At 39.9% G+C, this 72,089-nt stretch overlaps 1 protein-coding gene across 4 annotated transcripts; it reads left to right on the plus strand.

Annotated features, from left to right (window-relative positions):
- Nucleotides 1–12,441: 12,441 nt before the first annotated feature.
- On the plus strand, nucleotides 12,442–33,816 carry ythdf1 (YTH N6-methyladenosine RNA binding protein F1). Of its 4 annotated transcripts, XR_010017095.1 has the most exons (7): nucleotides 12,442–12,660; nucleotides 12,869–12,893; nucleotides 13,437–13,516; nucleotides 20,904–22,430; nucleotides 27,016–27,055; nucleotides 28,609–28,716; nucleotides 32,850–33,816. XR_010017095.1 is itself a non-coding variant. In XM_063041360.1 (6 exons), the coding sequence occupies exons 1-6, from the start codon at nucleotides 12,634–12,636 to the stop codon at nucleotides 32,891–32,893; spliced, it is 1,743 nt and encodes a 580-aa protein (XP_062897430.1). In that variant the 5' UTR covers nucleotides 12,442–12,633; the 3' UTR covers nucleotides 32,894–33,816. The 4 variants fall into 4 exon arrangements, 2 of the variants coding, with proteins under 2 accessions (XP_062897430.1, XP_062897431.1); XM_063041360.1 differs by lacking the exon at nucleotides 28,609–28,716; XR_010017096.1 differs by lacking the exons at nucleotides 12,442–12,660; nucleotides 12,869–12,893 and adding an exon at nucleotides 19,027–19,097 and having other exon boundaries at nucleotides 13,457–13,516.
- Nucleotides 33,817–72,089: the final 38,273 nt, after the last annotated feature.

Below are 72,089 nucleotides of genomic sequence, written 5' to 3' on the forward strand. Positions count from 1 at the left end.
CTGACTTTGCGTCACTTTGAAATTGGTCATTTACCCCTAGACAACGATAGAGCTTGATTGATCCTGTTATCTTAATTCTGTGCACATGTGTGTTTATCATTGCTGAACTGTTGCATTTATTATCCTTTCGATTACTGTGTTGCTTGTTTCTTTAATAAAACTTTCTTAGTTCTAGTAATCCAGACTCCAACTGAGTGATCCATTTCTGCTGGTTTGGCAACCCAGTTACAGGGTACGTAACATAAGTGGGGTTCTTGTCCGCGATTTTGAACGCTAAATTTGGGACGGAGTAAATTGATTGGGTCAAAATACCCGAAAGAAAGAAAAGACAAACAGCAGAAATGGAGGCTGAGGAATTTATAAAGGCGCCGACCTTGGAGGCATTAGAGGATGCCAGGAAATTGGAATTGGTAGCTGTGGCCAAACTGTTGAATCTTGCTAAGGGGAAGTCGACAATGAGGAGAGAGGAGATACACAGAGCTATCATAGAGCACTATGCATCTAAAGGTGTGTTTCCCCAAGGCGAGCTGGAGGTGGTGTCTATTGAAAAACCTGCCGGAGACACGGTACAGGTACAGCTTGAAAAACTGAGACTCGAGCACGAGTTCTGGGTACGACAGTTAGAACACGAAGAGAAGCAGTTAGAAAGGCGGGAGAAAGAGAGAGAGTTAGAAAGGCAGGAGAAAGAGAGAGAGTTAGAAAGACAGGAGAGAGAGAGAGAGAGACAGCTGGAGCGAGATGAGAAACAGAGGGAAAGGGAATTCGAGCTGGAGAAGTTAAAGATAAGGGCAGAGCAGGGGCTCGTGCTGAACCAAGGTGGAGGGTTCCGGGCGACCCAGGAGGTTAGGCTGGTTCCCCCATTTGACGATACCGACGTGGATTGGTACTTTCTCCATTTCGAAAAAGTGGCTATAAGTCAGGACTGGCCGAGGGATAAGTGGGTTGTTTTGCTTCAGAGTGTACTGAAAGGGAAAGCCCAAGAAGCTTACTCAGCTTTGTCCGCGGAAGATGCCCAGAGGTATGAGGTGGTGAAAGAGGCCATCCTCAGGATTTATGAGTTGGTCCCGGAGGCATACCGGCAGAGGTTCCAGAATGCGAGGAAGCACGTATTTAGGGTTTGCCAGTGAGATGCAGACATATTGTGAGCGTTGGTGCGCCTCGAAGGGGGTAGAGGGGGATTATGAAAGACTGCTGCAGCTGATCCTGATTGAGCAGTCTAAAGGTTGTGTCCCTGAGGGTATGAGACCCTACCTAGATGAGAAAGAGGCACCCACATTAGCCGCAACTGCTAAGTTAGCGGATGAGTATGCGTTGACGCATAAAATGAAGTTTGTCCAAGTAAAGGCTACCAGAAGGGTAGTCAGGACGGGGGGGAGAGTCCGCCGGAAAAGTCAGAAGGTAAGCCGGGGACTAGTGAGAAGGATAAGGTAGACTGGGAGCAGTCTGGTAGGAAGTCTCCTGGGGTCGTCTGTTATAATTGCGGGAAAGTCGGACACTTTGCGTCTAGGTGCTTTGCCCCAAAGAAGGAGACGGGAAAAGGGAAAACAGCGATTTTGACTGGCTGTATCGAGCTGGTAAGCGAACCACTAGGGAAGGACAGGTCTGCCAAAGTTCAGGAAGGGCGCGAGAGGTTTATCTCGGCCGGATTGGTGTTGGTGAAGGAGGGGTTAAAACCAGTTCCAGTGCGGATCTGGAGAGACACAGGAGCGTGTCAGTCACTAATACTGAAGAGTGTATTAGAGTTTAACACTGAGACCCGGACTGGGGAGGTCAAGGTCAAAGGTATTGGAGAAGGGACAGAGACAGTCCCTTTGCAGCAGGTACACTTACAAAGTCACCTGGTCTCTGGACTAGTCACGATCGGGGTGAGGTCTGAATTACCGATGAAAGGCATGGAAGTCTTGCTTGGTAATGACGTCGCCGAGGGAATCGCGTTCCCAGTCGTGAGATTGACAGGTCAGCCTGCCAGCATTGAGGCCCCACACATGGACTCACAGGTTCATCACGGGACCGCGGTGGTAAATTTAGCTGAGGCGTTTCTGCCAACCTTGTACGAGAAGGGGGTAGAAAATGAAAAGAAGGAGTGTAGTGAGACAAGAGGTAGTGAGGGAGCTGGGACAGACGTAGCATTAGCCAGGAAAGAATTTGTGCAAGCGCGGGAGCGAGACGAGGGGCTGATGGTTTTGGCAGAGACAGCTCTCTCTGACACAGACTTGACAAGGGAACTAGTAGGCTATTGTGTGGAAGAGGAAGTGCTAAGGAAGCAAGGGAGACCAAGTGCTGTGCCCGCAGATGAGGAATGGGGGCTGGTGCAAAAGAGTTATGGGGATGAGGTTTTTAACCTGGCCCACAAGGTACCCCCCGGTGGACATTTTGCGGTGCTGGAGGAAACAGTTGGTGGAATCATGAAAGAGATTTACCGGCTGCCCAGGGGGAAGGATGTTATTGATTATGGCCGACGCGAACTGGGACGGTCACAGGTTTTTGATATGCTAACAAACCTAGTCGGGGTTAGCGCCGAAATCAATGAAGCTAGGGGCCCCCGATAAGAGAAAAAAACCATTTTGAAAAGATTAGTATGGTATCGATCAGATGGGAGAAGGCTATTGTTTTGGCCAGGTCTGCTGATAAGGTCTCTCCCTTAATCCCCGAACAAAGCGACTCTTTAGGAGAAGTAATTAAACGACTCGCACCCGTATGTTTGACTGTCCCGAGGCGATGCAAAGAACTGGGACGTTGGGTGGTGTCTGTTACAATAGGTAGCCTAGTAAGCAACATCCATATAGAATGAATAATTCAGTGACTAAAGGGCTGACAAACACAGAGGTGTGTATTGGCAATTTAATACGGCTGTCTGAAGCCAGCTCGATAGTGAACCTTGAAAAAAATGAGTTCGGCCACACGAAGGTCACTTACCTGGGAATTGTGGTGACACAGGGGCAGCTGGCAGCGATGCAAGCTACAGTGCAGGCTATCGCTGACCTCCCAACCCCGACAGACAAGAGGGCCCTCAGAAGGCTCTTGGAGATGGTGGGGTACTGTAGGAAGTTTTGCAATAACTCTGTGGTCACTACACCTCCCCCTCCTACTAAGCCCTTGCGAGAGAAAACTAAGTCGGAATGGGACGACCCTTGTTATTGTGGTCCGGGACAAAAGCAAATGAGAGGTTACATTGATCGCAATTCATCAGTGTTTTTGGCCACTATGAAGTTTGCTAAGTTGGAGCCTGGTCTAAGGGGTTATTAATAACACATATAAAAGGAACAGAAAATGTGATGGCTGACTGTCTGTCAGGTATTGACAACTTCAAATTCTCTGTATTAGCCAAATAGCTGATAAAGATGTATATTTGTGTGTATCAAATAATGTACTCATGTTTGTAATTTTTACCCCGGTAAAAATCCTTAAAGGGGGGAAGTGTGACGAGAATACACATAAATTAAGATGTTTTCTGGCCTGGGCTAGCACCAGTGGCATTAGCAGTTGGTCTGCCACCTGTCCTCAGGGGAGGGAGAGATAAGGAACACAATGAAGCAGCATTTGGAGATGTTAATGAAGGAGCCATCAGTCTGGGTATTGTCAAGATCTGCTCCCCCTTTGAACCCTGAACTGTTTGAAGTGTGATGGACAGGCGATAACCCAGCAGGGGGATAAAAAGGGACAGGTTCGCTAAGGCAACACACACGACACCACGAGGTAACGAGACCCTGGAAGTGGTGCCCCCCTGCAAGTCGGCGGGAGTCGTTTGGAAGGCTGGTTGCGGAACCAAGCCTTAGACGCACAGGGTGGAAAGGTACGATCAGCGGGAACCCGGTGTGTGTCCGCCCTTGCTTGGGTGCCAGGTTCACTGCAGAGGATCGACCGCATCTGGAGGAGGGGTCACAGTCGGTGACCTCAGGTGACATCACAAAGGACTCGCCTGAAAGCTGCTTGTGAGCAATATCGCAGGTCTGTGAGTGGAAGCCGTTTTGAATGATTATTCGTTCTTGTTCTCTCTCTCCTTCCTCCCCACATTGTCCATCGCCACGGCAGCGATTACTGCGAACTGAACTAAATCGGGCTGAACTTTGCGTCACTTTGAAATTGGTCATTTACCCCTAGACAACGATAGAGCTTGATTGATCCTGTTACCTTAATTCTGTGCACATGTGTGTTTATCATTGCTGAACTGTTGCATTTATTATCCTTTCGATTACTGTGTTGCTTGTTTCTTTAATAAAACATTCTTAGTTCTAGTAATCCAGACTCCAACTGAGTGATCCATTTCTGCTGGTTTGGCAACCCAGTTACGGGGTACGTAACAATAGAAATACCAATGCACAAGAATTATTGGTAAGTTGAGGGAGAACATCCTGAGAGGCAGGATTTATAAAAGTTTGGAGAGGCATAATATGATGAGGAATACTCAGCATGGATTTGTATAAAGGCAGGTTGTGCCTAATGAACCTGACTGACTTTTTTGAGGATGTGACTAAACACATTGATGAAGGTAGAGCAGTAGATGTAGTGTATATGGATTTCAGCAAGGCATTTGATAAGGTACCCCATGCAAGGCTTATTGAGAAAGTAAGGAGGCATGGGATCCAAGGGGACATTGCTTTGTGGATCCAGAACTGGCTTGCCCACAGAAGGCAAAGAGTTGTAGGTGGGTCATTTTCTGCATGGAGGTCGGTCACCAGTGGAGTGCCTCAGGGATCTGTTCTGGGACCCTTACTCTTTGTGATTTTTATAAACGACCTGGAAAAGGAAGTTGAGGGATGGGTTAGTAAGCTTGCTGATGACACAATGGTTGGAGGTGTTGTGGATAGTGTGGAGGGCTGTCAGAGGTTACAGCGGAATATCGATAGGATACAAAACTGGGCTGAGAAGTGGCAGATGAAGTTCAACCCAGAAAAGTGTGAGGTGGTTCATTTTGGTAGGTCAAATATGATGGTAGAATATAATATCAATAGTAAGACTCTTGGCAGTGTGGAGGATCAGAGGGATCTTGGGGTCCGAGTCCATAGGACACTCAAAGCTGCTGCGCAGGTTGACTGTGTGGTTAAGAAGGCATACAGTGCATTGGCCTTCATCAACCATGGGACTGAGTTCAAGAGCCGAGAGGTAATGTTGCAGCTATATAGGACCCTGGTCAGACTCCACTTGGAGTACTGTGCTCAGTTCTGGTCACCTCACTATAGGAAGGATGTGGAAACTATAGAAAGGGTGCAGAGGGTGCACCAAGGATGTTGCCTGGATGGGGAGCATGCCTTACGAGAATAGGTTGAGTGAACTTGGCCTTTTCTCCTAGGAGTGATGGAGGATGAGAGGTGACCTCATAGAGGTGTATAAGATGATGAGAGGCATTGATCATGTGTATAGTCAGAGGGTTTTTCCCAGGGTTGAAAGTGAACTGAATTGACTTTATTTCTTACATCCTTCACATACATGAGGAGTAAAAAATCTTTACATTACGTCTCCATCTAAACGTGCAATGTGCAATCATAGTAATTATTAATATTTTATAATAAATTAGTATTAGTTAGTATTCAAGGACTCGGCAGCTAACCTCAATGAGTATACCTCAGCTGTCACGGACTTTATTTGGAAATGCACGGAGGACTGTATGTCTCGCAAGACGATCCGGGTATTCCCTAAGCGGAAACCCTGGACGAATTATGAGGTCAAGTCCCTTTTAAAGGCTAGAGCTGTGGCTTTTAGGTCCAGGGATACCAGTGGCTACACGGAATCCAGGCGTGAACTCTGGAAGGCCTCTAAGGGCGCCAAGAGGCAATATCGAGCCAAGTTGGAAGCCCAGGCTAACCAAAGGGATGTCAGTAGACTATGGCAGGGTCTAAATGAGATCACTGGGTGCGAAGAAAAGGCTGCGAATATCAATAGCTGTAGCGCTTCTCTTCCTGATGACCTTAAGGTATTCTACACAAGATTCGAACGAAAGGGGAGCGTCCTGCTCCCTCCGGATGAACCGGACCTGGTGGCATTGAGATTCATTGTCACCAAGGAGGACGTTAGAAGGGCCTTCCTGAAGGTAAATCCAAGGAAGGCAACGGGCCCAAATGGCATCCCAGGATGGGTTCTCCCGGCCTGTGCAAGCGAGCTAGCTGGAGTGTTTGCTGACATCTTCAACTGCTCCTTGCTTCAGTCTAAGATCCCCTCGTGTTTTAAGAAGGCAACGATAATCCCAGTGCCGAAGAAGAGCAAGGTGGCATGCCTGAATGACTATCGACCTGTGGCTCTGACATCAATTGCTATGAAGTGCTTCGAGAGATTGGTTATGGCACACATCAACCACAGCCTACTGGTCAACCTCAACGCTTTGCAATTCGCCTACCGGAGCAGCAGGTCAACGGAAGATGCCATCTCTGTGGGCCTACATTCCTCCTTAGAACACCCGGAGAGTAAAGACGCATACGTAAGGCTCCTTTTCACTTACTACAGCTCTGCCTTTAATACCATCATTCCAAATAAACTGATTCCTAAGCTCCGGAACCTGGGCCTGAGCACTCAGATCTGCAGCTGGATCTTCAACTTCCTCACAGACAGGACCCAGGCTGTAAAAATAGGGGACGAGCTCTCCTCTACAATCACTCTGAGCACCGGTGCCCCACAAGGCTGTGTACTCAGCCCCCTGCTGTACTCACTGTACACCCATGACGGTGTAGCCAAGTTTCCATCAAACTCAGTATTTAAGTTTGCTGATGACACAACAATTGTAGGCCGTATCTCCGGTAATGATGAGTTTGAGTACAGAGAGGAAATTAAGAACCTGGTGGCATGGTGTGAAGACAATAACCTATCCCTCAACACCAGCAAGGTGAAGGAATTGGTTGTTGACTTCAGAAGGAGTAGCGGACCGCACGACCCAATTTACATCAGTGGTGCACAAGTGGAACAGGTCAAAAGCTTTAAGTTCCTCGGGGTCAATATCACAAATGACCTGACTTGGTCCAACCAAGCAGAGTTCACTGCCAAGAAGGCCCACCAGCGCCTTTACTTCCTGAGAAAACTAAAGAAATTTGGCCTGTCCCCTAAAACCCTCACTGATTTTTATAGATGCACCGTAGAAAGCATTCTTCTAGGGTGCATCACAACCTGGTATGGAAGTTGTCCTTTCCAAGACTGAAAGAAGCTGCAGAAGATCGTGAACACGGCGCAGCACATCACACAAACCAATCTTCCATCCATGGACTCACTTTATACTGCATGCTGTTGGAGCAGTGCTGCCAGGATAATCAAGGACACGACCCACCTAGCCAACATAATTTTCGTCCCTCTTCCCTTCGGGAGAAGGTTCAGGAGCTTGAAGACTCGTACGGCCAGATTTGGGAACAGCTTCTTTCCAACTGTGATAAGACTGCTGAACGGATCCTGACCCGGATCTGGGCCATACCCTCCAAATATCCGGACCTGCCTCACAGTTTTGTTACACTACCTTACTTCCCATTTTTCTATTTTCTATTTATGATTTAGAATTTAAATTTTTAATATTTACTAATTTTAACTATTTTAAATATTTTCAATATTTAATATTTGTAATCCAGGGAGTGTGAAGCGCAGAAGCAAATATCGCTGTGATGATTGTATGTTCTAGTACCAATTGTTTGACGACAATAAAGTATAAAGTATAGGAAAAGTGTAAGTATAAAGTATAAATAGAACAGTCAAGGTAATATAGAGTACACTCAAGTCAGCGTGAGTTCATTAGTCTCATGGCCTGGTGAAAGAACCTGTCCTGGAGCCTGTTGGTCCTAGCTTTATGCTGCAGTACCGTTTCCCAGATGGTAGCAGCTGGAATAGATTGTGGTTGGGCTGGCTTGGGTCCCCAATGATCCTACGGGTGCTTTTTACACACCTGTCCTCGTAAATGTCCTGAATCATGGGAAGTTCACAACTACATATGTGCTGGGCTGTTCGCCCCACTCTGCAGAGTCCTGCGATTAGGGGAGGTACAGTTCCCATACTAGGCAGTGATGCAGCCAGTCAGGATGCTCTCAATTGTACCCCTGCAGAAAGTTCTGAGGATTTGGGGGCCCATACCAAACTTCCTCAACCGTCTGAAGTGAAAGAGGCACTGTTGTTCCTTTTACACCACACAGCTGGTGTGTACAGAGCATGTGAGGTCCTCGGTGATGTGTTACCCTCTCAACCCCAGATCCATTGATGTCAATAGTGGTCAGCCCGTCTCCATTCCTCCTGTAATCCACAACCAGCTCCTTTGTTTTTGTGACATTGAGGGGGAAGTTGTTTTCTTGACACCACTGTGTCAGATGATGACTTCTTCTCTGTAGGCTGCCTCGTTATTATTTGAGATAAGGCCAATCAATGTAGTGTTGTCGGCAAATTTAATTAGCAGATTGGAGCAGTGGGTAGCAGTATAGTCATGGGTATACAGGAAGTAAAGGAGGGGACTCAGTACACAGCCCTGAGGGGCTCCTGTATTGAGAGTCAGAGGGTTGGAGGTGAGGGAACCTACTCTTACAACCAGCTGACAATCTGACAGGAAATCCAGGATCCAGCTGCACAAGGCAGGGTCAAGTCCGAGTTCTCTGAGCTTCTCGTTGAGCCTGGATGGAACTATGGTGTTGAAAGCTGAACTGTAGTCCAAGAACAGCATTCTCACCTTAAAACTGTGGCTAACACAAGAGGGCACAGTTTTAAGGTGCTTGGAAGTAGGTACAGAGGGGATGTTGGGGGTACAACATCTCTCTTTTATGCAGAGAGTAGTGAGTGCGTGAAGTGGGCTGTGGGGACGGTGGTGGAGGCGGAGACAATAGAGACTCCTGGATAGGTATATAGAGCTTAGAAATATAGATGTCTATGGGTAACCCTAGGTAATTTCTAAAGCAAGTGCATTCAGCATAGCAATGTAGGCCAAAGCGCCTGTATTGTGCTGTAGGTTTTCTATGTTTCCAGGAATGGAAAAGACACCAAAAAATAGTGGATACAGCCTAGTCCACCACATAAACCTTTGAATACATTTACAACAGGGGTTCCAAACCTATTTTATGCCATTTAGCCTTCCCATTAACTGAGGGGCGCTTGAACCCGAGGTTGGGAACCCTTGATCTACAAGGAGCATTGCCACGAGAAAGGAGCATCAATCATCAAGGACACCCACCAGCCAGGCCATGTTCTCTTCTTGCTGCTGCCATCAGGAAGAAGGTACGAGACCCTTTAGGGTCCCACATCACCAGCGTCTGGAACAGTTATTACCCTTTAACCATCAGACTCCTGAACTAGTGTGGGTAACTCAACTCGACACTGAACTGATTCCATAACCTTTCAATAACCCTACAACTCATGTTCTCAAAATTATTTACAAATCTATTTATTTATTCATTCATTATTTATGTATTTGTATTTGCATAGTTTGTCTTTTCCACATTGCTTGTTTGCCCGTCTTTGTGTGTAGCTTTTCATTGATTCGATCGTATTTCTTTATTCTACTGTGAATGTCCATAAGAAAATGGATCTCAGGGTAGTACATGGTGACATATGTATAAGTAAATTCACATTTCACTTTGAAAACTGTGGCAATCTCCTTCCGGTCAAACGACTTTTTGAAATAGTGGATAGCCTCCGGAATGATTATGGAGTGACACTTCAAAATCTTTTTTTCCTCCTCCCATTCTCAGGGTACACGTGGAAATTGATCAGGGGAGTAGGGAGGAACAGGTGGTGCTCTAGATCATGAAAGCTAGGAAAAGTGTTGAGGCCAGCCACAAATTTTTTCCTGACCTTTTCCTGGTTTGGTGTCCAGATTTACAAATATTAGGGTCTGTTGCTTTGAGGCCAAAGATACATTACCCTCCTATTCCACACAAGAAAAATATAAAGAAGAAAGAATTAGGCAGTTGGAGCCAGGTGGGGAAGGGAAGTGTTAAGGGTGACAAACTTTGGTATGGATTGGTGGAACCAGATGAGAAGGATAATGGACAGATGAAACGTGGCTGGAAGGGAATGGAAAAGATGAACTAAAGGGAAAAAAAAACATTTAGATCAGTAGGTGATGAGTAGATGAAAACAAGTGGGCAATGATGATGCATCTAAATAGTAAAGGTGGCAGGGATGATAAAGGTAAACAAAAGGAAATAAAACCTCAGTGCACTGATGGGAGTGGGAAAAGAACATAAAGGAAATGGATTACCTGAAATTTGAAAATTAGATGTCCATGACATTGGGCTATTTTCTACCCAGAAGAAACATGAGGTGTTGTTCTTCTGGTTTCTTTTGGGCTCACCGGACATGCAGGTGAGTGTGGGAATGGAAAGGGAGTTGAAATGACATGCAACTAAGAAATTCAGGATAGCCATTGCAGAGAGATTTCTGAAAAATGATTGCTTGGTTTCCACTTGGTCTTACTAATATAGTTGGTCGTATCATGAGCACCAAATACAACAGGCCAAGTTGGAGGAGTGCATGTGAATCTTTCCCTCATATGGAAGGTTTGTTTAGATTCTTATATGGTAGTGAGGAGGAGGTGCAAGTGTTGCTCTTTCTAGTTTCAGGGGAAAGTGCAAGAGGACAAGAAGAGGAGGAGCGGGTGGGAAGCGATGAGTAAACAGGTCAAGGAATCACAGTGATCTCTACAGCAAGTTGAAAAGGTTTGGTGGGGAGAGGGAAAGGACTTTGTCTTGAGAGTAGATGCAAAATAGATGAAGAAACTGAGAGGGATGGTGTCCTTCCAAGTGACAGAGTGGGAAGCAGTGTAGCTCTGGAAGCTTGTAAATTTATAGTAGGTATTGGTGGATAGTTTGTCTCCTGAGCACATGGCCAAGTGGTTAAGGCATTGGACTAGTGACTAGCGTCCTGAAGGTCGTGAGTTCAAGCCCCAGCCGAGACAACGTGTTGTGTCCTTGAGCAAGGCACTTAATCACACATTGCTCTGCGACGACACTGGTGCCAAGCTGTATGGGTCCTAATGCCCTTCCCTTGGACAACATTGGTCTCGTGGAGAGGGGAGACTTGCAGCATGGGCAACTGCTGGTCTTCCATACAACCTTGCCCAGGCCTGCGCCCTGGAGAGTGAAAACTTTCCAGGCGCAGATCCATGGTCTCGCAAGACTAACGGATGCCTTGTCTCCTGAGGTGGAGTCAGAGAGATCCAGAAAAGGAAGTGTCAGAAATTGCTCAGGTGTCATTGAAGGCAGGGTGGAAGTTAATAGGAAAGGTGATGAACTTGATCATTTCTGCATGAGTCTAGGAATCAGCATCAATGAAGTCATTGATGTAGTGGAAAAAGCATTGGGAAGGGTTACCCAGTTAGGTTTGGAACTAAGACTGTTTCACATAGCCTACCAAACGAGGCTTGGATGGGGGCCCATGAGAGTGCCTTGTGACTATACCTTTAATTTGTAGAAATTCAGAGAGATAGAAAGAGTTGCTCACAGTAAGCAGTTGTTCTGCAAGGCAGATGGAAGTATTGGTGGAGAGGAACTGGCTGGCTGCTTGATCCAGAAAGAAGTGGAGGGCCCCAAAACCTCCCTCATGAGGATATAGGGTATAGAGACTTGATGTGAATTGTAAAGGTAAGAAATTGGGAACCAGGGAATTGGAATTTGTCAGAATGGTGGAGGTCATGGCTGCAGGTGAGAATGAATTGCATAAGGGAAAACGGGATAGAATCAAGGTTTGAAGAGATAAATTTGGAAAAGTAAGGGCAGGGAGAAACAACGGGTCTAACAAAGAAGTCCTGTTTGTGGATTTCAGGTAAGAGATTGAAATGGGTAATGTGGGGTTGGGACATTATCAAGTTCAATGCTATGTAGGGGCGATTGCCTGATGCAACAAGATCAGGTAACGTCTGGGAGACAGTGGCTTCATGTTTGTTAGGACTTGGTCCAGGGAAATGTACGAAGAAATACCCAGGAGCTGCTTTTTGGCCTCAGCAAGGTAGAGGTCTGGTCGCTAATCACACTGACACCACTCTTATCTGTTAGGGATTGGTACTGTACAAAGTAAATGGAGAGCTGCGAGTTCAGGTGGGAACGGGTGAGGGGGACGGAGAAATCAAGTAGGTTAATGATGTGTCAGCAGGTAGAAATGAGTTAAGAGACTAGAATGGAGTCTCCAGGTTGAAAGGGAATTGTGAGAAAGGGTCGTTTGCGGGGCGGGGCGGGGGGATGATTAGGTTTGAGGAATCTTTGCCGAAGCAAAAGACACGGGAGGCAAAAACTACTGAAGAAGGTCGCGATATCCTGTTGGGCCCAAAACTCACGGAAGTTCAGGCATAAGTTGTACAAAATTAGGCCTCTGTAGAAACTCCAGCGTCAGCAAAGAGGGAGCCAGAGGGGAGAAATGGTGAAGATACACGGAATTTGGATGAAGTACAGAGTTAGAGAAGGGGAACAGGGCCAACTGCTTCTCCATCTCGGTTGTCATGTGCATACGTCATCAGCAGTGGCAGACTCCTCCTCCGGCCTCGGTCAGTGTCAGTGCGCGCAATGCGTAATACGTCATTGGAATCTGAGTATGGTCGCCATTGGGTTAAACGTCTGAGAAATCCGTACGAGGAGCCAAGTTGAAGTGGAGGGGAAACTGCGGCCTTTGGTTACTTCTCCGAGCCCAGCGCCTCAACAACACATTGGATTTCGCGTCTGCAGCTGAGCGGGTGCAAGTGGTGATTAATGAAGTATGTCTGCCACAAGCGTTGACCCTCAGGTAGGCAGGGCCGGGAAGCGGCCGAGTCTTTGTTGTGCCCCCCCCATTCCCTTGTTGGCTGCTTCACTGGGGGGGAATTCGCGGGCTCGCTTCCATCGGTGGAGGCCAAGGGTTGTTCGGAGCAATCGGCACTAACATTCTTTTTTTTCCTTCCCGTTTTGCTGCTGGTGCTGTTGTTGCCGTGTGTCTGCTCGGTGGCCCTAAACAGAGAGCAAAAGGACAAGAGAATAAAGGTAAGATGCTGGCCTGGAGGCCCGGGCTCTTGCAAATGGTTTTAAAGAAAGTATAAAGTTATCCTGAATGTATGATTGCTATTTTTCTTTTTTTTTGAGGAGAGATTCATCTCTCTTTCTTTTTCCCGTCTGTGCCGTCTCCTGTGATCTTTGGTCTTCAATAACGCTGAGAGTAAATGTGGCGGAAATGTTGGGTAAAGTTAGGAGTTAAGGCCAAGTTTTCCTGGCTTTGGATGAATTATACAAAGGAAAGATCGTATGCTTCTGCTTTGTACTTGCCGTGTTTTATTCAGATGAGAAGTTGTGAGGCGCATTTACTTCCACTGATCTAAATAAAATGAGACTTTTTTCTTTCGTTATTTAGCAAAATGCCGTTCTCAAAAATAAAATGCTGCAAATAACGCTGTGACCATGGAATTTTACAGACAGATAATTGTAGATCTGTTTTGCTGTTGGTTTCCTGCAATTGTGACTTGTATAATTGTAATCTTTGAAGATATATGGAAACAATATCGACGTTTATTGTGATGTTTTACTTTGCAGTGCAAAATGGTTCGTTGCATCAAAAGGATACAGTGCACGACAACGATTTTGAGCCATACCTAAGCAGCCAGTCTAATCAAGTGAGTTTGTTGCATATTTTATATCGAGATCTGGGGACTGCCCAATCTGCCAAATTCAGCTGTTATAAATGGGGAAATATATTTATTAAATTCTTTGAAAGGTGATTATAGTAGTTTAAAAAGTTGGATGATTTTTGCACATTGTTCTTTACAAATTGTAGAATTAATTAGAAGAGTTAAATGTGTGTATTATAGGGATTCAAGTAGATTTGAAAATGCCTTTATTTGGTTTTTGGGATAGATCTTGTTTAAAATTTAATGGTACTATTAAGATACAAAGTGACTATGAACAGTTTATATTTTTGACATGAAATTAGTCAGCTATTTCATATGATGGAAAAACTGCTTCTAAATGTGTGCCAATTTACTATTTTAAACGGTTAATTATTCAAATGCCGTTTTAAACCGTGTGCATTATTTGAAAAATAGTGCATCCTGTTTAATCTTCCATATCAAAAGATGAGGAACTGCTCATTTTCATTTATTATAGAAAAGTTAGACTATTAATATTGATATCAGTAATGTAATTATGCTTGATACAATTTGAACATTATGATGGTTTTATTTTGCATTGTCATGCTATCATGTATTTTCTCACTTACATGATTGTGCCCACAAAAAATGCATCCAGTTCTCTGGGAGCCATCCTTAGGAGTATTTTCTGCACACAGAAAGTCAACTTCTGTTTTTATTTCAGAAATAAAGTGAAGTACCCGAAGAACATTCCTGTTAGAGTTTTATATGGATTTTATTCCAGTGAATGTTCAAAGTTGTCACATTCAGTAGCTGGGCAGTTTGTGTGCATTTGGATTCCCTTGATGGCATTGTCATTTTTGTTTTAATTGTATGTTAATCCTGATAATGCAATGATTCAAAATATTTGTTTTTTTCTTTTGGATCTGGCTAATGGAATGTTGTTAATCGCTCGACTAATTGTTTTGCAATGGATGTTTTCTTTCTTCTGAAGTAACTTATTGTGATGGAGTTGGTGGTTCTGTCATAGTGCCACACATTGGATATAGACAAATAACTATTGCATTCTATTTACTGTTTATAAATCACTTAATCAGATCCTGTTGGATCTCCCCAATATGTTGGATTTTTAAAGTTCAGTTAGTTATTTTACTAGTTCACAAAGATAATGCATGGTTTTTTATTTATTTCCTTTCTGTGGCCTCATTGAGCAATTGTTCTTGAAATATTTTATCCGAGTATTCCGGTTAATCCTTGACCAAATGCTGGAGGACTGTAGTACAAGACAACAGACTGATTGTTTGTTGTTAGAGGCAATCAACCGCCTGCCTCATTCCAGACCTGACCAATATTCTTATATATGCTTTAATAGCAGGTGTTATGTGATGTGTTTGGAATCCAGAACCTCAGCTAAATTTCCATCCTCCTTCCAGGGCAAACTGAGACCAACCTAGTTCATGTCACTTGTTTACTGGACGGTTTACCATTCCATTCAAGAGTCTGCTATATACAGTACTTCCTCTTTATTTTTAATGTAATGAATTAAATTTATTATGACATAGATTACAATTGATTTTACCCTGGTTCAAAGAAATTTATTAATTGCTCCAATTGAGTTGATGTTAAAAGTACTTACTGCTATTTACACTTGAATTGCTCATGTTATTAGATATAGTTGATGACTGAAAGCTTGTTTTGTAAACTTCTCCCAAGTATTCCCAGAGTTAACTGAAAATTAAGCATTAGCTAACCCTCTGTTAATTTTTTAATATTCAGAATAAAGATTCATTAGGTTATTTGATTAATATCACAGAATTGTTTGTATACTTTAAAAATCTGACTATTAGAATAAAATAACAGCTATTGAGTAGTCATCTTTAATTTTGAATGGAATCATGCCCATATATTTTAGCTCCTTAACTATTAAAATATTTCTGAAATGTTTTTGTGCAGTAAAAGATCATTCTAGTAAAACTGAAAGAAATCCCAACAATCCTAAATCTGAGGTGGTTAATAGAGGGGAATTGTAGATATAGGGGTATACCTGTAGCCCCTTGCATCTTTCTGCCATTCAGTGAGAATGTTTGAACTCTGACCTAACTAACTGTGACTGCCCTGTTCTCAATGCCTTTTGGTTAACGAAAATCAATTAATCACATTTTAAATGAACAACTTAGTTGTATATGTATGTAGGCCATAAAAAGTGGGTTAATACAATTTTTTTTTTGAAAAGAAGTTGAGCATAAGGTTAGGGAAAGCAGTGAGTATTGATTTTAAAATATAAACTTGATTAAGTACGGTTTTTCTTCATATGAAATTTATTATTAAAAAGATAGTCTGCTTAGTTATAGTTTAGCTACTATTTTGCATTTTGTGATCAAAACAACTCAATTGATACAGTGTCAATTGCCTTTCTCAATCCTGCATTCTAATTCTGTATTTCAAAAAAAGATGTAGAAGGACTGCTTTTACATTTTACTTGTATTGTTTGGATTTTTGTTTCCTGTTTTATGGGTTATGAATAATGTTAGCAATCCTCAAAGTAAATTCATAGTGATTTAAAAATATCTGCAGTAATCTATTTTCAGAACATTTTCCTAAAATGGTGGAGCCGATGAATCACTTTTTATTACTGTGAATGCTTATGGATTTTAGAAAAAATATTTTGTAGAAATTTGCACCTGCTTTAGAATAGCATTCTGCCACTGTTGATTGTCAAAATGATTGAGAAATTAATTGGAAAATCTCTTTGGCTAGTCTTGTATCCAATGAGTATTGAACTCTGAAGTTTATGTAATCTAACTTAAGAACTTCAAAAATGGTCACTGATTTTACATGGTCAATCGGAATCAGATTTATTATCACTGTCATGTGGTGAAATTTATTGTTTTGGTAACAGTACAGTGCAAGACATAAAAATTACTAAGTTATAAAAGTTAGTAACTAGTGGAAAACACAAATAATGAGCTAGTGTTCATGGACTGTCTAGAAATCTGAAGACAGAGAGATAAAAACTGTTTCTAAAACACAGACTCTTAGGCTCCTGAACCACCACCTTGATGGTAACGCAAAGAGGTCGTGCTCCAAATGGTGAGGGCCCTTAATGATGGATGCTGCCTTCTTGAGGTACTAGCTATTGAGGACGACCTTGATGGCAGAATCGATTGTGTCTGTGATGGAACGGATTGAATCTACAACCCTCTGCGGCCTCTTGTGATCCTGTGCATTGGAGGCTTCATACCAGGCCATGATGTAACCAGTCAGAATGCTCTCGACTGTACATCTGTAGAAATCTGCATGAGTCTTTGATGACATATAACAAATGTCCTTGGTTCTTAATGAAGTAGACTTGCTGACTTGCCATCTTTGTGATTGTATCAATGTGTTGGGTCTGTGATAGATCCTTTTGAGGTGTTGATGCTTAGGAACATTTCGTTGCTGACCCCTGAATGGGGACTAGTGTGTATTCTCCCAATTTTCCCTTCATGAAGTCCATAATCATTCACTTGGTCTTGATAATCTTGAGTGAGGGATTGTTGTTGGACACCACTCAACTAGCTGATCTGTCTCATTTCTGTACATCTCTTTGTCGTCATCTGAGATTTTTGACAACGGTTGTCATCAGTTCATCAGTGAATTTTAACATGCTGTTTGAGCTTTCCTAGCCACACAGTTATGAGGGGAGAGGGAATGAAGCAGTGGGATAAATACACATCATTAAGGTTCACCTGTGTTAATAGTCAGCGAGGAGGAGATGTTATTACAGTTTTCAATTGTCTCCTGATAACGAAATCGACAATCCACTTGAAGAAGAAAGTACAATGGCTCAAGTTTTGAAGCTTGTTGATAGTACTGATGAGCTAATGGTGTTGAATGCTGTGCTGTAATCTAGTAAACAGCAGTCTGTGCTCCAAAGCTGAAAGGAGCGACACTGAGATTGTGTCTGCTGTAGACCTTTTGTAGTGGTAGACAAATTGCAGCAGGTCCAGGCCCTTTCTCAGGCAAGAGTTAATTCTAGCTGTGACCAACCTTTCAAAATACTTTCTCACAGTAGATGTGAGTACTACTGGGCAATAGTTATTGAGGCAGGTCATCCTTTTCTTCTTAGACTTCAGCATGATGGATGCCTTGTTTAAGTTGGGGCGGGGGGGGAACCTCTGACTGCAGCAGTGAGAGTTTGAAAATGCCCTTAATTCTCCAGCCAATTGGTCGCAGATTTCCACTACCCTGCCAGGTACAGGCGCTTTGAAATACTTCGAAGAAAGTAAATGCTTAGGAAAATAAATTTTATAAAAATTTTGTATTCATAATACGTGTGCACGTCAAAATTGAAGCAGTTTATTTGTGCATTGTGCAAGTTGCATTGGTGCTAACTAAGAGGCAGGCAACAGCAATCTCCAGTAAAGAAAGGAGCATTGCCATCAGTGAATCCATGTTATCAATATTCTAAAAGAGGATTTAAAAACTAGACCAAATTGTTCATATTAATATGTTTTCCATTTGACTCCCCAGATTTTTGCCATTTTCATGGTGCACGTTGGACATGTGACAGAGTCATGGAACTTCTCTTGGTGGATGCATCTGCTCTTGTACTTAAGGTGCTCAACACCAGCTGGGCAGAGTATTTTGCTCATCTATTGCATGAGCAAATGGATCATCCATTGTCCTCTTTATGTAATACATTACAATGATTTGCTGTTTCTTCAATCCCCATGTGTGTTCCATTATCTAGAAGACCACACACTCTTGAGCTGGTATATTTTGTGGGTCATGCATTCTCTCTATAACTAAATTCTGATTTAACTAATATATAAATGCTAATGCTAGATCTTGAGTAGCAATTCAGAAGGAAGCTTTTACAACAGTAACTGTGTATTCTTTCTCCTTCTCTTTTAAACTAAACGTAAATACACATTTTAAATTATTTTTAATAAAAGTTGGCTCAGATCACTTGGCTTTTGGATATTTGCTAGACAACAAGACTATTGTGGCCTGGCCAAGTACAGTATTTAAAAGTGGGCCATGTAATGCACCATACTTTAGAAAAGGCCCTCCCAGCACAATGATCCACACCGCCCAGCAACCCCACCTATTTAACACTAGCTTAATTGCAGTACAATTTACAATGACCAACTAACCTACTAGTGGGTACTTCTTTGGATTATTGCAGCATCCAGAGGAAATCCAGAAGTCACAAGAAGAGCATAAAAACTTCTTACAGAGGACACCAGAATTGAACTCTGACCTCTGATACCCTGAGTCATGCTAACCACTACACCACCATGGCACCTCATATGGGAGAGATGTGAAAAAACACTCAACTGATATGCATATAATTATGTAAGAAAGTGAGGGAAAACCTAATCTGGGTTTCTAGCAGATTATAAAGTACAACCTACCATTGGTGCAGTGTACATTTATATGCATATCTTATCCAGTAGACAGTTTTGTGCCTAAACAATGACGTATAAACTAAACCCCAGGTCTGAAATGTTCTCTTTTACTAAACTGTATCCTTTTATAATTTATACTTGCAGCATTTGCATTTTTTTGTATTTTTGAAGTTGAAGGATCTGAATGGAATATCTCAAGATTTACAAAAAACTTTGTAAGTTTTAAGAAAATATACAAAGCAGGATTGTTTCCACAGATTGGGGATCATTCCTGAGAGTTTTAAATTCAGTACAGTAGCCATTAAGGGACAAGTTTTCATAATCAGTACAATTGTAAATGTCTTTAAAATAAGGCTATGTAACGTCATTTTTAAAACATTGATTATTTTATGTCTTTAAGACATTACTAAGAAGCGCTGAGAAATGGAAATGGAATAACTATTTTCTGTTAAACTATTAACCCTACTAGAGGCACATTTGTCTAAATGGTTTTCCTTCTGTTTCATAGTTTGGTGATTCCATAACACATGATTTTTCTAAATTAACAATACTGTATCAGTTTCTGAAAGCATTTGTATGATGATCATTGGTATTTTATGATAATTTATATAGGGCAAAAATTGAATAAATAAATTCATTTACACCTGACCAAGTGTTCCATCAGCACAATGTACCCTGAACAAATACTGTTTTCTTTTTGTGATCTCAATTTACCTAGATAGAGCATGTCACTACTGAAGGAGGACGAGTAATCTGTCAAAAGTGACATGTGTATATCATACTTTATTATATTTCTTAACATTTGCTAAACTATCTTAATTTGTAAAATACTAGTTTTGAGCCCTTGTGCTGATCCTAGTCAGGGAATTAATTTTAATGCTTTTGACTGAGTGGTGGAAAATTAACTAGGCTTTTACCTGTCATTATGTGGTTTAACTGTATCAAAGCATGTGTGTGTATATCCTTTCCTACTGGTTAATATTTGATTGGATGTTCATTGGTTTTTATAGGAACTGATTAGGGCTAATTTTTGAAACACTAGGCCTGGATGTAAATGCAATAATTTTGATCTTGACATTTCTTAAGTGTCAGATGCTTCCTGTAGAAGAGAAATTGAAGTCATTAACGATTGCTCAACTATTTTGAAAGTATTATTGTGTTGTAAATGATTTTTCACCAGTACTTTCAATAAGTGACGTTCATCCAATTTCTTAAGTTGTTAATAGAATTTTTTTTTAATGGATGTTTTGTTTGGCATGTTACTTGTAGTGGGTTCCTTTAGGTTTGGGTACAATAAATCTTCAATAATCTGGTATTCTCAGGACATTACCAGTTGAGCACCAGATTTTTTTTTTAGGACTATCGAATGCTATTTTGATTAATATTCCTATACATCTTTAAGTCTTTTTTCTTAGATGTTACATATTAGTTTATACATTTTAATGAACCAATTAAGTTTAAAGAAAGCCTGGAAAAACATCACCCAGAGAGGCAGATGCTGATAATCAGATTATGGATTATGGTTGAGTTTGAATCTTTGGGTGAAAGGCTATCAACTTTCTCACTCACGCTTTCCTCCATGTGTTAATTTTCTAAGGTATTAAAGGATTTCACAACAAACAACATTAACTATTTCTGGAAACTCTTTACTACTTGTATTACGTTAACAAATTATTTCCAACTAGATGTGTTGCATTCTTTTATTATAGCTCCTTTCCATTTAGTAGTAACAGATTTGCTGTTTAAACACTTTACATTAGCGGATTCTGTGTGCTTTTAGTACTAAGCCGGTGTATCTGCAATCAAGTTATGGGTATGATAGAAAGTCAGAAGTTTAATTATATCTCTAAATAGTATTTTTTTAATTATCCAAATGTTTAATAAAATCTAAATTCTGCAACCAATTACAATCTTCAAGAACTTCAAATTATTCAGTTGGATTAAGTTGAGCTAAGTTAAAATGGATAAGTGCAAATGATTGTGGCATGGATCTATAACCTTTGTTTTTTTTTAATCAACAGAATAACAGCTACCCTTCAATGACTGATCCATACCTATCAAGCTATTATGCTCCTTCCATTGGATTTTCCTATTCTCTTAGTGAAGCAGCACCATGGTCCACTGGTGGTGATCCTCCTATTCCATACTTAACAACATATGGACAACTGAGCAATGGAGATCATCATTTCATGCATGATGCTGTCTTTGGTCAACCTGGGGGCCTAGGGAGCACTCCATATTTAAATCAACATAGGTTCAACTTTTTTCCTGAAAATCCCGGGTTTTCTGCTTGGGGGACAGGCGGGTCTCAGGGACAACAAACACCGAGTTCAGCATATGGTAGTAGCTATAGTTACCCACCTAGTTCTTTGGGTGGGACAATAGTAGATGGACAGGCAGGGTTTCCAAATGATACTTTGAATAAAGCTCCAGGCATGAATAGCATTGAACAAGGGATGGTTGGATTAAAGATTGGAGCTGTGACCTCATCAGGTGTGAAGACAGTGGGGTCTGTGGTGAATAGCCCAGGTATAACTAATGCAGCACCTGGAAATGGCTCAACAGTGGGTGTATCTGCTCCAAAGCCAACATCATGGGCTGCCATTGCAAGTAAACCAGCCAAGCCTCAACCAAAACTAAAACCAAAGACTGGAGCAGCAGTGGGAAGTTCTGCATTGCCCCCACCTCCTATAAAACATAATATGGATATTGGTACGTGGGATAATAAAGGACCTGTAGCAAAAGCTCCTCCACCTAATCAGGTCCCTACTACTCAGGTAGTTCCTCAGCATCAATTGACTCAGCCCCCTCCAACTCAGCAGTTGCAGATTCCACAGCAACCATTTCAGAATCCTCAGCAACCCCCACAGAATCGTTGGATAGCCCCTCGCAACAGAGGTGCAGCATTTGGTCAAAATAATGGACCTGGTAATGAAAACAACTCTCTGGGTAATGTACCAGTTAGCTCTCCACCAAGCAATGAGACTCATCCTGTCCTTGAAAAACTGAAGGCTGCTTACAGCTATAATCCAAAAGACTTTGACTGGAATGTCAAAAATGGTCGAGTGTTTATTATCAAGAGCTACTCTGAGGATGACATCCATCGCTCTATCAAGTACTCCATTTGGTGCAGTACAGAACATGGCAATAAACGCTTGGACAGTGCATATCGTTCGCTGGCTGGCAAGGGTCCTGTTTACTTACTGTTCAGTGTAAATGGCAGTGGACATTTTTGTGGAGTTGCAGAAATGAAATCGGCAGTGGACTATGGCACGTGTGCTGGAGTTTGGTCACAGGACAAGTGGAAAGGAAAATTTGATGTAAAGTGGATCTTTGTAAAGGATGTGCCTAATAACCAGCTGAGGCATATCCGTTTGGAAAACAATGATAATAAGCCAGTCACTAACTCTCGAGACACACAGGAGGTTCCTTTAGAAAAAGCCAAGCAAGTGCTCAAAATTATTGCTACTTACAAGCATACCACCTCAATTTTTGATGACTTTTCACATTATGAAAAGCGCCAGGAAGAGGAGGAAGTTGTACGTAAGGTGAGTCCTGTTGGGGTATTTATGCACACATGATTTTGATTCAAATGCCAGTAAACTTGCTCTTGTGTTGTAAACATTGAGTTTATTATATACATTTCACTGAACAATGTTGTAGAGACAAGAAAAATAATACATAACTATTTACCAATAAATTTGGCATGCAATTATAATCAAAACATTCTGGCCAGTGTTGTCATTCAGTATTTACGCAAGATGATTAGTGTATCTTCTATTTTGCATAAGTTGGCAAGAAACACTATCCCCCTACCTATTCCTTCCCCTATCCCAATATTTTTATTGTGAATTTGATTTCAGAGTGGAGAATGTGATCACCTAAGATATATTATTGGTATATTGTTAATACTAACATATTGTTTGGATGCCATTTAGAAGATAAAACCCTAATTGCTTCAGTTGAGTAGTTGTCAGTATATGCAAAAATAGCTACATGAATGCTGCACTCTGTCGCATTAGTACACCGTTCATACTGAATCAAAATTGTATTTGGGTTTGTGGGAATTGATAGTACATAATTTGCAAAAGCTTTAAAAATCAATGACATTAAAACACCTTTTTAATGTATTCACATAATTCTTAAATTGGCCACATTTAGAAAGTGCATCCTTTCGGCTATGTAGGGTTAGTAATTTTCTAAAGGTCCATCAGAGGAGACATTTGGTCAATTAAGCTAAATCTATATAAGTGTATTAGCTGCCGGTGACACTTGGTGCCTCAAGTTCAGTTCAAATGGGACAGCTCTTCTGTTCAAAGACAAATTGTTTCTTTAAAATCAGATAAACTCTAGGCATTTTTAACAATGTTTAAAAGTGGATATGGGGACATAACAAAAATAAACTTAAAAGTGCATTATGTGAGGTAAGAATCTGGATTGATTGTCCAATAATAAGCAAGATGAAACAACTGAGAATGTTTAGTTAGACACAATTTACTGTGTCCATTGGGGATTGTTTGGAACAGCACCCATCTCCACCCCCCGCCCCATCTTCCCCACTTTCTGAAACCTCTTAAATAGATTAAATGTGAATAAATGAAATTGTGAAACCGCAATCTAATTAAATCATAATACCCATTTAAGGTTCTGGATACTCTAGTGGTTTTTCCCATTTGAGGAGGTTGATAGTCAGCATTTTCTAGTATTATGTTAAGTCGCTGTTATTGATTAATCTATGAAAACTTGGTCAACTATGAAGTATTCAAATTCTAGTGAATTTTCATCAGCAGTCCTTTCCCCTCACCCTACTAATAAAAGATATTACATTTTGGGTGAACTACTTGCATCTATATTGTACATGCTCAACTATAGTAATCAAATCTTTGTGGTTAGGTGTGTTTTTATGATGGGAGTGCTTTGAAACATTGGAACATACTTTTGCCTTCATCTAGTCATTAATCTTTAGGAGTGGATTGCCAGTCTTTTCGAGAAAGTGCCTGGACATCCCTTCATTGAATATTGGGTTGGGGTTTTGTAAAGGAGTGTAGTCTAGACTGATCCGGTACATTATCATGAAGATGGTGAAGATGAACATCTGGTCCACTGTTTCTTACAAATCTCGACATGTCCAGGTTGCCATGTGGATGGACGTGATAGTTTATTGTTTGGCCCATGCATGCACTGTTCATGCAGCTGATCTTTACACTTAACCAACATTGTGGTGTGCATCTAACCTTTCTGATTTCTGAGATCCAAGTATGTGTTCAGCCAGTTAAATTAGTTCACTGTAAACAGTTGTATTATGATACACTAATATTTGAATTGGCCTTTTTGTTCCTTCTGAGCATGATGTACTTTGATTTGTTTGAAAGTATAGCTTTCTGTTTTTGGTTATCTACTTTGCAATTACTAAGACACTGCCCAGAAGAAGGCAATGACAAACCACTTCTGTAGAAGAAATTGCCAAGAACGATCATGGTCGTGAAAACACCATGATTGCCTATGTCACATGACATGGCACATAACAAACGGACTTTGCAATAGAGTAGTACAAAAGCCAAGAGTAAGGTTTGTACCTCTGCCTTGATTACTAATTTACTAAAACCATTGATTGGACTTGCTTCTTAAAAGTTATTTATCATTACAAATTGAAAATAACATCAGTCCTTTTGAAGCTTTAAGAAAATTCTTTACCGAACAGTATGAATCCAAATGGAAGTATATGTGCAGTCTGACACAAGAATAGATGATGCTGGAATATCTGACAGTGCAGTCTGGCCTGACTAAGATAAGCTGTTCATTTTTGGTTGGAACATAACTTGGCCCTGCAAGTTATGTTCCAACCATTTCATGTCCAAAATTGCAGAGCAATTTATTTAATTTTATTGATTCATAAAATTTATGTTAATGTATAAAATTGAGCTGAATTTATTGGCATTTGCTTTGACATCAACTAAATGCAAATTGACCATTGATGTGTAGGAATAATTTATCTTGGATGAAATGGTTTTCAATAAGAAAATATGGGAAAGTTTAGAGTGGGAATTCCACAGGTTTCAAATATAATGTCCAGCAAGTGGAGTGGGTGAAGTGTGTTGAAAAAACTAGAACTAGGAATGATAATAAATACTTGAAAATTGTAGGCCTGTGAGCAGTTAAAGAATAAATTCATAGAATCATCACCTCACAGAAAGCTGTTTGAATGATCAAGTCTGCCTGTTTATTCCTCAGTACCCAAAAACTACTTGTGGTCAAGCACTTTTCCAATTTCACTTTGAGGTCCTTGATTGACTCCTGTTTTTATCACTTTGCGGAAAAGGAGTTCCCAGTGCTAACCAGTCTTGTGTGTGTGTGTTTTTTGAAGCTCCTCTTCATGTTCCCCTCCTGCCATTTGTAACAATCAGAAACAGTTTGGTTAAATGAGCAGTACTGATGGAGGATCTTGGCCCAAAACATTGACTATGTACTCTTCTCCTTAGATGCTGTCTGGCCTGCTGAGTTCCTCCAGAATTTTGTGTGTTTTACCCTTGATTAACTGAGAGTGGGCTCATAGTACATGGGAAGTGAATTGAGAGAAATTCGTATGTGGGACAGAGATCTAACACCATAAGATAGAAGAGCAGAATTAGGCCATTTGGCCCATGGAGTCTGCTCTGCCATTTCATCATGGCTAATCCATTTTTCCTCTCAGCCCCAATCTCCTGCCTTCTCCCCATATCCTTTTATGCCCTGGCTAATCAAGAATCTATCAATCTCTGCCTCAAATATACATAAAGACTTTTTGTTTCATTTCCCACTGACAAGCTTTAGCTCCATAGGGAACTGCCCTATCCACTGATCTATCACTCTGGTTCCCACCCCGCTGGCTAGCTAGTTTGAACCCTCCCCAACACCTCTAGCAAATCTTCCTGTAAAGATATTGGTTTTCCTTGAGTTCAGCTGTAACCTGTTTTTTTTGTATTGGTCATATCTTTCTCAGAAGAGATCCCAGAAGTCTGAAACTCTTCTGTTCTGAGCTACAGAGTCAGACGCTGCTCGTGATAGCTGTGGTTTTCCCCTGGTAGGTCATCCTACCAAGCAATATCCAAAGTGATATACTTGTTATGAAAGGGAATGGTCACAGAAGTACTCTGCACTGTCTGCCTGTTCCTTTTCCCGCTCCTGACAGTCATCCAGCTACCTGCCTCCTGTATTTTAGGGGTGTTATCTATCTCTTTCTCATTCTCCTGTATGAGTCATAGGTCATCCAGCTGCAGTTCCAGTTCCTTAATACATTCTGTAAGGAGCTGTGGCTGGATGAATCTCGTGCAGATGTAGCAATCGGGGAATCCCAGAATTCCCACATATGACATAAAGAACGCACCACGGACTCTGGACTCCTTTTTTACTGCACTAACAGACGAAGAAAGAAACTTGCCAAGAGCTTCTACCTCTTCTTGCTGAAGCCTCTTGTGGAGAACAGTATGTGGAGACATACAAGGTCTGGATTGTAGTTGGGTTTTTTGTACTTTGAGACAACAGCACTATCTACTGTGCTACTCACTTGAGTACACAAAGTGGTTATTGCAAAACGAGTATATTCTGGTGGTCACAGCCATTTGACATTAAAATGTAGTCAGTAGAGATTGTAGTTATCCTGATTTCCTTTATTTTCTAATTTAAAGGAATTTAAAACACATCCTTCTCGTTTATCAGAGCTTGATTAACTAAAATATTAAACTTGTATGCCCCTTTTGCAAGCAACGTGCATATCCTGACTGGATCATCTAAGGGAGGATATTCTTTACATTAAACAGACAAGCATATTGACTCTGACCATATGGGAGGTTACCATTTTTTGTTGACATAATGCATTAATTCAAAATAACATTGTGCTAAAATGACTCGGTACAGGAACAAGCCATTTGGCCCATAATGACTCAATACAGGGTTTTCCCTTTTTTCCTAATTTGGTCCTGTAATAACATTTTACTGAGTTTCTTAGGCATTTATAGAGAAAACCTGTTGGGAGTTTAGTGTTATGAGCAATCATTGAGGGGGTTTGCATTGACAATTGAATTTACATGTTACTTCTGTCATAAATAGTATGTCAACAAATCAAATAGATTTTGCCTTTTTGTTTTAAATTTTCAGGACAAGGTTTCCCTACCAGTGGCTTCTCATTATTTACAAGGTAAATATTATAAAAGAATTTATTAGTGTTTTTTTTGGGGGGTGGAATCTTGTGGTATTTTGGTGGCTTTGCTTTACATGTATATACCTTTTCTAACAAAAAGCTAATCATACTCAGACCAGACTGTAGGAGCTTAGAGACTGCCTAGTGCTTGGGATAAATTTGGGAAAACAGCTAGCACATGAGTAAAGAGCATAAAATGATCCCATATAAAAATTAGCATATAAAGAAATGTAACATACAACCATTTCAAACATTAAAAGAAGAAAATTGTTTATACGTTGAACTTTTCTTTGAGTTCATGCTTCTGATTTGCAAATCTGGCCACACATTTTTCTTTTTTCCTCTTGGTATCTCTTGGAGCATGTCTGGCTGCTAAAATATATTCCTTGCCTGTGCTATGATAATATCAGATGATTTTAGAATAAACTATCATTCTTCCTTGCACCAAGCCTATGGCCTCTGCCAGTGCAAAGTATAATTTAGGTTTTTTGCCTAGAATCTTACATGGTCAATGTTGTTGGCAAGATCTAGAGTGCTACATTCTCTTGTAAAGAAAAGGCTGAGGGCCAGATTTACATTATGTCTTTGAATATGTGACTAAAATGGCAACCAAGATAGGAACCAGTAAACAAGAATGAGAACAAAAGCTTGCTGTAAGCATTTTTGAATAAAACATTGAAATGTTTAATTTTTACCCTATTATTCCAATCTATGAAGCATAAATGTTCTAATAAGTTCTTTGTTGCAATTGTACTTCTCAATCTTAACAAAATTCCTTTATGTAGTACAGTTACCTACATGCTTCTCTGCATTTCTATGTTTAAAATACAGCAGTGTTATACTTCAGAAGTCAGTAACTGGATTTTCTGTGAATTGTTATATCTGAATCTTGTCATGCAAAGCTTAGTTAATCACTATATTTGAATGTATTTGCACTGTAAACATTGATTTTGGTTACACTGACATTTTAGTCATTCTCAACATTGTTTATAAACTTTTTGTTCTATTGAAGCAAACTTTTGTATTGATATAACAATATTTAGATCATGGACAAGTATGAAAATAAGGTTAATTTTTTTTTGTTTCCTCCACAAAATTTAGTAATGATCCAAAGCCAGTACTCATATGGTGGGAGGTTTTAGGATATTTGTCCCATTTGTGACCCATTTTGTTTTCATATCCTTTATTTCATTCCCCACACTGTTGCTCCTCAGTTCTTTCTTCTATTGAAAACGGTTATGATTTTGCAACTATCATGAGTGTGAGAGGATCGATTGTACCATGCCCATCTGTCTTTGGCATTGTGGTCATGGTTTTATTTCTAATGAATTCTGTTCTGGCCTTTCATTGAACTTAGTGATTATTACTCGTTTCATGACCACAATGTAGCCTCATGTGAACTGTCAAACTTTCCAAGGGAAGTAAAATTGGGAAGCCTTGGTTCAAAGATTGCATTAGATCACAAAATCCAAGATGGCTGAAGCATCAGTGTCTGACTTGCCTCTGGCCGGCAAGTGCTCAAAGTCATCCCACTCCTCTTCCCCTTCCAGCCACCGTTCCTATGAAGGCACAGTCATCCAAGCTTCAGGGAGAATGAGCTGCATCAGAACGGCTGCATCAGTCCTCATCCTCTTCAAGTTTTGCTCCAAAGATCTCTGGTAAGCGTCAATAGAAAACTTAATCTAGAGCAACAAAGGATTCATCAGTCACAGCGATAAATTCCAACTAGGTGCCAAGGTGGAGACTGAGAGCAAAGTTACTATCCTACGTTTTACCTAGCTACTTGTGGAAAATTGGAATGGTTGCTCCTGTTTTCCTCTAAATCAGTGTGTTAGCTCTACACCATGTAATAAAATCTGCATATGTTAGTCATAGTTTGGTATTATCTGTGTATCTTTTGAAAGAGATTCCATTATTTTGGAGTTTTACACAGCCAGCTCCCCAGAACAGTAAAGATGAGAAGTAAATGTCAATTAGTGGAAAACGTGGGACCTTTGTGGGTTACGTACATAACTGGTGCAGCGTAAAATCTAGCAAATAACCCTTACAGTTTTTGCAAAGCTGTGTAATATTTTGACCCATTCACTGGGTGTATTGACATTTAATTTTAATCTAAGGAAGGGGGCATGCCTATGCCAATTTTCAGGCAATAGCAAATAAGGCTATATTTGTTTCACAGATTTAAAAAAAAAATTCTAGTGTGCAGGATAGGAAATTGTCCCTATTTTAAATATGTTAGTATTGCTACATTTGTCTTTCATTTGATCATCTTGCTTCCATTCCAGTTCCTTTTCAGTTTCCCCAAAAAACTTTTCTATCTATATACATACTTAAATTGAATTCTAGTAGGACAGAATAATGGCATTTACAACTCAATTGATTTGCCAGATAAGGATGAGTTGTAGTAGAATTGCCTCTCTTTTGGGCATTGTTGAGCAACTTTTCTGAAACCAGCAGCATGTTGATTTTGACCTACGCATTGAATTAACAGCTTCTCAAAGGTTTCCCCCTCAAATTTCCAAAAGAATTATTACGTATGCAAAGGAAAACTGGTTTATGTTTCAGCATAAATAATCCAGTAATTAGAAAGGTCTGATTTCAACGGATTTCTATAGGATCTAGACAATTTAATCTAGCAATATTAGATTATAAAATGCTGGAAATCTGAAATAAAATCCAGAAGATCAGAGTGCATTTGTGAAAGTAGAAACAGTTGGCATGAAGTCTGAGACTCTTTATTGGCCACATTAGGTCCCTAGTGAGCAGAGTTTATAGTAAGGTTATAAAAACAGCTGAGCAATATTTGATTTATGAATTGTGAATTTTGTAATCTAAACAGAAGTGAAAATATGCTGAACACAGCAAGATATAACCTAGTTTCCATGTCTAGGGCATTCAGGAATCTGGTTTTAAATTTAAGCTGCACCTTGGCGCATAGCTGGATAGATATTTCCAACCAGTTGAGGGCTTCTGTAGGGGCACATCATTCTACAGACTACAGATGTACAGATAGTTAGATAGCATCGGTAAAGTTTTGGCAATGGTGTCTTAATTTTGTCATGACACTGTTCCTTACACAGATTTAAGGTAGAATGTATCAGCCAGGACTGCAAAATTCAAAGCAAAAAGAAGTCAGTGAAATCAAGTTAATAACCAACTATGGTTTCATTGATGGGATGGGGTTAAGGAATTAATATGGTACTTGTTTCCTATATTCTATACTTCCTGCTTGCTATCATTCTGTGGACTAAGTTTATTAAATCGGTTGGAACAGTGAGAAATTCTTGGTTTGTGTTCTATTATGGTGTTCTTCACAGGGTTTTGATTCAAGCCGAAATGTTTCCACCACCATATCTTTTACGCTTTTATTTTAACTGAGTTCCACAGCCTATTCCCTGTGCCACATTCTTGCATTTATGATTGCATTAATTTCCAACCCTGCCCCTATTTTCTTTTCAAGCACACATGGTATTTGCTCTTATTCTGCTTGTTATAGTCTAGAACAAAAAAAAACACATAAGTTTTGATAGCTTTTTCATCTATATCCCTGTATCTTAAAAAGTACTGAGAATTTTAAGAAACAAGGATTAGCACAATTATAAAACCTATTTGGAACATATTGGTATAATCTCCACTGTGGTAGACCCTTTCTTTTCTTGTTCTAGAAAGGGAAGGTGTTCTAATATCTCAAATATTTCATTTCTCATAAATCAGTCCAGTTGAAAGTTTCAGTGGGAAATGTCCAGTGGTAACAATTGGCGGTGTAGGTAATTTACTTGAAATTAGTAGGCTTATTTAACAAAAAGATCACACTTAAGTTTTCTACAGTATTTTTACCCTTAAAATTTGGCTTTTCACCTACCTCTAGTCTGGCTGTGGGGAGGACTTTGCTCTTAGGAAAATGGAAAAAAAGTCTTGGAAGAGCAGGACTAGGTAAAAGGTTAATTTGTCCTTGGGGAGCATGGAGTAGAGAATATGTATGTAAAATCTTGTGAGAAAACAGCTGTTTATTCCAAGGCAAAAGATTCCAATTCCTTTGTAATCCTAAATATTCTTAACTTTGAACTGCAAATCTGAGGCTTTTGTTTTGGATACAAAGACATTTAAAATTAATGTAATTACATATTATATGTTGGGCACACAATTATTGATTTATTTATAGAGTCAAATTGTACTCAGCAATGCTAGGATTGCACTTCATCTTCAGGTAATCTGGCCCCAGTTGCTTAATTGGATAGATTTTTAAAAGTTATGGGGATAACCCCTTCCCCATTGTTGTACTCTACATTCGGTGGGAATTGGCCTTCTGTGTATTTGGTGCAGATTGGAATTTTAGTGGGGAAATATTAAAAGCTAATTTCTTCCCCACAGAGTTGTGATCTATTTTGTAATGCAGTGGCTTTTCTGAAAATACCAAAAACATTAGCTACATGCTCCTGCAACATTCTAATTTGGGATGCAGCCTTCCACTGAGAGGCTTTTTCCAGAATAACTGGCCAGCAGCCCTGATTAAAAGGCCTGCCACCCACATCGTCATTGTTGTTAATATGACTGCCTTGACATTTATAAATATGCAGAACATACAGAATACATATGAATGCATTTCTTTTTAATAGTGAAAATTCTGATCATAAAAATAAAGTATTCAAGTTAAATTAATAGCTCTGATTGGCTTTCACCCAGCAGCTGATTTCTTCCATCCATTGCAAGGGACTATCATACTTAGTGTGGGCTCAGCCAGTATATTTCCCAGAGTGATAGCTGGGAAATCTATAGAAATTGGCACTGCTTGGTGTGCATTGGCCGGGAATAGCCCAATTACAGACTTGCCTGTTGATTGATCTATGCAGATCTCAGTCAATATTCCCCAATGTTCATGTTGAAATAACATTTTTGGTGCAAACTAAGTCTATAATAGTGTATTGCAAATAAATATCAAGACTTCCAAATGTATTTTGTCAACCTTATAAATGGCAACTTAAACTTTAAGAAGTTTGTTGAGGTACTTCTAATGTTGCATGTAGGGTTGTCCCAAACAAAACGAGTTTCGTTGTGGAATTCACCAAGGAACTGAAGCTTATTAGCTGCATATTCTCCCTATGACCCAATCTTAACTGACAACAATTGTGCGGATACAGCTTCAGCACATTCGTGAAATTGTGACGTCCCTATGTAGGTCTGTACTGATATGAGAACATCAGGGTAACCATGTAGTATGTTGTAAAAACATGTTGAATCTGCAAGTTGTAAAGAAGAACTGATGAGATGTATGGTGTGGGTTTTCACATTGCACAAGGTAGGTATGAAGGAGCATATTAGAATTGGTAACGTGAGTAATTTTGAAAAGGACTGGCAGCCTATGAACTACTTTTGCAAGCATTGCTGGCTTTGGATCATTATCTGAATATGGATTAGCTAAATATAGTTACTCTTTTGAGTTGGAGATTTGGTTCACAACCTATCGTGTTTTTCTTTTCGACTAGAATTCCAGTCAACTACAGTATATTCTTATTTTCAGTTTCCAGCAAATTATTAAATGAACTTGATTAAAACAAGTCTTTGTAATACTATGAATTAATGCATGATTATAAATTGAATGATATAGTGACAAGAATTGCTGTTTGTATTTTAAAATGGTAAGCAAGAGGACAAGAGAAGTCAATTTTTGTTGCTGGATTATGAAATACAGTTGAAAATCTAACCAAATTGGTTAGTATGTTGTATGAAATGTAGGTTTAAAGAAAAGAATTCCTTTTACATTTAAAAAAATAACTTTTTTCTTTCTCTGCAGGAGCGCCTGAATCGAAACAAATGATAAGAAAACATTTGACTTGATGAATTATTTAAAAAAAACTGAAAAAAAAAGCTGGTGCTGTGATTCCAGCATCAGAATGAAAAATCAAAGCTTTCTGCTCCAGTGATATCTTTATGTGCAGGGGAATTAAGCTATATCATGTTTTTAATACTCTTCAGTTTTTTGATTTTGTTTTTGCCCAGACTGGTCTGCATTTTGTTTGTAATTTTGCACCTAAATGCTGTAGCAGTCACTGGTAACTTCTGTTACACTGAAGCTTTAGCTTGCATTTGTTTAGCAATCCTGGGAAGATGAGCACTCTGTGCTCCTTTTATAGGAAATATTACTGCATCAGCCTTCTGTAGTTTGGATGATGTGATGCTTTCAGCGTTACTAGTTTTTGGTGATGTGCATTAACTTTGAGCTTTTTTTCAAGCTGCTGTTAATTTGCATTCTTTCATGAAAATCCCAAGGCCATTTTATTTTTCCTTCTGTAAAGCTAAGCTTTAATGTAGGAGCAAATAGTGGAAATAATGGTTGATGTCTCAAAAAATATAAATTGATGCAAACGTCTCTTGATTCTTCCAAAATGAAATACTTTGATTCATTTTCTGTCGGAAAGCTGTACTTTGCTGTACTGTCTGTGAAATGAGGGAACCATTGAAATTGCTGCAGACTGGATAAAGCATGAAACGGTGCTCATGCCTGTTGCTTTAGTTCACAGAAACTTGCACGTGTTTATTGTAGAGGAACTTTACTATCATTAGGAAGCAAACAATTAACTCTTCTAAACTTAGTTATAAAAATGGACTTCAATTTAAAGAAATAAACTATCATTTAGACTTATTTAGACAATTTTAGTTATGTCTATGGAATATTGCCTGTAAGGTAAATGAACATCATTGGGTTGATTTTCTTTCCTCTAGGAGAATACAAGCCTTAATAAACAATATCTGTTTAGCAAGCACAAGTGATTTCTTCTTCATGGCTCCATTCAGTTATGTTCAGCTTTCTTTCCATTTATGTTTGGATTTATCATATTGTTAAAAATGTGCAATGAATACCTATACATGAATTGCATTAAATTCTGAATCTTCAAGTTGTGCAAATTTCTCTTGAAAGTAATGTCAAATAACTGAAATAGTCAAGAACTTTGCAGTTGGTGGATGGGGTTAGTCGGTATCACGGCTGTATTACACCTGTACAGTATTCAATTTCCTTTTATAGAGCCTAGAATATTACAGCACAGTACAAACCTACAATGTTGTGCCGCCCTTTTAACATACTCTAAGACCAATCTAACCCTTCCTTCCTACATAACTGTCCACTTTCTATCATCCATGTGCCTATCTAAGTGCTTCTTAAATACCCAGAATGTATCTGTTTCTACCATCAACCCTGGCAGAGCATTCTAAGCATCCATCACTATATAAAGAAATTACCTTGATATCCCCCTATACCTGGAAATTATGCCCCCTTGTATTAGCCATTTCTGCTCTGGGGAAAAAACCTTATCTATGCCACTTATCAACTTGTGCGCTACAATCAAGTCTCCTCTCATCCTCCTTTGCTCCAAAGAGTGAAGTCCTAAGACATGCTCTCTAGTCTACATAGCACATCAGTAAATCTCTGCACTCTCTAAAGCCTCCACATCCTTCCTACAATGAGATGACGAAAAATGAATGCAAGATTCCTAATGTGGTGTAACCAAGGTTTTGAGCTGTAACATTACCTCGTGGCTCTTGAACTCAGTCCCCTGACTTAATTCAGTCCCGCACACCATATGCCTTCATAACAACCTTATTAACTTGTGTAGTAACTTCAAGGAAGTTATGGACATGAACCCAAGATCCCTCTGTTCCTCCACACTGCTGAGAATCCTGCCTTTAAACTTGTACTCTGCCTTCAAGTTTGACCTTCTAAAATGAAGCACTCCACACTTCCCTGGGTTGAATTGCATCTGCCACTTCTCAGCCCAGCTCTATATCTGGTCACTGTTCCTGTACAACCTCCAACAACTCCACCTTATCTACAGTTCCACCAACCTTTGTCTCATCTGCAAATCTCCACTTCCTTTTCCAAGTCATGTATAAGTATCGCAAAGAGCAGGAACCCCCGCTGAACACCACTGCTCGCCAGCCTCCAAGCGGAATATTCTCCATCTACTATTACCCCTCCCTGCCCAGCCTTCTGTGGACAAGCTAATTCTGTTTCCACACAGCCAGATTTCCCTGGATCCCATGCCTCCAGGCTTTCTGAATGAGCCTACCATGGCCAACCTTGATTAAACATCTTACTGAAAGTCATATATGCACCATATCCACTGGTCTACCTATATTAATGTACTTTTACCACATCCTCAATTCAATCAGGCTTGTGAGGCATGACCTGCCCCTCACAAATACCTGCTGACTATCCATAATCAGGTTGTTTCTTCAAATATTTGTAAATCCTGTCTTTTAAGAACCCTCTCCACTAATTTGCCCACCACTGAAGTAAAACTGGTCTAAAATTCCCAGGGTTATCCCATATGGCTGTCTTGAACAAAGGAATAGCATTTGCCGCCCTCCAGTCATCTGATACGACACGTGGCCAACTAGGATGCAAAGATCATCACCAACAACACAGCAATCTCAACCCTCGCTTCCTGGGGTGTATCCCATCTGGCCCTGGGAACTTAACTAAATGTTTTTTCAAAGCCTCTAGCACATCCTAATATCAACATGTTCAAGCATACTTTTTTCTCGCAAGCATCAAAATCCCTCTTACTGGTGAATACTGAATTAAGGTATTCATTAAAGACCCCTCTCACCTCCTTTGCCTCCAGACATGTTTCCTCTACTTTCCCTGTTCGGTCCTGCTCTCACTCTGGTCACCCTGTGTATCATACACGTGTAGAATGCCTTGTGCTTTTCTCGAATCCTACGTGCCAAGGCTTTCTCATGCCCCACCTAGCTCTCCTGATTCCATCCTTCAGCTCTTTCCTGGCTACCTTGGAACCCTCTAGAGCCCTATCTAATCCTTACTTCCCAAACCTAAAATGAGCTGCTTTCTTCTGCTTGACTAGATGTTCTTTCCCTGCCTCAATGGACACACCTATCCAGAATCCTCAGCAGTGCTCCCTAAACAACTTTACATTTCTATTGTGCATTTCTCCAAGTACATTTGTTCCCAATTTGTGCACCCCAGTTCCAACATAATTGCATCATAATTATCGTTTTCCCTCCCTAATTAAATACTTTCCCCATATCATGTGCTCCTATCCAATTGGTTAGCAGACAGGAAGCAAAGAGTGGGAATAAACGGGACCTTTTCAGAATGGCAGGCAGTGTCTAGTGGGGTACCGCAAGGCTCAGTGCTGGGACCCCAGTTGTTTACAATATATATTAATGACTTGGATGAGGGAATTAAATGCAGCATCTCCAAGTTTGCGGATGACACGAAGCTGGGCGGCAGTGTTGGCTGTGAGGAGGATGCTAAGAGGATGCAGGGTGACTTGGATAGGTTAGGTGAGTGGGCAAATTCATGGCAGATGCAATTTAGTGTGGATAAATGTGAGGTTATCCACTTTGGTGGCAAGAACAGGAAAACAGATTATTATCTGAATGGTGGCCGATTAGGAAAAGGGGAGGTGCAACGAGACCTGGGTGTCATTATACACCAGTCATTGAAAGTGGGCATGCAGGTACAGCAGGCGGTGAAAAAGGTGAATGGTATGCTGGCATTCATAGCAAGAGGATTCGAGTACAGGAGCAGGGCGGTGCTACTGCAGTTGTACAAGGCCTTGGTGAGACCACACCTAGAATATTGTGTGCAGTTTTGGTCCCCTAATCTGAGGAAAGACATCCTTGCCATAGAGGGAGTACAAAGAAGGTTCACCAGATTGATTCCTGGGATGGCAGGACTTTCATATGATGATAGATTGGATGAACTAGGCTTATACTCCTTGGAATTTAGAAGATTGAGGGGGGATCTGATTGAAACGTATAAAATCCTAAAGGGATTGGACAGGCTAGATGCAGGAAGATTGTTCCCGATGTTGGGGGGGGGGGTCCAGAACAAGGGGTCACGGTTTGAGGATAAAGGGGAGGCCTTTTAGGACTGAGATTAGGAAAAACTTCTTTAGGAAAAACACAGAGAGTGGTGAATCTGTGGAATTCTCTGCCACAGGAAACAGTTGAGGCCAGTTCATTGGCTATATTTAAGAGGGAGTTAGATATGGCCTTTGTGGCTAAAGGGATCTGGAGGTATGGAGGGAAGGCTGGTGCAGGGTTCTGAGTTGGATGATCAGCCATGATTATACTGAATGGCGGTGCAGGTTCAAAGGGCTGAATGGCCTACTCCTGCACCTATTTTATGTTTCTATCCAAGGCTATAGGGAGCTGAGGTTGCACTGAGAGATCTGATGCCTGACCTGGCTCATTGCCTAGCACCAAATCTGATAATGGCCTCTCTTCTAGTCAGTTTTTCTAAATATTGAGACAGGAATCCTTCCCAGACAGATGCAACCAGATCTTTTCCATAAGGAAGTTGTAGTTACCCATGACGATGATTCTGTTATTTTTACACCTTTCCAATATCAGCCTTCCACTCAGTTGCTGAGTATTTCTTTTACTATTGGGTGGTCTATAGAAGTCTCCCAATAGAGTTGATTGCTCCCTTCTGACTTCCACCCACACTGATTCAGTGGACTATTTCTCCATGATGTTCTCCCTTTCTGCAGCTGTCATACTGATTAGCAAAGCCACACTCCTCCCCCCCACTTACCTCTCTGTTCCTTTTGAAACATCTAAACCCCCAAATAACCAGCAACTATTCCTGCCCTTGTGACAGTCAAGTCTCTGTAACGGCCACAACATTATAGTTCCATGTACTGACCCATGCTCCAAGTTTATCATCCTTGTTTCTGATATTTCTTGCATTAAAATGCACACACTTCAACCAATTCTACGCAGTTTTGCTCTGTCAACTACTTATCCTTTTTCACAGACTCTATACGGTGTATCTACCTGTATACAAACAGCCCTATCCTCAAACTTATCACTTTATCTCCCAGACCCTTGCCAAACAAATTTAAACCCTCCCCAACTTTAACGAAATCTGCCCACAGGGATATATTCCCCCGAAAGGGGTAACTCATTCTTTTTGTTCAGTTCAGACCATCCCCAGAAGGGATCCCAATGATGGAGAAATCTGAAATGCAATTACTTAGCCACTCATTCATTTTACAAATCATGCTACTCTTATCCTCACTGGTGTGTGGCACAGGCAGCAATCCTGAGATTACTATCTTTGATTTCCTACTTTGTAGCTTTCTATGTAGCTCACGATCATCTCTCTTCTGGACCTCATCTCTTTTCCTGCCCTTGACGTTGGTACTAATGTGTGCCATGACTGCTGGCTGCTCACCTTCCCCCTTTAGAATACTGTGGACCTGATCTGAGATATCCCTGACTGACACCTGGGACCGTCATGTCCACCGTGTTTCCTGTATATTCCATTGAATTCCCTATCACAATTGCACTCCTCTTCTTGCCCATTCCCTTATGAGCCAGAGAGCCAGAGTGCCAGAGACTAGCTTTACCCTAGTAGGTCCCCCCCACCTCATTAAAAAAAAATCAGTATCCAAAGTGGTATACTTGTTATTGAGGGAAATAACCCCAGGGGTACTCTGCACTGTCCCTTTCCCTTTTCTGTCAGTCACCCAGCAAACTGCCCCTGCAACTTACAGGGTGACTACCTCCTATCACCTCCTCATTCACTTGTACAAGCCAAAGATTATCCTGCTGTAATTCCAGTTCCCTAACACTGTTTGTGAGGATCTGTAGTTGGATGCAGTCATGCAGATGTAGTTATCAACCAGCCTGGAGGACTCCCAGAATTCCCACATCTGTCAGGAAGAACACACTACTGACCCTGGACCCATTTTCACTGCACTAGCTATACACTAATAAACAAAATCAGAAATGTACCCCTTTTTGCATCAGCCTTGTGCTTTGCAGCCTCAAAGCCTCCACTCTTAACACTTGTCCACCACTATGGCCATCCTCATGATGACCACTCTGGTAAAAACCTAACCTTTTATTAGCCTTAATTCATTAAGCAATTAGTAGTGATAATTGAAGTCTGCTGAAAAGTCCTGAAAGTCCTTTAAGCAATAACCTTCAGCTGGAAAAATCTTTACAAATAGTTACAGAAGTGTGGTTTAGAAAAAAAAGTGTATTGACATGCTATTCTTTTGTTCCCCTCATCCTTCAGTTTGAGTTTGTTGGCCCAAAATTTATTTACTGCAGCCCTCGGATTAAATTTAGATTCATTCACCTTTCTCTTCAGAAGTTGATTAAAACCTTGCTTTTTGACAAACTTTATTGTTTCCTTTGGTGCTAAATTTTGTCTGATAATGTAGCTGTGCTGTGTCATGGGATGAATATGTAAATGTATATCTGAAAATAAGGTGACTGGCCAGAATTTGGTACCCCAGTTGGATATATATTTACACATGGAAGTTTTTTTTTTACCCCATTTCTCTGGGTTAACAACTTTAACTAAAAGAGGTGAGCCAGTTTGAACTATAAGTTCATTACAGTTCTATGAGTTGCATGGCACACTTGTTGATGCACTATGGGTAGAATGAATTTCTAGCAATATATTTCTGACTGGTTTTGAACAGATGAAAATGTTCAAAATGGAAAATGAAATTCAATTACTTTGTTCTGGTTTCAAAAAAAGACTGGATTTTATTTTTTTAACCAATGGACTATGCATTTCTATTAGCACTGGTATTGAATTACAGATATTTGTACTGACTGCTGGAAACCTTACAAGTCTGCTTACAAGTCCTCTGCTGCTGTACCAGGGATGTTGTGGAGAGCTCATCTCCTGCAATATTGAAATGGTTAACAGATCTCATTGCCTTGTGTTTGGACGTGTGTAGACCATGGAGGCAATGTACAGTGGCACCAATGTCTTATTAACTTTTGGATGTAGTGGGTGATGCTGCCTCCCCAGCCTGGGAATTTTTCTATGGTAACAATCTGTGGTCAGCATCCAATCAGCCTTTTCATTCAGTGGTATTGTCATCACTTAGCTTCTCACCATCAATAACCTGGTAGTCACCACGTCCATGAACTCAGCTGAACCAACCACATAAACTCCATGACTACAGCAGCAGGTCAGGACAAGATTAGTTTGTGAGTGATTTGACTTGGCTACTAACAGCCTTAAGTCTTTCTACCACCGATAAGAATTTCAATCAGGAGCATGTTGGAATATTTTCCAGTTAACTAGATAAGAGCAGCACAAGTAACTATCATGAAACTCAAAACCAACCACAATAAAGCAGCCTGTTTGATTGGCATTCGGAGAGTTTTTTTTTGCCACCACTATTAGTGCAAAATTGCTTTGCAGGGTACTAACCATAAAATGCACTACAGTCACTTTCCAGCAGGCCCTTCGAAACCAATGAATTAGAATTAGAATCAGCATCAGGTTTAATATCACTGGCATATGTTGCGAAATTTGTTGTTTAGACGGTATTTTCCGATATACGATAAAACTTTAAATTGCAGTAGGATGTATTACAGTATATTAAAAATTTAATAAGTAGTGCAAAAAGAGTCAAAGAAAGTGAGGTAGTGTTCATAGATTCATTGTCTATTCAGAAATCTGGTGGAGGGGAAGAAGCTGTTCCTGAAATGTCGAATGTGTAACTTCAGCTCCTGTACCACATCTTTGATGGTAGCAATGAGAAGAGGGATTATCCTGGGTGATGGGAGACCTTAATGATGGATGCCACCTTTTTGAGGCATCACTTTTTGAAGGTGTCTTCGATGTTGGGGAGGCTAGTGCCCATGATGGAACCGGCTAAGTTTACTACTTTCTGCAGCTTTTTCCAATCCTGTGCAGTGGCCCTTCCATACCAGATGGTGATGTAACCAATTAGAATGTTCTTCATGGAACATCTGTAGAACTTTGCAGGTGTCTTTGGTGACATATCATGTCTCAAATTCCTAATGAAATATAGCTATTGTCATGCCTTCTTTGTAGCTGCATCAATATGTTAGGACCAGGATAGATCTTCAGAGATGTTGACAACCAAGAACTTGAAACTGCTTGCCCTTCCCACTTTTGATCCCTTGATGAAGACTGGTGTGTGTTCATTAAACTCCACTTCCTGAAATCCACAATTACTTGGTCTTATTGATGTTGAGTGCAAGGTTGTTGTTGCTACACCGCTCAACTAGCTAGTCTATCTTGCTCCTGTATGCCTCCTTGACACCATCTGAAATTCTGATGATGAAATCCTTGCAGTATTTGGTTAGAAAACGGTTTGGCAACTTTGTCCTACCTTTGCTCTCTTTGTATTTTCTTGTGTTTGTGAGTGAACACTAGATATTTAGTGATAATAGCATTAAATGCTATATGTAATTTAAAGCTGCCTTGAATATTTTTTGCAATAAACATACTACTAAAATGTTATTTAAGTTTATCAGTGAGGTATTTTTAAGTTTGTGTTTACCCTTTACAGCTTGTTCAGAATGGCAGATACACCAGCAAGGAAATAAAACTGTTCACATGATGAGAGAAGCAGCAGAGATTTTCAGAAGTGGCTGAGTGGAAGATTTACTTACTCAGCACTGACAGCAGCTCACCAGAGTCTCTGCTCTGGGCTAGACTCTCAAGTTACCCGCTGTTGTAGCCCATCTAGGCAAAGATCCTTCCTCTCCCAGTGATGAAGTCTCTGGGGCTTCTGTGGTGTTTCTGTTACCCTTGTTTTTTAAAGGATGTGGTTTCTAGCCACATGCCCAAGCCTCCATTCGCAGCCAGGTTTGGGACTGTCCATGGGGGAGTTAGGGTAAAAGATTTGGCATGACTAAAAGGGGCGATAAAGCATTAGGCACCTTATGTTTGGAATCAATGATCTGCAGGTCTTCCTCGATTAAATGGGATAATGAAACTTCATAAATGGCAAGGCAATAAAAGCCAGCAAGAACAAAATGGAATCGACAACTAAAAAATGTAGTCCTATATATTTGATGACTTTTATTTCAGGTAGTTCCAAGTTAGTTTCTGCTATGGATTTGTGGACAGTGGAACAAAAGAGAGAATCAAGGAGAAAAAGCTACGAGATTTCCTCAAGGTAAAATTGAAGAAAAAGAAAAAAGTGTAATCTAGTGAGAGGATTTTAATGCATGAGCAATGTTTGTAACTGGCAACACAGATAACTAGTCACCATACTGATAACTTCCCTAACTTTTATAAGCAATCAAGAACCTGCTGGAAGTGCTCACCAGGTGAAGCAGTATCTCTGGGAGGAATGGAATTGTTGACATCCTGTTTTCAACCTGAAACATCGACAATTCCTTTCCTCACATAGATGCTGCTCGACCTGCTGAGTTCTTACAGTGGATCTTTGTTGCTGCAGATTCCAGCATTTGCAGTCTCTTTCACAGTTTGGTGTTCCCCTGTGTCCTTGTCTGAGCTACCAGCTGACATACAAAGTGCTGGAGGAGTTCAGTGGGCCAGGCAGCACCTGTGTGGGTGATTTGACAGTTGACATTTCGGCTCAGTGTTGCAATGTTTTGAGTGTTCCTCCAGTTTTCAGCATCTGCTCTCTCTTGTGTCTACCGGTTGACCTTGTCCCTGCCCTCAGGCAAGTAAAGATCAAGGTCTCCCACCTGCTGTGAACCCTTGTAGGTATCTAACACTCCTCACTCACACCAAGGATTGACAGAGGGCTTAAGTTCTGGAAGGAGGGGGGCCTCTCCCTTATACTGGATAGGTGTTAGTAAGAGGTGAGGGGTTAGATTGTCCAAAGAGGGAGAGTGAGGTGCAGATGAAGTGAGGCAAAGGGTTAAAACAGAGCAAATAATGTGATCCAGTTAGGTAGAGAATGGTCGCGATTGGTACAGAAGTAAATAGTGATCCAGATGTACAGATTCACACCCCTCCATGTGAAGCAGATGATTTAAATTCAATTGTTAAAGTTAATTTCAAATTTCATGGTGAATCTTGGACGCATAACATTTAGCAGAATGCTATTACAACTGGTTTGGAGTTCAGTCCGCTTCCTTTGTAAGGAGTTTGTACATCCTCCATGTGGAATGCATGGGTTTCCTCCGGGTCCTCTGTTTTCCTCTCAGTCCAAAGGTGTACTGGATAGTATGTTAATTGGTCATTGTTAATTGTTCTGTGAGTAGGCTAGGGTTACAAATTGGGGTTTGCTCCGTGGCACGGCTCAAAGGGTCGGAAGGGCCTATTCTGCGCTGTATCTTTAAGTACATAGATAAAATTCTGCGGTTTCAAAGGATGTTGTTCAATGTGGAAAACTGCTTAATGGTAGGGAATATGTTGAAGAAGCATGGCTAAAGTGTGCTTTTCTTTTAAATGGTTTTCCAGAAAGTAGAAAAAATATTCAGCGTATTAAGGATTTACCAGGGAGCAGAAACACAGTAAAAGATAGAACATTAATAAGGGGTGAACAACCGTAACAGAACAACTAAAAAATACATTAATTCATGTAAATTTCTTTCCATTTATCTTGATGAGAGCATTGATATTACATCATCAGCCAGGCTTACCATTACTGCTTGATTTTGTAGAGGTGATGAAATATGCGAAGAACTGATTTAACTTGGTAAAGAGGTTGAAATATGTAACGCAGTAGTAAAATAATTGGTCTTCAAGTTAACCCTTCAAATATAGTTTCCGTGACAATCGATGGTGTGCCCAGCATGATTGATGAGGAAGGTTTTGTCAATCCGCAAAACATGTTGGACATTCACTGATAGGCATTCATAGTATAGTACACAGGGAGGCACGGAGTGCAAAAGCTGGCCTTAAGGAACTTGAAGTGATGAAAACTGTAACCATGGTAATTAATTTTATTTTCTGGCATGCTTTGGAAAAAAAAAGACAATTCCAGAATTTACTGAGTGGGGTGAATTAGGTGTACAAAGAACTATTTATGTCTAACAATGTTCATTAGCTTAGTAGATCCTCTCTCCTTAAGCAATTCATTGTGTGTTCAGATGAAATTTGTCTCTTTTTGATGAATAAAATTTTTTTGTCTACAATTATATGACGTTGCATGGATTTGTCGATTGAATTTTTTTTTGCAGATTTCTCCTCAGATTTAAATTACTTGAACACCAAGTTAGAGGGATCTGACAAACACTTGAAATTTGATAATATAAAAGCCTTTGAAATCAAACTAAGTATTTAAACATGATGCTGAAAATGGCACTTTTAAAATATTTCCAAAACATGAAGAAACACTTGCTAGATACTGAACTTCTTGATAAGACACATTCAGGGCTCACGAATGCAATTTTTGAGCAACACCTGTACCAAACAATTTTCTTTAAGATTCATTAATCTCATGTCATCTGAAGAAAGTGTGAAATTCATGATGTAGCGTTACATTAGACAAACTGAATTTAGAAATTTTGCTGTGGATTAATTAGGTTAATTTTGAAATGCAATTAATTGATTTAGAAAACAGTTTAAATTGGAGGCAAAAATTGTCGAGTTAAGAACTGAATGAGAAAATATTGAAAGAGATTGGCTAGTAACTGGATCAAAGCATAACATTCCAAAGAGTGAAGTTCTGAAACACTGAAATTCCATTCCTGAAACTTTTAACTGTCTGAAAAAGCTTACAATGCCAATGTTAACATTATTTTCATTGACATATTTATGAGTCATTGTTTTCAGTGATGAACTTGGTTAAGTCTAATTATGGAAGTAGACTGAAGAAACTAGTGCTACAGGCATAGCTCTCAAATCAATAAATACAAGTCTGATACAAAATATTGGTCAGTGCAACAATGGAAGTAACACAGAGTAAATGGGTTTAGTTTGTTTTGTGAGTACTGTATGTGCCAATGCTTATAATTTCACATTCACATCTTATATACCAGGTATATCAGTATGTTATTTAGAAATGATGTTACTTTTTAGTTGTCTTCTGAAAAGATTAATATTAATAAATTTGGCAGGTTTTCTAAAATGCTTAATTTCAAACAATCTCTTAAATGCTTATTAATATAAAACATTGAATACATGTAAGTAAGCAACATGACTCATCCTTTTACATTAAAATCCATAATTATCACTACTAATTTAGAATGATAGTCTCTGGCATGTGAGAATTTTTTTAGATATCGCCAATTTGGCAAAATGGCGTGCCAATCCTGCTGTAAATTAACAGCTCATTTGTGAACAATAACTCATGAGGGAATGTATTTTGAAGGGAACAAGTTCATTCATAATATGGCCACTAGATGGTAGCATGATGCAAATCTGGCAGCCATATTCCTCACTAAATATTAGACAAAAGGAGACATGAGACTGACCTGGAGTGAAAACAAACTGCTGGAGAAACTTGGCAGGTCTGGCAGCATCTGTGGAGGACTGATGTAAGATCTTGACCTGAAGCATTAACTATCCTACTGTCTCTACAATACTAGAGGCAATCTCTGCACTTTCCTGTCCTTAAACCATACTCAAATCTTAATCAACATACATCAAAGTTGCTGGTGAACGCAGCAGGCCAAGCAGCATCTATAGGAAGAGGCGCAGTCGACGTTTCAGGCCGAGACCCTTCGTCAGGACTAATATTGTGATTGAATTATTTTAAAGCCCTCTGGCACTTAGGATCTACTTTGTTTATAGAGTTAGGTCCATTGCTGGGCACTTAAATGAGTACCCAGGATTAAGCCCAATTGTTAACTGCTCTAACGATATTGCAAGTGAACTAACTCCGTTGAAAAGTGTATCACAGCCTGAGTAATTGAGTGGTGGGTACCTATTTACATAATGGTTTCAACTGCTATTCAAGTGAATGTAGGACATAGCCCTTTAATTAGACATATAGGTAAACTTCTGCCTTGTGAACAGTACAAGCAATGCTTGAGCCATCCTAATTCTGTTCCATGTTGACGAACTCTCTTATCTGAAAATGTACCATGATATAATCTGAGATAAGTGACCAGGGTGGTCGGCTGTGAAAGAGATTAAGTTTGGGAAGCAAAAGGGTTTACACTATGTAAAATTCCATTGCCATCAATGTTACCAGGCAGCATGCTATACTGGAATTAAATGACGTATTAATCTGTTTCAGTTTGCTTCATTCAACAAAAACTGATACAAAAACGCAGATCAAATCAATAATTCAGCAAGCCAGGCAGCATCTCTAGGAAGATGTACAGTTGACCTTTCAGGCCGAGACCCTTCGTCTGCTGCGTTCACCAGCAAATTTGATGTGTGTTGCTTGAATTTCCAGCATCTGCAGAATTCCTCGTGCTTGTGTCAAATCAATAATTGTTTTGTTTTAGGACACCTTACGTGACTTGCAGGTTATAATATCAATCATTTGCAAACTGAATGTACTGCTGTTATAGTCCCAGTGTGAAATTACTTGGGCTCAGAGCAGCTGAAACGGCAAAACGTCAAAGGCACTGTAATCAGAAAAGACAATTTTAGTGCAGCTGCAAAATACTAAATTTCTGACTTCTCTCTGCAACTATCATGGTAGTCCTTGGGACTAAATGTGTTACAGTTGAGGGAATACTTGATGTTGTCATTGACTTCTCTCTTTCTTGTGCAATTATCTCCAAAGCTCCATATATGGAATGAAATGTATATTGGTGCAGTAGGTCTGATACTTAGACTTCTATAATACACACTTACTTCACAATATAAATTTGATTAAGTGAGATGTGATATTGGCACATCTTCCTTATGTGGACTTACTTAACTAATTCTTTTTCCTTTTACCTGTGTAATTTGCTATTTAATATTTTAATAGTTCTTAACAAGCTCATTTTTTCCACTGTACCTTCAATCCCCCTAGGTGTGTTTTTGGGTCTTCCACTTACTACTTGAATTCAGGTCTATTTCCCAATGATGAATGCAACTCTTTCCGGCTGAACTTAATCTCACATTGAAAAACTTTGGATTCGATTTTTTTCCAAAATAAAGATGGTGCTAGGGAAACCCTTATACGTTGTATAAACATTTATATTTTGCAGATACTTGGGATGTCTTTTGTCCTTACTGCATCTCCTCTCACCATATTTAGGAATATACTGATCATTGTATCAGTGCTTCCGGCTGTCTTCCCTAAAATGAGAATTTTATCAATTCTTGTTACAGTTTTCACCCTTTCCTCGTCTGTACTTTGTCCATCTTCAATGCATCTCCAATATGTGTTTCAGTTTCTGTTGGATTATCTATCAAACACTATAAGCCAACTGATTTTCTCAGCAGCAGTGGTTTGCTTCCTTCCAACCTGCCAATCTTCCACCTTCTCTCATTCTGTATTACTGGTTTGAAAACACAGCCTCTCACATCAATGCTTCCTTAATATCTTTTTCCTCAGTTGATGAAAGGCCTCTACTGTTATTACTATTCCTTGGCCATTTCCATCCCGTTTTCCCAACTACTTTCTTCAATTCTTATCCATATTCTACCAAACACTGTGGTAAGGTTTTGTTGCCGTTGTCTTCTTCCCTGCTATCTGCATGTCCAATGCCATAATCGCTCTGTTCTTAGCCTCATAATGCACCAGTGAACACTTAATCTTGAGGATTTATAACATCCTAGGTTGTGCTGTCATCATCTTCAGCTCCTCTGGGCACATCTTTAGTTTACCGTTCCATTGACCACCCCCTTTCACTCTTTACTCACTACTGCTTTTCATCTGTCTTTTCCCTTCTTATTTTTACTAACCCCACCACTGTTCATGACTTAAAAATAGGTAAACTGTGTTTTCTTCCAATTCTGCTGAAATGTCATCAATCTGAAATGTTGATTCAATTTTTCTCTTCAGTGACATTCTATGCATTTCTAGTATTTCCTATTTAAGCTTTTCATTATATCCAGTATTTTGTTGTACTTTTATGCCCTTCTTTGCCTTTGATCTCTTAAAAAGGCAATCCATATTGGAATGGTCTTTGCAATACAATATTGATGGGATCACACTTAGCTCCAAATCATTTAGGGCTATGAGGTTGCCAGTGGAATGGCTTACCATTTGGCAGTTGGGAAGGCATTTAACAATGAGGATATAAGTTGTTACAGAAGCCCATGTTGCTGGCTTTAGTCTTTGCCATGACTTAATAGGTAAAATCCATTTCATCTCCGTCAAGAAAGCTGATAAAGGGCTTGCAAGAAGTGGCAGAAGACATTAAATTATCTCAATTTTCTTTGTACTCATAGTTATGAAATGTAAAAGCTGAGATAAAATTATCGGTAAATGGAAAGAAACCAAATCAAGAATGGCATATATTGCTGCATGAGGGAAGAGGAACTGAGATTTTGACTGAAAATTCAAGGTTGGCATAAATAATTTTGGATATTTTTGCATATCAAATTAGTAGAAACTTAGCATGGATCAATTGTATATATTTTATTTGAAAAAATAATTCATTTTGTTTTAAGAAAAAGAAATCTTGTTATAAAGCCCTCCAAAGGTTAAGAATTATCAAGGTGGAAACATTCAGTGGAGGAACTGTATAGAATGGAGACAAGGGAACTGAAGGAATTTCTGCTGATGGTGGTAAAGGATTTAAAGGGAAAGTAGGTGGACCGTATTGGCATCTAGGAGGATGCATGCAACAACACTGGGCTGAAAGGAACTTTTTAACAATGATCTTTTGCTGGATAGTATTTCCAATTAAAGTACATCATGCATTTGAGAAGAAACCTCGACTGATCATGCTTTTGCCTGAATCTTGGGGTCAGCAGCAAACATTATGTGTGGAATGGTAGTTCTATTTTTATTATACTGAACTACTTGCGTAGAGAACTGGGGGCACAGGTTTACATTCCATTGAAGAAGATTAGACATTTACATTCAGTTAATCAAATTATCTGAATTAAAAAAGGATTCTGTAATGTTAAAAAAAATAAAAGAAAATCAATTTTGTTCTTCTGGGAAGGAGAGCAGCCATCTTTTCCTAGTCTTTGTGACTCTAGATCTGCAGTCAAACGGTCGACTCCTAACTGCTCTCCAGAAAGCTAAGGCATATGGGGACACAAACAAATGTTGGTTTTGCCAGCACCACTCCCACATATGATGAATAAAGAATAAAAAGAAACAGTCACATTAAAACATTCTCATAGGCAATAAAGGAAGTATTTTCTTTTTGTTTACTTTTAAAATATGTATAGATTCCTAAATGATTGGCATATATGCTTCTTATTAAGATAAAGAGTGAAATATATATATTTTTTTAAGAAGGGAAATGTTGAAGAACTTATCTGAAATCCTCATACATAAAATTTGACATTTAGGACTAAGTCATAATTATAACATAGTATGTCATTAAACTCTTTCTTTCATTTTATGCAAGGAGGCATGATATTTTCTGGAATCTTTTGAAATTGGGCCTGTTTGTAAATAGCCTCATCATTTCAGCTGAATTACCTTTGGATTTCAGTGGAGAAGGCTGCAAAACTACATAAAGAGAAGTTTCATTTTTTAAATATATTGTTACTTCCACTCGTTCAAGGCAATTGTTTATAGGACGTGGCCGTCGCTAGCAAGTGCAGGCATTATTGTCCGACAGTAACTTATTGAATCATTTCAGAAGACAGCCAGGAGTCATTGACTTATTGAAAAGAAGAATGAGAAGTTTCCTGTTCTTGAGGATGTTGGTAAACTAGATGCTCTTTTACTGAGTCATATTGGTTTTTGGTCACTATTATCAACTCTACCTTTTTATTTCAAATGTATTTCACTGCTCGTCTTTAAGCTCCAATCTCCACAGTGAGATCAAACTTATGCAACTAAATCATGAGTTCAGTCTAGTTCAGTAACTTAAGCAGAGTGTACCACTATAATCATGGGAATTTTTGTGTCATTATGGCAGGAAAATTAAAAAGCATTCTGATGGCAGCAGAGTTTGTGGAAACATTTTAAATTGGTTCATCTTTGCAAACTTAATAAGTGATCGCAAGCTATAAGGAAGAATATAACGTGCAAACCATGAATCTATAACTCAGGTTAAGAAGTAAGTTTTATAATATAAAAGGTCATTTGGAAGCTAACAACAAGAGAATGGAATGCATCACATATCACACCACACCAATCCTTCCTTCCCCAAAATCCACAAACAATTTTATTCTTGGACTGTCACTCCAATATTAAAATGTGCTTCTCTTTTCTACAGTTTTGTAATTTGTGGAAATGATTATCTGTTGCTATTACTGATTCTCAGTAATATTAACATTATCAATGTTGTATGCTTTCTGTAAGTTTTGGTGCAAGACTTTCAATTACCTTAACCTTGTGAACTTGCCATTGGTTACTCAGCATACCTATCCCCATATTCTAATACTAATACTGTAGTGAGCAGATTTCATTTAAAAGGTCGTAGAAGTCATGAGTCTTGGTGATATTATTAAAGGAATCTTGGCCATCTGCTGCAGAGCATTTTATGGAAGATGCACAATGCTAGCACTGCCTTCTTTTAGTGGCGTGAGTGAATTTCTAAGAAGGTGTAATGAGGCACCAATCAAGCAGCCTGCTTTGTTATGGATTGTGTTGAACTTAATGAGTGTTGTTAGAGTGATACACCATCAAGGCAATTGGACAGCATAACATCTGACTCTTGACTTTACATTGTTAGTAGTGGAAAGGCTTAGGAAAGTCACAAACTAAATTACTCAGCACAAAATAAACAGGTTCTAATCTGGTCTCTTAATCAAAGTAATTATATGGATGGTCTAGTTCAAATTTCTGATCAAAGGTGACCAACAGTTTGCTCCATCAACCAAGAAATTTGGCAGCGGGTAAATTTAACAATGAAGTGCTTTTGTATGTTAAAGCGAAATATTTGGACTTACTCTTGCTGGAGATGGTCATTATCAAAATGTGTAATGAAAATTTACTTGGCAATTTCCAGACAAATGCTGACGTATCTGGATCTTGGTGCAGCAGTGGCAGTCTACATCACCATCTGAGGGATTGTGAAGAAATCACAAAATGCCACTTCTGACCCTTGGATAGAGGGGTGATAATTGATAAGTGGTTGAGTGTGGTTGGGTCAAAGTCCTGGGGAATTCTTTCAAAGACATCCCTTGCCTGAGAAGATTTACCTTCAGCACTAACATGCTTCTTTGTGCAAGATATGGCTGCCTCCAATGAAGGGATTTCCTCTAATTCCCATTGAGTTCATCGATGCCAAACTCCCTGAAAAATCCAATCCTATCAATAGCTGAAGGTGGGTCAGGAGACAACAGTCTCATAGATCTTAGTTTTCCTTATCTTGTTTGCATCATTCGGAAAATAGTAGAAACTTTTAGCAGGTCAGACAACATTTGTGTAAGAAGAAGCAGAGTTAGCATTTCAGATTGAGGACCCTTTAAGGTCTTTGTCCTTAAAATTTAACTCTGTTTCTCTTTCCACAGCCATTTCTGCTTTATGTCAGATTTCTGGTACCCGCAGTTTTCTTGACTTTTAATTCATATTTATTCCACTGATCACTTAAAAACCTTACGGTATAAATTTGCCTTGGAAAGCAGAACAAATGGTGTGATAGCAAAACAGTCATCCATACATTTTTTTTTCTCCACTGAAAGGAATTTTTCCCCACATATAGAGTTTGTAGAACTATTACATTCTAATATTGGTTAAATTATAGCTACTTAAATAATTTTGTCTAAATCCAGTCATTATTCTTTATCATTTGACATGGGCCTTCATGGTTTTAATTACAATGTTGTAAGTTATTTACTCATTATAAATGCAAAAGAACTGAACTGTGATTTCCTTCTTCAGATCTCTTCAGCCGAGTAAATGTTCTCCTGTGATGAAGTTCTGAGTCATAACTACACAGTTGATTGTGAAATAAAGTCCTTTAGGGTTGTCACTTGGAAAATCCTGTAATTAATTCTAGTTCTGTGATGAATCAGTCTTCCAGTAACAATGTGGATATATCAGTTGAGGTTGGTACCACAAGGTGTTGGTACAACATTATCAACCAAAGTACTTAATCTTAATCTTTAGCCAACAATTCCTGCTTTGAGTATAAACACACGAGATTCTACAGTTGCTGGAAATCTTGAACAACACACAAAATTCTGGAGGAACTCTAAAAATGCTGCCTGATTTGCTGTGCTCCTGCTTAAAGTGTAACTGCTTGTGAACTTCGGGAGGGCAGGATTGTGTAAAGACCAGCAGCTTAATGCGGTCTTGCTCAAAAAATAACATTTTGGATGAAATTACAGAATGGCCTTTCCAAATATGGAATTATATCTCTGTGTGTATGACTTTAGGAAAGAATGTAGAGTTTAAAAAAAAACAAGCAGAAAGGAAACAGTTACAGAAATCCCTGAATCCAAACTGAAGAAATAATCCTATATATAGGAATATACCACACAAGTTTGTAAATCTATGCAAGCTCTTTGATGTTAGTATTTCTAATGTATCCTGTTACCCTGGCAACTGACAACTACTCTGCAGGAGTCTATGAATTGGGTAGGAAAAAGGGAAAATGGACAATTTTATGTTCAAAAATTATGAGAAATTATACATAGTTGTTAATGTAATGGCAAGTATTCAGTGCATTATGATCTGATCCTGTCTAATTCACAATGATGATAGAACTCATTGATCTTCCATTATGTATTTGGCTGCATCTAACAAATAGTCACCATCATGTTTCTGCATCCATTTTCTTTTTCTTTCATTTCCTTTTCTCTCTTCCCATTAATCAGGAAATTAGCCAAGTAACATTTTAAAAGCAAGTTTTATTTGCCACTGCAAGTCATTTTTTGAGCTTACAACACTATAAGAACAGACTCAGAAATAAACATCGCTTTCCAAATTAAGAGCTTCATATATGAGGTAGCAGTTAAATTATTGCTATACTACTTAAAATTTCCTACCAGTGCAATCAGGATTATTCAAGGTTGGGACTCTTACTGTATCCCATCAAACTTAAATGTGCAATTTATTTTGTTTTATTCATTATCATATGACTATTAATTACTGTTATCTTACTGCATAGAACAAGATAAAAAAAAGAAATACCTGATTCCATAGTTGTTTCCAGAAGTTCTCATCTTTTGAGAAATATTTTGCAATGAACACAAAAAAATCGAAACTACTTTTTTTTCTGATTTGATTTGTGCAGTTATATGAAGATCAAATTTCATCATGTTTACTACATTGTTTCTTACAACTCTTCTCCTTTCCCGACATATGTCTGTTGATAGGGAGCCTGTAAGTCAAGCCTTTTCATTTATTATTTCTTATCCCACATAGAATGATTATGCAACCTGATCTTCTCTACTATTATCTTCATGTCTGGCTCGAAGTTTGTCCATGGATGATATTGCTAAACACGCTAAACTGTTAACTATATAGTGCATGTAGCACTTAATAGTAAGTTTCCAAGAAATATCTTCTGTTATCAGGGCCACTCATCCCATCTCTCTGATTTTGTTATCTTTTTAAAATGCTGCTCTCTGAAATATTCATTTTGCAACCTTGGTCACTGTGTAATCGTACCTTTGTGATAGCTATTATATCAAACCCATTTATCTCAATTTGTGTCATTAACTCATTAACCTCGTAACCAATGCTTTATGCATTCAAAAGTGGCTTTAACGTTTTTTGATTGATTTTTGTCTTTTTTTCATGAGCTCACTATTACCATTAAATTCTTTCTGCCTTCCATTACCCAAACTACCAGACTGTTCTTGGCCTTGAATTTTCCTTTAGGTTTTTACATTTCCTCTCACTTTAAAATTCTTCCTACTTAAGATTAAAAAGTAGAGAGAAAATAATCCAGAATCATACCTTCAAAAAAAAACAAATGGATTGATGCATCAAGCATTTTTTTTTCACTGCCCGTCACAGCGTTGCAGTTTAGGGCAGCAATGAACATCCTTCATCTCTGGTGTTGTTCAGGGCTTCCTTCATCATGTCAGTAGCTTCCTCTCAGTTCTCACCACTGTCAGTCATGCAAGTTCCGGGTGGAGACTCAGGACTACCAAGGCACTCAGACATAGAAGGACTCTTCATTGCTGTTTCTGTAACAATTTTGTTTACCAGTCAGGGTTGTTAGCCCTGAGCTGAACCCCTGAACATGGAAGGCTGGTGGACCACTCTTAGTCTGCCTTCTACCTTTTGGTCCTACCAAGAACTAAAGCATAAAGCCTTGACTCCAGCCAAAATAGCTCTCCAGGTCATTGAGACATGCAAGCCTCCAAACCATGACAAGGTTGTGGTCCTCTTGCAGGATGAAGCACATACACAAGTCTGTATGCTAAAGCTTTTTTTTTGTCTTCACACAGCTTTCTACAACTGGATATATTTGTAATAAGATTTTGTTTGTCCCAATATTAGTTTTTTAAAAATATATTACAGCTCTTCCTCCGTTCGAATCATTGCTTCTGACTAAAGTGTGCTGGTCATGCAAAGAAATTCCCAGCAGCAGCAGCATACCTGAAACTACTTTCTCAGGACAGCCAGGCATATTGGATCCCTCTGAGCACTTCACCAGTGAAACACTGTAGGAAGATATCAATCTTCCTCCAACTGACCCTTCGGCATTGGCACCATCCACATTCAGGCTTTCATATGTGGAAGAGCACCTTTTTTGCAATGATTTTACCAATCAGTTCTGCATTAGTCCACACCAAGAAACAGAAAGATGAACCACCAGATGTACCCACACTTCAAGGAAAGTAACAGACAAACATGTTATTTTCCTCTCTTCTTTTTTTTTGCTAATATATTTAAACCAGCTTGAAGTCGAGCCCACTAGAGAAAAGGCAATTAAGGCAGTTCTGGATTTGCTGTTGTACAATGAAACAGATTTGATTAGGGAGCTTAAGGCAAAGTAACTCTTAGGAGATAATGATCATAATATGATAGAATTCACTGCATTATGAGACTGAGAAGCTAAATATGGCTGCATTAATATTACAGTTATCTACAGAGGCATGAGGGAGGAGCTGGCTAAAGTTGATTGGAAGGGGACCCTAACAGGGATGACAATAGAACTGCAACAGCAGGAGTTTCTGGGAGTAATCGGAAAGTGCGGGATAATTTCATCCTAAAGAAGAAACAGAATTCTAAGGGGTGGGTGAGATACCTGTAGCAGGCAATGGAAGTCAAACACAGTGTAAAAGCAAAAGAGAGGGCATACTTTTTTTTAATATTATGTAGTTCCTATTACTAAGAGAAGGTGCTTGAAAACTCAAAGGTCTGAAGGTGGTAAGTCACCTGGACCAGATATACTACATATTAAGAGTTTTGAAAGAGGGAGTTGAAGAGATTGTGGAGACATTAGTAGTGATCTTTCAGGAATCGCTAGAGTGAGGTATGTTTCCAGAGGACTGGAAAATTACAAAAGTCTCTCTACTTCTTAAGAAGAGGGGGAGGCAAAAGACAGGAAATATAGACTGGTTAGCTAGACAAAAGTGGTTGGTAAAATTTTAGAGTCTAGTATTAATGATGAGGTTTTGGGGTACTTGGAAATGCATGATAAAATACAGTGATCATTGTTTCCTTAAGGGGAGATCTTGCCTGGCAAATCTGTTGGAATTGAAGAAGTAGCAAGCAGAGTAGACAAAGAAAAGTCAGTAGATTTTGTTTGCTTGGATTTTTCGAAGACTTTTGACAAGATACCACACTTGAGTCTGCTAAACAAGATAAGAGCCCCTGGTATTACAGGAAAGGTACAAGCCTCGATAAAAGATTAATTGGCAGGAGGCAAACAGTGGGAATAAAAGGGGCCTTTCTGGTTGGATGGAGGGGACTAGTGGGACCTGTATTGAGTCCACTACTTTTCATCCTACTTATTAATGACCTAGATAATGAAATCAATGGCTTTGTGACTAAGCTTCTAGATGATACAAACATAGGTGGAGGGGCATGTAGTGTTGAGGAAGCAGAGACTCTGCAGAAGGACTTAGATGATTGGACTTAGAATGGGCAAAGATGTGGCAGGTGGAATATAGCAGAAGGAAATTCATAGTCATGCACTTTGGTAGAAGAAATAAAGGTGTAGATTATCTTCTAAATGGGGAGAGAATTCAGAAATTGGAGATGCAATGGGATTTGGGAGTAATAGTGCAAAATTCCCTGAAGGTTAACTTGCAGGTTGAATCAGTGATAAGGAAGGCAAATGCAATGTTAGCATCCATTTTGAGAGGACCAGAATATAGAGGATTTGTAAGGCATTGGTCATGCTACAGCTGGAGTATTGTGAGTAGTTGTGGGCTCCCTATATAAAGAAGGATGTGCTGGCATGGGAGATGGTTCAAAGGAGGTAAATGAGAATGATCCACAGATGACAGACAAAGGAGAATCGGTTAACATTGTGTACTTGGATTTTCAGAAGGCTTTTGCCAAGGTGTCACACATGAGGCTGCTTCACAAGCTATGAGCCCATGGAATTACAGGAGAGATTCTAGCATGGATAAAGCAGTGGCTGATTGGCAGGAGGCAAAAGGTGGGAATAAAGGGAGCCTTTTCTGGTTGGCTACTGGTGATTTGTGCTGCTCCACAGGGGTGTGTGTTGAGACCGATTCTTTTTACATTATACAGTATGTCAATGATTTGGATGATGGAAATGATGACTTTGTTGCAAGGCTTGCAGACGATATGAAAATAGATGGAGGGGCAGGTGCTTTTGAAGAAGTAGAGAGGCTACAGAAGGACTTAGAATGAGGAATGACCTCATTGAAACCTATCGGACGGTGAAAGGCCTTGATAGAGTTGATGCGGAGAGGATATTTTCTATAGTAGCAGAGTCTAAAGCCTGGTTTATTCTTCTGCATCAACGCATCGCCGTAAGGTCTGCGTCGCCACAAACCCTACGCAAAGCCGACGCGGAACCCTACGCAAGTGCCTGCGTTGCTGTGACGCGCACCTCTCCCAAAATGTAACCGCGCATCGCGGCATTGCAGACCGCAACAACTATGATTGGTCAACTTGGTAGCATCGCATTTCATCCTACACTGCAATAGCTTCCCATTGGGCAACTGAAGGGCAGGGAAGGAACTCTGGCTGCAATGCATTCCATAAAGCTTTACAGACCTCCAAAATTATGGAGGACAGATTTCGCACGAAAAAAGATGCTCGCGTCTTGTTTACCCTGAGACTACCATAACCATGAAGCCTTGCACGGGCAGGTGAGTACACATGCGTGATGTGCGCGAATTGCCGAGTGATGCAGACACACCAATGCACAAGTATAAATGCTCACAACGCGTGTAGGCCACTTGCGTAGGTTACGGCGTCCAGTTAACGCAGAAGTACAAACCAGGTTTAAGACCAGAGGACACAGTGTCAGAATAGAGAGGCATCCTTTTAGCATGGAAATGAGGAGGAATTTCTTTAGCCAGAGAGTGTGAATTCTTTGGAATTCTTTGCCACAGGCAGCTATGGAGGTAAAGTCTTTATGTATTTTTAAGGCAGAGGTTGAAAGATTCTTGATTGTCCAGGGTGTGAGGGGATACAGGGAGAAGGCAGGAAACTGGGGTTGAGAGGAAAATAGGATCAGCCATGATGAAATGGTGGAGCAGACTTGATGGCCCTAATTTTGCTCCTATATTTTATAGTCTAATGAAAAGGCTAACATATCAGGAGCATTAGCCTGTAGTTGCTGGAGTTCAGGATGAGGGAGGATCTTAGAGAAATCTATTGAATACACCGGACAACAAAGATTTAGTTTCCTGAATACTTTTGGGTGTATCTTATGTATTTTGGGCTGCAGATCATGAAAATCACTGTGAAAGTTCCCCCTCATATACCATTTTTTTGAAATAGCCTATATTTGTTATTTCAATTCATAATTCAAGTCAGAATAGCTGGTGCCAAGATTAAGCAAGACATTTTTGTTGGTCCACAAATCAAGCAGATCATCAATGATGGGCAATTTGATGAACTTCTAGTGGAACTGGAAAAAATCACATGGAAGGCATTCCAGGATGTCTTTGAAAAATTCCTTGGCAACTACAGAGCAGTAAACTACATGCAGCTGGTTGACGATATGCTTCAAGCATATAAAAACATGAAGTGCAACATGTCACTAAAAGATTCTTTTTCTGCATTCCCATTTAGACTTCCCTGCAAATCTTGGCTCTCTCATTGACAAACAAGGTGAAAGGTTTCACCAGGACATTGTGATCAAGGAGAAATGGTATTGGGGGAACTGGAATCCATCAATGCTGGCTGATTATTGTTGGACAGATAAGCAAGAGGCCTCAGACACTGAGTACAAATGAAAATCATCAACATTTTTAGCTTAGCTGAACTATCGCAAAGCGTCAGCACATTTATGCAATTTAATGCATTATGTTCAATAAAAGTTAATTTCTTGTTTCTCCAAACTCCTACCTGATACAAGTAGTCTGAACTTACATTTGTGTTCAGCTTCAAGTAGTCTATCATAAACAGACAAAAAAAATTTTGAGGAAGTAACACTTTTGAAAATAAAATTGTTGTCTACTGAGTTGTTGATACTGAAAGTCCTGATTAGAGTGGAAGCAGAGAGGATGTTTCAGTTCGGAGAGTCTAGGACCAGAGGGCACAGCCTCAGAATAAAAGGACATCCATTTAAAACTGAGATGAATTTCTTTAGCCAGTGGATGGTAAATCTGGAATTCATTGCCACAGAAGGCTGTGGAAGACAAGTCATTGTGTATCTTTACAGCAGAGTTCGAAAGGTTCTTCATTAGTAAGGGTGAAAAGTATTATGAGGAGAAGGCAGGAAAATGGAATTGAGAGGGAAAACAAATAAACCATGTTTAAATGGCCGCATGTCCTAATTGTGCTCCTATGTCATATGATCTTAATATGTTGTGTTTTATTATTTATGTAATGATACAACATAAGGTTGAGTTATTTAATTTGACTTATTCATGAGATGTTGAATGTTAACATGCCAGAAAGGGCAGATATAATGTACTGTTCTAGGATAGATTATCACTTGAAGGATTAACCCTAATTTCAAACAGAGAGAGAGATAAGGACTTGGTATCCAATACAGACTACATTAAGCACAATTTCATTGCTGAGATGGTAGCCTATATATGTTTTCCCTGTGCATCAATTCATTGAAAAGTTATTGTCTAATATAATATGACAATAAATGTCCATAAACAGCTACCCAGTCTGGAAAGCAAAGAAGCACCAAAAATATCATGTAAAACAATGGGCCAGCATTGCATCTATCAACTTAATGTTAGGGGCCTGCCTGGATCAAAGTGTGAACTTCTAACAAAAGATCTTAGTACACAGAAGATTAATGTTTTTAAGTAGGTTTATTGCAAACCCAGCCAATGCATGGTAAGGGTCCGTTGTTTCCACTGATGAGCCTACCAAAAATAGTCTTGTCCGTATCCCCTAGGTATGGAAGCTAAAAAAGTAATTTGAGAAGACAACTGTTGTTTCTTCATTACAATTGGCTATTTACATTGGTAATTTTAGTACTGTCATCAATGTGAAGCTGCCAGAAATTATTATAAAATAGTTAATTTTACCACAGAATTAAGATGAAGCCTCCCAAAGATCTTATAACCCACAGGAAAGAGAAGCAGAATAAACGGTGTAAAGACAGTAAGGCAGAAGGGCTGAAATGTGTGTACCTCAATGCAAGAAGCATCAGGAACAAAGGTGATGAACTGAGAGCTTGGATACATACATGGAATTATGATGTAGTGGCCATTACAGAGACTTGGCTGGCACCAGGGCAGGAATGGATTCTCAATATTCCTGGATTTCAGTGCTTTAAAAGGGATAGAGAGGGTGGAAAAAGAGGAGGAGGGGTGGCATTACTGGTCAGGGATACTATTACAGCTACAGAAAGGGTGGGTAATGTAGCAGGGTCCTCTTTTGAGTCAATATGGGTGGAAGTCAGGAACAGGAAGGGATCAGTTACTCTATTGGGGGTATCCTATAGACCCCCTGGTAGCAGCAGAGATACAGAGGAGCAGACTGGGAGGCAGATTTTGGAAAGGTGCAAAAATAACAGGGTTGTTATCATGGGTGACTTTAACTTCCCTAATATTGATTGGCACCTGATTAGTTCCAAGGGTTTAGATGGGGCAGAGTTTGTTAAGTTTGTCCAGGACGGACTCCTGTCACAGTATGTGGACAGGCCAACCAGTGGGAATGCCATACTAGATCTAGTACTAGGTAATGAACCGGGTCAGGTCACAGATCTCTCAGTGGGCGAGCATCTGGGGGACAGTGACCACCACTCCCTGGCCTTTAGCATTATCATGGAAAAGGATAGAATCAGAGAGGACAGGAAAATTTTTAATTGGGGAAAGACAAATTATGAGGCTATAAGGCTAGAACTTGCGGGTGTGAACTGGGATGATGGTTTGCAGGGAAATGTACTATGGCCATGTGGTCGATATTTAGAGATCTCTTGCGGGATGTTAGGGATAAATTTGTCCCAGTGAGGAAGATAAAGAATGGTATGGTGAAGGAACCATGGGTGACAAGTGAGGTGGAAAATCTAGTCAGGTAGAAGAAGGCAGCATACATGAGGTTTAGGAAGCAAGGATCAGATGGGTCTATTGAGGAATATAGGGAAGCAAGAAAGGAGCTTACGAAGGGGCTGAGGAGAGCAAGAAGGGGGCATGAGAAGGTCTTGGTGAGTAGGGTAAAGGAAAATCCAAAGGCATTCTTCAATTATGTGAAGAAAAAAAGGATGACAGGGGTGAAGGTAGGACCGATTAGAGATAAAGGTGGGAAGACGTGCCTGGAGGCTGTGAAAGTGAGCGAGGTCCTCAGTGAATACTTCTCTTCAGTATTCACCAATGAGAGGGAACTTGATGATGATGAGGACAATATGAGTGAGGTTGATATTCTGGAGCATGTTGATATTAAGGGAGAGGAGGTGCTGGAGTTGTTAAATTACATTAGGACAAATAAGTCCCCGGGGCCTGACGGAATACTCCCCAGGCTGCTCCACGAGGTGAGAGAAGAGATTGCTGAGCCTCTGGCTAGGATCTTTATGTCCTCGTTGTCCACGGGAATGGTACCGGAGGATTGGAGGGAGGCGAATGTTGTCCCCTTGTTCAAAAAAGGTAGTAGGGATAGTCCGGGTAATTATAGACTAGTGAGCCTTACGTCTGTGGTGGGAAAGCTGTTGGAAAAGATTCTTAGAGATAGGATCTATAGGCATTTAGAGAATCATGGTCTGATCAGGGACAGTCAGCATGGCTTTGTGAAGGGCAGATCATGTCTAACAAGCCTGATAGAGTTCTTTGAGGAGGTGACCAGGCATATAGATGAGGGTAGTGCAGTGGATGTGATCTATATGGATTTTAGTAAGGCATTTGACAAGGTTCCACACGGTAGGCTTATTCAGAAAGTTAGAAGGCATGGGATCCAGGGAAGTTAGGCCAGGTGGATTCAGAATTGGCTTGCCTGCAGAAGGCAGAGGGTGGTGGTGGAGGGAGTATATTCAGATTGGAGGATTGTGACTAGTGGTGTCCCACAAGGATCTGTTCTGGGACCTCTACTTTTCGTGATTTTTATTAACGACCTGGATGTGGGGGTAGAAGGGTGGGATGGCAAGTTTGCAGATGACACAAAGGTTGGTGGTGTTGTGGATAGTGTAGAGGATTGTCAAAGATTGCAGAGAGACATTGATAGGATGCAGAATTGGGCTGAGAAGTGGCAGATGGAGATCAACCCGGTGAAGTGTGAGGTGGTACACTTTGGAAGGACAAACTCCAAGGCAGAGTACAAAGTAAATGGCAGGATACTTGGTAGTGTGGAGGAGCAGAGGAATCTCGGGGTACACGTCCACAGCTCCCTGAAAGTTGCCTCACAGGTGGATAGGGTAGTTAAGACAGCTTATGGGGTGTTAGCTTTCATAAGTCGAGGGATAGAGTATAAGAGTCGCGATGTAATGATGCAGCTCTATAAAATTCTGGTTAGGCCACACTTGGAGTATTGTGTCCAGTTCTGGTCACCACACTATAGGAAGGATGTGGAAGCATTGGAAAGGGTACAGAGGAGATTTCCCAGGATGCTGCCTGGTTTAGAAAGTATGCATTATGATCAGAGATTAAGGGAGCTAGGGCTTTACTCTCTGGAGAAAAGGAGGATGAGAGGAGACATGATAGAGTTGTACAAGATAATAAGAGGAATAGATAGAGTGGATAGCCAGCACCTCTTCACCAGGGCACCACTGCTCAATACAAGAGGACATGGCTTTAAGGTAAGGGGTGGGTAGTTCAAGGGGGATATTAGAGGAAGGTTTTTAACTCAGAGAGTGGTTGGTGCGTGGAATGCACTGCCTGAGTCAGTGGTGGAGGCAGATACACTAGTGAAGTTTAAGAGACTACCAGACAGGTATATGGAGGAATTTAAGGTGGGGGCTTATATGGGAGGCAGGGTTTGAGGGTCGGCACAACATTGTGGGCCGAAGGGCCTGTATTGTGCTGTACTATTCTATGTTCTATGTTCTACATTCATAAATACATTGAGGAAACAATCCAGAGAATTTCATTAGCTGCTTTACTTGACTTTTTCCAACTCTAAGCTGCAGTAAGCTACCACGTGGCTAGACAACACATGTCATGCTGATCCCTGAAGAGAAAAGCATTGTTGGCAGATTTTGATGCCCAACACTTGGACAGAGCAACAGCTCTCCTGTATTCCATAGATGAAGCTAGAGTGCTATAATGGCAAGAAATCAGAGAACATCTCAATTTCTCACAGTTCAAAGGGAAATCCTTGAATCTGTTTGGACAACTTGGTGCAATTTCAAAGTTCTCAGAGCTAAATATCAGTGCAGGTGCTGTTGCAACCAACTTCTCAGCCACTGCCCAAACCTATCACCTTCTTTCCACTCCCCTACCAAGTGCAACTTGCCTGTTTTCATCACTGCATGTTCCACTAATCACGTTGGACTCCTGACCGCTGCTCCAGTTTTCCTCTTCATATTGGCCATCTCCCCTCTCCAGTCTCAGTCCTGGTAATGAAACATTGGCAATTCATTTCCAAACAGAGATGCTGCTCAACCTGCTACTTTCCTTCAGCAGCTTGTTTGTTGCTCTATATTCCAACATTGTGTTTTAGTGATTAAACTGTGCTTAGATTTTCCATGCCCCCTTGCCTTTGCTTAAGTAGTTTAAAGCACTTGATATTCTTTACAAGTCCGTATTGGTACATTCATTAAATTGGGCTGACATCATTACTTAAATTTAGCCTGTGCTGATGCCTGCCCATTCATGTTTTCTTTTTCCCAATTAAATATTAAGAGCCAAGCCAGTGATGCTCCCGGAAAAAAATTTTGACAAACTTTGATCAAGGTTTACTGCTGCCTTTGATAGTAAGGATTGGTGGGAATTAGCATTCAGATCATAGATTAACAACTTAAGAAACAACTCTCTGATTGTACAGCAGTTAACCATTAATGTTCCTATTATCTCTAGTTTTATATGTACTCCAGTATTTTTGCAGCTCCCTAAATTAATTTTAATAATGTATTGGGCCAGTGTGTTTATATTCTCATAAAAGGGCAGAATATTCTCTTTGTATTTGATGGTGAACCAGACACAATTGCTTGTAGAATGAACCTGAAGACAACCACTCATTTGATCCACTCTTCTCACTAGTAAAACACAACACTATTCAAAATGCAAATGAGGTACCAACCTAAGGTGAGTGCTAGGTTTAAAGCTGAGGTGAGAAACTGAATTTTCTTAAACTATTCAGTATGTCCTGCAGGATCTGTGGTGAGAGAAATGGAGATAACTTGTAGGTCAATTATCTTAAACCAAAGTGGGACTCATCAGCAGTTAACAGTGCTCAAACATATAATGAGTTGAGAATAAGGAGTGGTTCAGGAAAGAACAAGGGGGAATGTCTGTAGCAGGATTAAGAACAGAAATATAGGAAACCATAGGGAGGTTACTTGCAGACCTAGAGGACATGAAAATGCTGGAGAAATGTTAGATAAAATTTATGGGTGGAAAGCATGAAGTGATACATTTTGCCGAGAAAAATGAGGAAAGGTAATATGTACTAATCACACAGTCTTCATATAACCATATAACAATTACAGCACAGAAACAGGCCTTCTTGGCCCTTCTAGTCCGTGCTGAATGCTTACTCTCACCTAGTCCCACCGACCTGCACTCAGCCCAAAACCCTCCATTCCCTTCCTGTCCATATAGCTATCCAATTTAATTTTAAATGACAACATTGAACCTGCCTCAACCACTTCTGCTGGAAGCTCGTTCCACACAGCTACCACTCTCTGAGTAAAGAAGTTCCCCCTCATGTTACCCCTAAACTTTTGCCCTTTAACTCTCAACTCATGTCCTCTTGTTTGAATCTCTCCCACTCTCAATGGAAAAAGCCTATCCACGCCAACTCTATCTATCCCCCTCATAATTTTAAATACCTCTCTCAAGTCCCCCCTCAACCTTCTACGCTCCAAAGAATAAAGACCCAACTTGTTCAGCCTTTCTCTGTAACTTAGGTGATGAAACCCAGGTAACATTCTAGTAAATCTTCTCTGTACTCTCTCTATTTTGTTGACATCTTTCCTATAATTTGGTGACCAGAACTGTACACAATACTCCAAATTTGGCCTCACCAATGCCTTGTACAATTTCAACATTACATCCCAACTCCTATACTCAATGCTCTGATTTATAAAGGCCAGGATACCAAAAGTTTTCTTCACCACCCTATTCACATGAGATTCCACCTTCAGGGAACTATGCACCATTATTCCTAGATCCCTCTGTTCTACTGCATTCTTCAATGCCTTACCATTTACCATGTATGTCCTATTTTGATTAGCCCTACCAAAATGTAGCACCTCACATTTATCAGCACAAAACTCCTTCTTCCATCTTTCAGCCCACTCTTCTAACTGGCCTAAATCTCTCCGCAAGCTTTGAAAACCTACTTCATTATCCACAACTCCACCTATCTTAGTATCATCTGCATACTTACTAATCCAATTTACCACCCCGTCATCCAGATCATTAATATATATGACAAACAACATTGGACCCAGTACAGATCCCTGAGGCACACCACTAGTCACCGGCCTCCAATCTGACAAACAGTTCTCCACCACTACTCTCTGGCAACTCCCATCCAGCCACTGCTGAATCCATTTTACTACTTCAATATTAATACCTAATGATTGAACCTTCCTAACTAACCTTCCGTGTGGAACCTTTTCAAAGGCCTTACTGCAGTCCATACAGACAACATCCGCTACTTTACCCACGTCAACTTTCCTAGTAACCTCTTCAAAAAATTCAGTAAGATTTGTCAAACATGACCTTCCACGTACAAATCCATGTTGACTGCTCCTAATCAGACCCCGTCTATCCAGATAATTATATATACCATCTCTAAGAATACTTTCCAACAATTTACCCACCACTGATGTCAAACTCACAGGCCAATAATTGCTAGGTTTACTCTTAGAACCCTTTTTAAACAATGGAACAGCATGAACAATATGCCAATCCTCCGGCACCATCCCTGTTTCTAATGACATTTGAAATCTTTCTGTCAGAGCCCCTGCTATTTCCACACTAACTTCCCTCAAGGTCCTAGGGAATATCCTGTCAGGACCCAGAGATCCTTCTCCTTAGTGAATACCGAAGAAAAGAAATTGTTCGAATCTTCCCCATCTCTTTTGGCTCCGCACATAGCCTTCCACTCTGCTTCTCTAAGGGACCAATTTTATCCATCACTATCCTTTTGCTATGAATATAACTATAGAAACGCTTTGGATTTATTTTCACCTTACTTGCCAAAGCAACCTCATATCGGTACAAACAGGACGGTCTGCACCTGGGCTGGACTGGAACCAATGTCCTAGGGGGAGTGTTTGCTAATGTTGTTCAGGAGGATTTAAACTAATGTGGCAGGGGGATGGGAACAAGTGCAGAGAGACGGAGGGGTGTAAAATGAGGGTAGAAGCAAAAAGTAGTAAGGTGAAAAGTAAAAGTGGCAGGCTGGCAAATCCAGGGAAAAAATCAAAAAGGGCCACTTTTCAACATAATTGTATAAGGGCTAAGAGTGTTGTAAAAGCAAGCCTGAAGGCTTTGTGTGTCAATGCAAGGAGCATTCGTAACAAGGTGGATGAATTGAATGTGCAGATAGTTATTAATGAATATGATATAGTTGGGATCACAGAGACATGGCTCCAGGGTGACCAAGGATGGGAGCTCAACATTCAGGGATATTCAATATTCAGGAGGGATAGACATGAAAGAAAAGGAGGTGGAGTGGCATTGCTGGTTAGAGAGGAGATTAACGCAATAGAAAGGAAGGACATTAGCCGGGAGGATGTGGAATCGATATGGGTAGAGCTGCATAACACTAAGGGGCAGAAAGCGCTGGTGGGAGTTGTGTACAGGCCACCTAACAGTAGTAATGAGGTTGGGGATGGCATTAAACAGGAAATTAGAAATGCGTGCAATAAAGGAACAGCAGTTATAATGCGTGACTTCAATCTACATATAGATTGGGTGAACCAAATTGGTAAGGGTGCTGGGGAAGAGGATTTCTTGGAATGTATGCCGGATAGTTTTCTGAACCAACATGTTGAGGAACTAACTAGGGAGCTGGCCATTCTGGACTGGGTATTGAGCAATGAGGAAGGGTTAGTTAGCAATCTTGTCATGAGAGGCCCCTTGGGTAAGAGTAACCATAATATGGTGGAATTCTTCATTAAGATGGAGAGTGATATAGTTAATTCAGAAACAAAGGTTCTGAACTTAAAGAAGGGTAACTTTGAAGGTATGAGACGTGAATTAGCAAGACAGACTGGCAAATGACACTTAAAGGATTGACGGTGGATATGCAATGGCAAGCATTTAAAGATCGCATGGATGAACGACAACAATTGTTCATCCCAGTTTGGCAAAAGAATAAACCAGGGAAGGTAGTGCACCCGTGGCTGACAAGGGAAATTGGGGATAGTATCAATTCCAAAGAAGAAACATACAAGTTAGCCAGAAAAAGCGGCACACCTGAGGACTGGGAGAAATTAAGAGTCCAGCACAGGAGGACAAAGGGCTTAATTAGGAAAGGGAAAAAAGATTATGAGAGAAAGCTGGCAGGGAACATAAAAACTGACAGTAAAAGCTTTTATAGATATGTGAAAAGAAAAAGATTGGTTAAGACAAACGTAGGTCCCTTACAGTCAGAAACCGGTGAATTGATCATGGGGAACAAGGACATGGCAGACCAATTGAATAACTACTTTCGTTCTGTCTTCACTTAGGAGGACATAAATAATCTTCTGGAAATAGTAGGGGATCGAGGGTCTAGTGAGATGGAGGAACTGAGGGAAATACATGTTAGTAGGCAAGTGGGTGTTAGGTAAATTGAAGGGATTGAAGGCAGATAAACCCCCAGGGCCAGATGGTCTGCACCCCAGAGTGCTTAAGGAAGTAGCCCAAGAAATAGTGGATGCATTAGTGATAATTTTTCAAAACTCTTTAGATTCTGGATTAGTTCCTGAGGATTGGAGGGTGGCTAATGTAACCCCGCTTTTTAAAAAAGGAGGGAGAGAGAAACCGGGGAATTATAGACCGGTAAGCCCGACATCGGTGGTGGGCAACATGCTAGAGTCAGTTATCAAAGATGTGATAACAGCACATTTGGAAAGCAGTGAAATCATTGGACAAAGTCAGCACAGATTTGTGAAAGGAAAATCATGTCTGACGAATCTCATAGAATTTTTTGAGGATGTAACTAGTAGAGTGGATAGGGGAGAACCAGTTGATGTGGTATATTTGAATTTTCGAAAGGCTTTTGACAAGGTCCCACACAGGAGATTAGTGTGCAAACTTAAAGCACACGGTATTGGGGGTATGGTATTGATATGGATAGAGAACTGGTTGGCAGACAGGAAGCAAAGAGTGGGAATAAACAGGACCTTTTCAGAATGGCAGGCAGTGACTAGTGGGGTACTGCAAGGCTCAGTGCTGGAACCCCAGTTGTTTACAATATATATTAATGACCTAGACGAGGGAATTAAATGCAGCATCTCCAAGTTTGCGGATGACACGAAGCTGGGCGGCAGTGTTAGCTGTGAGGAGGATGCTAAGAGGATGCAGGGTGACTTGGATAGATTGGGTGAGTAGGCAAATTCATGGCAGATACAGCTTAATGTGGATAAATGTGAGGTTATCCACTTTGGTGGCAAGAACAGGAAAGCAGATTATTATCTGAATGGTGGCCGATTAGGAAAAGGGGAGGTGCAATGAAACCTGGGTGTCATTGTACACCAGTCATTGAAAGTAGGCATGCAGGTACAGCAGGCGGTGAAAAAGGCAAATGGTATGCTGGCATTCATAGCAGGAGGATTCGAGTACCAGAGCAGGGAGGTACTACTGCAGTTGTACAAGGCCTTGGTGAGACCACACCTAGAGTATTGTGTGCAGTTTTGGTCCCCTAATCTGAGGAGAAACATCCTTGCCATAGAGGGAGTACAAAGAAGGTTCACCAGATTGATTCCTGGGATGGCAGGACTTTCATATGATGGAAGACTGGATCGACTAGGCTTATACTCTCTGCAATTTAGAAGATTGAGGGGGATCTGATTGAAACGTATAAAATTCTAAAGGGATTGGACAGATTAGATGCAGAAAGATTGTTCCTGATGTTGGGGAACTCCAGAACGAGGGGTCACAGTTTGAGGATAAAGGGGAAGCCTTTTAGGAGTGAGATGAGGAAAAACTTCTTCACACAGAGAGTGGTGAATCTGTGGAATTCTCTGCCACAGGAAACAGTTGAGACCAGTTCAGTGGCTATACTTAAGAGGGAGTTAGATAAGGCCTTGTGGCTAAAGGGGTCAAGGGATATGGAGAGAAGGCAGGTATAGGGTTCTGAGTTGGATGATCAGCCACGATCGTACTGAATGGTGGTGCAGGCTCGAAGGGCCGAATGGCCTACTCCTGCACCTATTTTCTATGTTTCTATGTTTCTATCTTCTTTTAGCTTTTCTTATTTCTTTCTTAAGATTCTTTTTACATGCTTTATATTCCTCGAGCACCTCATTTACTCCATGCTGCCTATATTTATTGTAGATATCTCTCTTTTTCCGAACCACGTTTCCAATATCCCTTGAAAACCATGGCTCTGTCAAACTTTTAACCTTTCCTTTCAACCTAACAGGAACATAAGGATTCTGTACCCTCAAAATTTCACCTTTAAATGACCTCCATTTCTCTATTACATCCTTTGCATAAAACAAGTTGTCCCAATCCACTCCTTCTAAATCTTTTTGCATCACCTTAACGTTAGCCTTTCTCCAATCAAAAATCTTCAAAAGAGATAATAAATTTATATAAAACTTTCAAGGTAGCAGGACAATATGGGGTGATTAAAATGGATCTTTGGTTTTATTGATAGGAGCAAACAGCACAGAAGTAATGATGTCCTGCTCACCCTTTGATAAAGCCCATCCTTAACTTTATGTTCAGTTCAAGTTACCACACGTTGGAAAGAATTTCATAGCCTTAGCAAGGTTCAGGAAAGAAATTACATGAAAGGTTGAGTTGAGGAAAACAAGCTATGTACATCTTGGAAAGAATAGGATTAAGATGAGATGCTATAATGGTATTTAAGCTTTTTGCTTTTAAATGTTGTTCTGTAAATCTGAATCTTAGAGCGTAAGCATCTTGAGCATATGTATTCCCAAGTCCGTTACTTAAAACAGTATGTTTTCTTTTGACATAAAGGTATAAGGTAGTTATTACTGCAATATTAATATACTGAATTTCTAAATTAGTTCTAAAGGTCTGACTTATTTTTGCCTTTTGTACTTCTGCGTTTCTTTATTTTCTTTGGTATTATTTCCTTGTTTTCATGTGGCTTTACTGACTTTCTGGAATCCATATTGATTAATACTTAAATATCCAAAATCTAGGTTTAAATGCTATTCTAATTAAACCTTTCCATCAAAAATCAAACTCTCTTTGCTATCACCTGCCAATAAATTCTGTTTTAAATCAACATGATGATCAATTGGTCTTGTTTTTGACTTCACTCACCTACTTTTTTTTAAACCTTGGTGGTGACCTCCATTTTACATCATGAGTCTCCACTGAACTTTCCAAGAACAAAACAATTACTAACCAGTGAGTGATTTCTTCACATCTTTTATAGCTAATCCCAAGAACAGAAAATTATGAGCTGGATAAGGTATTGACATCTTAGGCAGAGGGACATTGCTTTGTAAAAGTTCCAAAATAGGCAAAATGTAAAAGCTGTATCAATTTAATGTGCAAATATTATGGACAAAATATGTATTTATTTTAATAGGCTCTATATTTTACTTTTAAATATCAGAAGATTATTCTTGTAAATATAATGTCTGCTAATGCAGGATATGATTTTTCCATTTACAGAAATATCATCAAATGTTAAAAAGTAGAAAAGAGCCTAAAATGAACTATAAAATTTGTGATATGTGACACAAAACTTCTCTAGTGAGCAGGTGTGATATTACTTTAACACATTTTACAAAAAAAAGATTAAATTGTCAAGCTTCTAATAGTTAGGTTCTGATTTTCCTGATTTATTATCTGAATAATAAACTGAGTATTCATTTTTTTAAAAAAAATTATTAGCCTACAAGCACCCACTGTATTTGATTTTGCATTTAGTATCTCTAGTGTAAGGTCTTTGTAAGATTCAGGTATATAATGGGGCTTACGGATAAAGACAGCATGCTCTTTTCGCAGACCGTATGATTTGCTGTCAATTAATACTGAATTTCTAATCTGTTCCAACATTGCATAAAACTGTGTTCCAACATTGTTAACTCAAAACATTCATCTTTTTGGGGCTAGGCCTAAAGTCATGATTGCATTTAACAGGCAGTGTGACAAGTGAGAAGCTGGTTGTAGTGTGTCCTGACTTGATAACTGACAATAGTTTCATTCACTCTGATTGATGATAAGCATCAGTCATGTGAAATAAATAATTTCCCAAAGGTCTTCATGTTATATTCTGTTTATACCATGCATTAAAAGTTAATGTAGTAAATAATTAGGTAAAGTTAATTAGGTAAATATGGGTTGACTGACTCACTGTATTCCTTTGTGATTTAATAAGTGCCTTTGGAGGGAGTCCCAATGCCAATTAGGCTTTTGTTGTCCTTCAGTGTTTCTAATGTACTGCTGAACTTATGCAGGCCAGGTTCAAATTGAATCCCCATGTGTGTTGAAATAGCCACTGCAATTTTACTTGTGGTTGGAAGTTGGTCTGACTTATCTTGGAAATGGGGAAAGACAAAAGACAAAAAAAATCAATCATAATCTAAGAAGCAAATTAGTGACCTTTAAATAATCTTATGAAAGCTGTTGGATGAAGGAATTGTTTGATATCTTATATTATCTATTAGCCTGCCTCTACTCACAATGCAGACTTGTATAAGAAGAATCTTCACATCAAAGAGATACAGAAGCCTGTAGAACCACATTTCAGGAAGAGACATTTTGACCAGCATGTACCACCACCTTTAGGAGACCAGAGGAGAAAGTTAGTGTAAAGAAGATTACCATGTAAAGGTAGTTCTATTTTATTATTTTAAAACATAAAGAAACTGAAAGTATTTACTGGAAGTGACTAAATATAATATATACAATTACTGATAAAAACCAGTCACATTTTCTAATGATTTCAAAATTCAGCTGGTAACTTCGCAGTTTTTAAACTCCTAGAACTCTGGCAGTGGGGGATGACCATTCTGTCCATTGTATCTGTGCAGAATGCTATTAAAAGAATCCTTATACAGTAATCCCATTCGCCAGGGCTCTCTCGCCTTAGCCTTGCTAAGCACTCTGTCTAAATGACCTATGCAGTTCCTCATTGAAGCGCTTGATTATGTTTCCACCAGTTTTAGAGGTCATGAATTTCAGATCATAACCTAAATATTTCCTGCATTTTGGTGAGTACAAATTAGTGATTGTGGGCATTCACTGTAACTTCCCTGCTGTTGTACTATATGGCTCTGTTAATAATTCCCAGAATAATATATACTTTGCTAATCTTTCCACATCATGACAGCCACTTTCAAGGACTTTCCATAAGTCTCTCCATTTCTGCATATCCCTAAGGACTATCTTAAATCCTATTTTTTCTCCTTGACCTTAATGACTAGAGTTTAACACTTTGACCACGTTGTATTAAAATGGGCTGCTTTTTTCATTCTAATTGTGTTCTTGTTTTATAAAAAGTATTTATCTTTTTCT

Source organism: Mobula hypostoma, chromosome 2, assembly GCF_963921235.1.
Source record: "Mobula hypostoma chromosome 2, sMobHyp1.1, whole genome shotgun sequence".
Taxonomy (NCBI): domain Eukaryota; kingdom Metazoa; phylum Chordata; class Chondrichthyes; order Myliobatiformes; family Myliobatidae; genus Mobula; species Mobula hypostoma.

Excerpts from the sequence above, each read along its gene's own strand:
- ythdf1 (XM_063041360.1), top strand. The coding sequence starts at position 12,634 with ATGTCTGCCACAAGCGTTGACCCTCAG. Across the intron at positions 12,661-12,868 it reads CCACAAGCGTTGACCCTCAG|AGAGCAAAAGGACAAGAGAA; the intron begins GTAGGCAGGGCC and ends GGCCCTAAACAG. Across the intron at positions 13,517-20,903 it reads TAAGCAGCCAGTCTAATCAA|AATAACAGCTACCCTTCAAT; the intron begins GTGAGTTTGTTG and ends TTTAATCAACAG.